The 60,948-nt window shown below is 49.9% G+C and overlaps 1 protein-coding gene and 1 long non-coding RNA gene across 2 annotated transcripts; both read right to left on the bottom strand.

The window, feature by feature from the left end:
• Positions 1 to 591: 591 nt before the first annotated feature.
• LOC140595013 (uncharacterized) lies at positions 592 to 15,953 on the bottom strand. Its single transcript, XR_011996405.1, has 4 exons — positions 15,855 to 15,953; positions 15,221 to 15,354; positions 14,474 to 14,769; positions 592 to 845 (listed from the first exon to the last, which is right to left on the bottom strand). It is a non-coding gene; the product is annotated as an uncharacterized lncRNA (long non-coding RNA).
• A 14,732-nt stretch (positions 15,954 to 30,685) lies between these two features.
• CD34 (CD34 molecule) lies at positions 30,686 to 54,656 on the bottom strand. Its single transcript, XM_072733363.1, has 8 exons — positions 54,495 to 54,656; positions 43,757 to 43,939; positions 42,823 to 43,094; positions 41,509 to 41,589; positions 33,682 to 33,832; positions 33,381 to 33,433; positions 32,900 to 33,064; positions 30,686 to 32,201 (listed from the first exon to the last, which is right to left on the bottom strand). The coding sequence occupies exons 1-8, from the start codon at positions 54,571 to 54,573 to the stop codon at positions 32,016 to 32,018; spliced, it is 1,170 nt and encodes a 389-aa protein (XP_072589464.1). The 5' UTR covers positions 54,574 to 54,656; the 3' UTR covers positions 30,686 to 32,015.
• Positions 54,657 to 60,948: the final 6,292 nt, after the last annotated feature.

Here is a 60,948-nt window from a genome sequence, read left to right as displayed (position 1 = left end):
CAGGAGTGGGTAAGCAGCCACGGATGGGCCTGGATCACGCTGAGAGAGCTTGACTCTGCTGCTCCTTATGAAAAAAAAAAAAAAAAAAAAAAAAGCCTTCTCACCACATCTGTCTCTATAGAGATGGCCTCCGGGGAAGTGGTTGGAACCCATGTCTACACTGAGAGCCAAGAGATCCTTCCGAGACAGTTTCACAAACTCTTTGGACCCTGACTCATCATGGTAAGAAATAAAGTTTACCAGGTGACCCTGTACACGCCTATACAGGTATACTTTGTATATAAGATATAGGTACGGTGAGCATACAAAGTTATATAAATAGACAAAAAATACACAAAACTGAAACAAACCTTTACAAAATCATATTCCTCTTTACCACACACTATGCAGTCTAGTATTTTCTATGATGTTCTTAAAAAAAAAATGTCGGTCTCAACTCATTAAATTGATTGCACACACTCCCCCCCCCCCCCCCACGAAGGTGTCTGGACTTGCAGTCTGAACCCAACTCTGGGGGAACACAGGAGGAGCTCTTCTTGAGAAACCTTTTAAAACTTGCTCAGAGACTAACCTCACAAAGCAAAATCCCATTAAGTGCATGAGTGGGAAGTCTCTGCAGAGGGGAGGAAGAGCCTGCCTCCAGCGCTGGCTGCCCCCAGGGGTTCCCAAGCCTGCTCCCTGCTTTCCTCCGGGTGCAGGAGCTCTAGGGTGCTCCTCTTCCACTTCCAATGGCACCTTGTGGTGCTGGCTGGCATGGAGTGTGGCTGCACGCAGGGCTGATTTTCAATCAGCGTTGCTCGCTGGGATGAAGCACACACTGCCTCTCCGTGCCTCTACGGGATGAACTTCCTAGGACACACACGGGCAGAAAAGTCAACACTGTGCTGCCCACATCAGGTTTTCCAAACCTCCAAATATCCTATCTGTATGTCAGATACACTACAAACTCCTGGCGCACAGGAAGTCTGGTTAATTTATTTTTTAACTGAAGGTACACAGATATGCTTTCTTCATAGGAATTGTTTTATGCTGATAGGAATACAACAATCCAATTTTCAACCACCTTCAGCCCAGTCTTTCTGCTTTTTGAAACAGCCTGTGAAATCTTGCCACCTCCTCCAGGACACTCTCTCTGGTGGGATCAGGACCCCTAAGGAGCTCCTCGGACCCTGTACCAAGGTAACATGAAACTCTAATGACCCCTTTCCAAAATCACTGTTCCCAAAATATGCCAACACTGCCTCTCTCTACCTGTAATTACTACTTGGCCGGGTGTCTGAGTTGGGAACGTCACAAAAAAAAGTTAGCATAAGCTGCCCAGGTTCTGAATTAGTAAGTTTTAATGGTTCATTTTTTTTTCCTATTTTTTCCCAGGTAAACTTCTTTGTCCCGTGCTACCTGCAACTAACACTGGCTCTCTCCAATTCTGTCAGTACACAGAAACCCATCCCTCCTCTCCATGGCTTCCCCGAGCTCGTCAGGGTCACTATTGCACCTGCCACCTATCAGTGCCCTTAAGACCTGGAACGCCTGCATACACACTCATCTGAGTCAATTCCCAAGGAATCCAAGGGAAAAACAAGCGTGACATCCATTATGAGATCTCAGGAAGCACTGACAACCTGCCCCCACCCACAGCGTGGTTTTATAACTTGGGATCTGTGAGTCCTCTTCGGTACACGCCAGATCGTGTGCTGTTGTGTGTGTGTGTGTGTGTGTGTGTGTGTGTGTGTGTGTTTCCTCTTGGAGAAACAAACTATAGTTTCCATGCAATTGCTACAGAGTACTGGTGCAAGAGAGGTTAAGAAAAGAACCACCACCATCAAATTCTTAGAAAGTTGGTCAAGGTTCTCCTGAGACTGCCTTTAATTCTGCAATACACAGCCTCATCTTCCACCGCTTGCAGCCCCTCAGTGCACCCCAACTGCTTCCTTCCAAGAAGTCGTTTCTTCCTTCATCCCTGGGCCTTTGCATTGCACCTCTAGGCTCAGGCCTACTCCTCCAATACCCAATTATTAACAGATACGTAATTACTGAGCATCTGATAGGGACCAAGCACTGTGCTAGTCTCGGAGGATGCAGCTGTGAACAAGATGAACAAGATTATCTTCCTTACGTTCCAAGAGATATCCTCCAATTTCCCAACTGGCCCCTCTAGTAATATAACCCCCTCCTGTGGTTCACTCGCATCGCTTTTATGCTTTGTCTTGTGTTTTAGTGTGGATGCCTGTCACCCTCACTAACCTCTAGCTCCCTGAAGACAGAGACCATGTCCCATAACACTGGCATATTCCTTACTTTCCCACTCCCACCCCACTCCACCCAAAAGCCAGAGTCTTTCACCCTGGAGCCCTGGCACAAATGTGTGTCAACAAATGGATGCCGATGGTTTGGTACTTGTTTAAGGAGCCAAGACTGGCCTGCTGGGGACAAGCCTTGCTCATCGACGCAGGGTCCAGGGAACACGGGAGGTAGTCTCCACTATAGCATATGCACCAGGGCCTCTGTCTTGGCACAGTCTGCAGCTCTCACTCCAGCCACGCATCTTTTAACTTGTGCTTCCGGTCACAGCAGTGAGAAAATCAACTCCAAGTGTACCCATCCAGCTGACATACCTCCTAAACTGTCCTCACGGATAAAAAGCATCCTTTGCACAAACATTTTTGGCATACAGGTGAGTGGACGGAAGACACAGCACAATGCTTCAAAGATGTATCAGGTCTCCTTAGGAAGAGTGCTGGCCACTCAGGCTACCTTGGCCATCACTCCCAGCAACTTTTGCCAGTTCACATGCAGAGCAGCATCTGAGCACAAGCATCTACTCCACAGCACGGGGTGCCTTACGCAGCCACCATCTTTCCCACCTGTTGGATCCAGAGGAAACATCAAAGCTGCAATGCCCTCTGCCCTGATGCCACCAATGCCTTCAGTGCCATTAAAGAAATGGCTCTAGCAGGGGCACCGGGGTGACTCAGTGGGTGAGCATCTGCCTTCAGCTCAGGTCGTGATCCTGGGGTCCTGGGTTCGAGCCCCACATCGGGCTCCCTGTGAAGAGCCTGCTTCTCCCTCTGCCTGTGTCTCTGCCTCTCTCTGTGTGTCTTTCATGAATAAATAAATAAAAAGAAAGAAAGAAAGAAAGAAAGAAAGAAAGAAAGAAAGAAAGAAAGAAAGAAAGGGCTCTAGCAGCTACCAAAGAAACCTGGCTACTGGACTCTGTTGTCCAACCAAAGTATGAAGTCAGAGGATGGATCTATTCTCCAACCCTTTTCAGACAATAAATATTGGTGCCAACCAGCTGTACTGTCAAGTACGAGGAGCAACAGAAAAGATGACCCAAACCTCCACCGGAGTAAAGTCGGGGAGACGAGGTGAATATAAAAGCGCCAAACGGAGCAATCACCTCGGATGTGGCACGTGCTCAAGATCCAACAGGATGCAGAAAAAATTATTAGGATGCCTGTATTTTTACTTGAAAATAAGGACTTCAATCTTATTATTACTTAACATGTGAATTGACACTGCTGCACCTCCTTCAACGTGTATGTCTAGTGGTCACTGTCACTGACGGTACAGGAGGCTTCCTGTATCTGAGCAGGAGATCCAAAACACGCAAGAATGGACAGTGGCACCCCCCGTGATCTGTCTACTCTAGTCCAGTTTACATGTACCCAGTGAGGCAAACTTAAGGGTACCATCTTCCACACAACAAATGACAGTCCTCTGTAATGAGAGGGTGAGACCTACAAATCATCTGACTGCATGACACTGACCATTCACGAGACTCCCTGAAAGCAGTGCTAAACTTAAAGAGGAATTACACACTTTTTTTTTTAAGCAGAAAACATCACAGTTCTCCAATCTGCTGACCTCTTCTGCAGTGAGTACCTGTGAGTAGAATGCTACTTGATGAACATTTTTAAGCAAATATTTCACCTGTCCCTTCAAGGTAGAGGTGACATCTAAAAAATGGGTAAGAAAGCCTCTACTTTTTGAAAGAGACTTAACATCACAGAAAGAACATTCAAAAACAAACAAACAAACAAAAAAAACGGGGGCATCCCGGGTGGCTCAGTGGTTTAGTGCCGCCTTCAGCCCAGGGTGTAATCCTGGGGTCCTGGCATCGAGTCCCACGTCGGGCTCCCTACATGGAGTCTGCTTCTCTCTCTCGCTCTCTCTCTGTGTGTCTCTCATGAATAAATAAATAAATAAAATCTCAAAAAAAAGAAACAAACAAACAGGCATTTGGAAATCACTTCAACCATCAGGTGATGATGGTACCACATTCAATGCAGGACACCATCTCTAAAATGCCGTACCTGCACTTAAGACAGAATGTGCAAACATGGTTTAAAATCTCCCAAGGATGGGATCCCTGGGTGGCGCAGCGGTTTGGCGCCTGCCTTTGGCCCAGGGCGCGATCCTGGAGACCCGGGATCGAATCCCACGTCGGGCTCCCGGTGCATGGAGCCTGCTTCTCCCTCTGCCTGTGTCTCTGCCTCTCTCTCTCTCTCTGTGTGACTATCATAAATAAACAAAAGTTAAAAAATAAATAAATAAAATCTCCCAAGGAAATGAGTGAAATGCAGCCTTTCAGGGGTCTTGGATCCATGTATACTCAAACTGAACCCATAATATCCTCTTTGGAAAGAGATCTCTTTCAGAATACCCCGACTTGACCTAGACCTTCAAACTGCTACATGGCAAGAACACGATAGCACACAATAAAGTGTATTCAACTGGATGGTTCTTACTAAAACAGTCACATTCTTAATAATTCATCCCATTTAATTCTTCAGCAACATCTATGTATCTTACATGTGCCCAGGCACAGTGCCACGCTCTGGAAATACAGCAGGGAACAAAAGTGACAAAAGTCCCCGCTCTCGTGGAGCTCACGTTACCAGCAGGGTGAGAGGAAAATATATGAAGTAATAGAAATGCACAATATGTTAAGTGGGTGATGGCACCAAAGGAGATGAAGGGATGCAGGAGATGCTGGCACACGTGTGGGGGTGGAGTGGGCCACCGCACAGGCACTATGTGAGCACAGACCCAAAGGAAGTCAGAGTCCGCTACGGCGCTCTCTGGGAAAAAGTGGCCCAGACACGGGGAACAGTTCGTAAAAGAGGAAAACACCTAGTGTATTTGAGGAGCAGCAAAAGGCCAGCGTGGCTAGAACGAAATGACACAAGGAGGAGAAACAAGAGATAAGAACACGGACGTAAAGTGGGACCCGATCACAGAGGTGTGCATTCCCAACACGGGAGCCACCAGCCCCACGAGGCTGTGGAGCACCAGATGCGTAGCTAACCCCAACGGAGATGTGCTATGGGTGTGACTTAGTTTGAAAACCCCTGCGATATACATCAGAAATCAAAGTATTTTTGACACACTGGGTTAATGATTAAGATTAGGGGATGCCTGGGTGGCTCAGCGGTTTGGCGCCTGCCTTTGGCCCAGGATGCGATCCTGGAGTCCTGGGATCGAGTCCCGCGACGGGCTCCTGGCATGGAGCCTGCTTCTCCCTCCTCCTGTGTCTCTGCCTCTCTCTCTCTCTTCTATGTCTATCATGAACAAACAAATAAATCTTAAAAAAATAATAGTCATATCACTTTAAAAAAAAAAAGATTAATTTCACCTGTTTCGTTCTTTTTTTCAAGTCAGCTACCAGAAAAATGTTAAGCTACCTACGTGTGGCTTTCATGTGCAACTCACGTTCTATTTCTGGTGGACCACGTTTCTAAGCTACTGGGTCCCCTAGGCCACACTAAGAACTGTGGCCTTCCCTGAGTGGGAAAAGAAGCCACTGCAAGGCTCTGAGCCTGGCGAGGCACGATGTGACTTCTGTACCATGGGATCCTTCTGCCCACTGTGAGGGTTACACAGCCTGCCAGGGGCCAAGGACAAACAGGTGAGAAATGATGGTGGCTTGCACAAGGGGGACGACAGTGGAAGTGGTTCTAATGAGTCATACGCTAGATATATATTTGCAGGTAGAGTCAACAGGATTTGCTGATGAGTTGAATAAAAAAAAATGCAAGAGAAAAGGAGAAGTCAAGCATGACTATAGGTATCCTGCGTGAGCCACTGGAAGGATGGCATTCCCATAAGCAAGATGGAAGACTGCAGGAAGAATATAACTGTGTGGGAAAACCAGGAGTTCGGTTTTGGGCATGTGAGTGTGAAATGCCTATTAAAATCCAAGTTAAAATGTGAAGTAGGCAGATGGATACATAGGTCTGTACCTCAGGAGAGGGTTGGGGGCCCACAAATAATTGGGAGCCATCAGCATATCAATCTTTAACTTTTCATTATGGAAAAATTTCAAACATAAACTAGAGAGAACAGTGTAACAGACCCCTAGGTACCCATCACCCAGCTCCAACTGTTGTCAACGCTCGGTCAATCTTGTTTATCTGCCAGGATTACTTTAAAAAAAAAAAAAGATTTTATTTATTTATTCATGAGAGACAGAGAGAGAGAGGCAGAGACACAGGCAGAGGGAGAAGCAGGCTCCATGCAGGGAGCCCAACGTGGGACTCGATCCCGGGTCTCCAGGATCACACCCTGGGTTGAAGGTGGCGCTAAACCGCTGAGCCACCCGGGCTGCCCTGCCAGGATTACTTTGAAGCAAGTTCTAGACATTATTCATGTAGACGGTACTAAAAGCCAGGGGCTGGGAGAGGGTCACAGAGAGAAAGAGAAAAGATGGACAGGAAGGGGCCCATGTTTTGAGGTCAAGGAGAGGAGATGCTGCAAAGGAACAGCTAATGAGATGGAAGGAAAACCAGAAATATCATCCTGGAAGCCAAATGAAGAGCAAGCTTCAGAGAAAAGGCTAGGGCCAGCTGCACCAGGATGCTGAAGCCACTGGGATGAAGACTCAGAAGCGATGGCGAGATTTAGAAACACGGTGGTCATGGTTGGCTTCGGTGGGAGCGCTTTCCCCCAGGGTGGTGGGGACAAGCCTGCCCAAAGGGATTCAAGAGGGGAAGTGCAGGCCTCTGGGCCCTGAAGACTCTCTGGAGGCAGGAGCTGGAAGGGGTGGGGTCAAAGGAGATCTCAAGCTGAGAGAAACAACAGCACATGGAAGGGATCCAGCAGAGGGGAGGCAAAACTAGGGATGCCAGAAGGAGACGGAGTAATGGGGCCATGACGTCCTGAGCGTGTGAGGGGGCGGGGATGGGCCGCCAGGAAGATGGGCTGCCCTGAGTCAGGACCCTGAGCGGTTCACAGGGGAGGAAGGCAGAGATTTCACTGCACCACAACCGCCTTTGATTCTTTTCATTTTGTATTTTATACTGTATGTAACGTGTTAGTACAACACATGGTAGAGAAATCATACAGGGACGCGCACACGCTGGGGGATCCGCTCAGAACTGTAACCAGCACAGCTCTCTGGGCAAAATAGTCAAAGGTCAAGTAATTGGAGGAAAATAAGACGTATCGTCAAACTCTAACTTACAAATCCTTAATGACAGGAGAGAAGTATCATGGTACATTTAACATACTCTATACATTATCATCTTAAATATATAATAAGATCTCTAGGAAAGGTGAACGAATACTAGTGTTTATATCTGGGAATGCATTTACTTTATCTACTGAGATTTTTTTAAAAGATTTATTTATTGATTCATGAGAGACACGGCAGTGGGGGGTGGGTGCAGAGACACAGGCAGAGGGAGAAGCAGGCTCCATGCAGGGAGCCTGACGTGGGACTCGATCCTGGGTCTCCAGGATCACACCCTGGGCTGAAGACGGCGCTAAACCACTGAACCCCCTGGCTGCCCCGAGATTTTTTTTTTTTAAAGGCTCACTCATCCACGAACTGCAATCGATCTGCATCTGAACTGCAAAGGGAAAAAAAAATACAAGAATCACAGACCGGGGGGATCTCTGGGTGGCTCAGCAGTTTAGCACCTGCCTTCAGCCCAGAGCATGATCCTGGGGTCCTGGAATCAAGTCCCACGTCGGGCTCCCTGCATGGAGCCTGCTTCTCCCTCTGCCTGTGTCTCTGCCTCTCTCTCTCTCTAATGAATGGATGGATAAAATCTTTAAAAGAAAAAAAAAAAAAAAAGGATCACAGACCAGTCTCAGAGTGTCACATGGACCAAGCACAAGTGTGATTACTTATTTACACAGAGAAATGCAGATGAGGTCACGGTCTTATTAGCCAGCCGGACCTGAACTGTACCATGGGACTCTGCTACTGAGGCAGCCTGGCTCGCTGATCTCCTACCGCGGAGAAGAGCAAATGGAGAGACGAGTGGGCCTACCTAAGCACACAACCTCATCAGAAGAGGCAAAAGCCCCCAAGCCACCAGACACCCACAACATCACAGTCGGAACAGCCAACCTGCTCAGAGAACATCTTAGCACCACTCGGTGTCTGCGGAGCCCTTCAACATCTCACAGCACCTTCCAGATGTTTCCTTCAGCCTCTCCACCACCTGCCGGGGAAGGAGGCTCTCCGCTGTGACTCGCTTAGTGATAGAGACTCAAGGCCAAAAGTGTTCAACGGATCCACGCCACGGCAGTCGGTGACACACGGCTGGACTCCCAATCCTGTGGCTCTGCAAGAGGCCTGCCACCCGAGCCACACCCGGCTTCCTGGATCGTTCTAGAGGCCCCTCCTGTCCAGGATGCCAAGACTTAGAACACAGCAGTTCTGAAAGCACAGAAGTGACTGTGACGGTCGCCCGACTCGGCTGGGGCAAACATGTGGGGGGGGGGGGACGAGACAAGAGCAAACCCAAACCACCGTCGCGTGGTTAGACGGCAGGCTCCAGCGGGCGCGGGGCACTGTGTGACTTTTCACAGCCGCGTGCCCGGTGCGGCAGGCTCCCCAGAAACACTTCCTGAAGGAAGGCGCAAGTGACCAGTTGTGTTAAACCACAAGGACAAGAGGGATGATGCGATGCGCTCGGGGATCACACCGGGTCCCAAAGAGCTCGGGAAAGCTGGCGGCGGCGGCGGCGGGAGGGAGGCCGAGCGGGCCTGCTGAGTGAACCTAACAGGGAGAACCGCCAAACGTAAGCTCTTGTAATAAGCGTGTCCATGACCTTTGTTAACAGACAGCGTGAGATCGATCATCAACGAAACGTGGTGCGTGGATCTCGGTCTGGAACCAGATCTCCCACAGAGCTGTTCGAGAATGGAGACCGGCAGGGACACGGGAACACGGGCCAGGTGGGTGACCGGAGGATATCGGGGTGATCCGACGACGGAGTTAGGCTTGAAGAGATCCACAGTAGAGAACCGGGGCGGGGGGGTGGGGGATGAAAGACGATGTCTGGGATTCGCTGTAAACAAATGCACGAGAGGAGGAAGGCCTGGGTGGGTGCGGCACAAACGAAGTGGGGGGCCACGTGTCGACTACGTGCTAAAGCAGGGTGATGAGAACGTGGAACCTTCTCCTACTCCTCTGCCCTCACACACACACACACACACACACACACACGTTTGTACCAACAGCTCCCTGGAAAGAACCTTACAGAGTGACCATGATCTGGGCTCCTCACCTGCCCCACCGCAGGGAAACATGCTATCGTGGGGCCACTCCCAGACAGGTGGTCTCCAAGACCCAGGCCTGCCTCTCTGTCACTGCCGTCGTGTTCACCTGGGACTCACCTGCTTCAGCTCTGCCTCCACCCCCTGGGGCTTGGAGACTCCACCGCGCTTTCCCTCCCACTGGTTCCCACTCTCCCTCCCCGGTCTCAGCTGCCTCGCCACCCCCTGGCCTCCCTTCCTCCCCAGCTCTCCGTTTTCTCTACCATGTGGGGTGCTGCTCACCTGCCCCCTCGTGGCAGGTCATCCGTTTCCTGGCTCATGGTCCCCTGACGCCCAAGGATTCCCTCTTCCACACCCTCTGTCCGTCACATCACCAGGATGCCCAGGGACATCCCATCTTTCCCCCTTACCCCCCAAACTGGCCACACTTGCCGCTGTGAGCTCCCCTCTTCCTCCAGTTGCCAGTCAGATCCCATCTCCAAACCAAACCTGGGCTGGTCAACCAATTAAACGTGTGGGCGCCTACAGCATGCCAAGCACAATCCCCCGCGCCCTGATGATGGCCCCAAACAGGACAGACACACGTGGGCTCTCTTGAAGCTTGGGTTCTAGCACAGATCATATTATCATGGGTTCAACTGTCCATATGCCCTCCTGACCAGACTGTGAATCCGGAATGTTCCTCAGTAGCCTGCAAACTTCACACAGTTCCCTACACAGAAGTGTCTGGTACACAAATATTTCCCCAAGTCACTGCACTTGTGTCAACATCAGTTCAAGCTCAGGGAGGACGGGGTCACCCTAAGTTCTACAAATGAAAGGTATTTAGAGAGGACTTTTAAAAAAAAAAAAGATTTATTTATTTGAGAGCGCACAGAGGAAGAGGGAGAAGCAGACTCCCCGCTGAGCAGGGAGCCCAAAGCGGGACTCGATCCCAGGACCTTGAGATGGTGACCAGAGCTGAAGGTGGATGCTTAACCACCTGAGCCCCCTCCGGGGGAGGGGGGTCTAGAGAGGACTTTTGATAAGGATCTTTTTTTTTTTCCCTTTTTGCGGGGGTGGGGGGGGTGGGGGAGGGGGGATGAGAACAGCCAGAGAGCCAGCCTCAGGGGAAAATGTGTGTAGGGAGGTGTGAAGTAAGACTCCTAGGGCCAGGCTCACCATTACCAGCTAAAAGCAGCTCTGAGTGCGCTTAGCTTCTGTCTTCTTTGCTATTCTGGGTTGTCTGCTCCCTCCTCCCACTGCCAGCCTCCTCCTTTCCAGCTGCAATGGGAATAAACCTCAGTCACCCCCACCCCCCAACGCGGTTCACAGAACGTGGTTTCCTCTCGCCACCAAAGTACCTCACTTCCTATCCCAGCCCCGACCAGCAGTGACACAACTGCTGGGCCGCCGTCCGGTAGTAAGGAGCGGGGTGGCTTCTCCTGCTCCTACCCAGGGGTTTGACCACAACTCTGGTTGGAGGACCAAGGTCAAAAGTGTGGAAGCGTGGCCACAAGAGGACACCGTGAAGGCTGGCCGCGAGAATCCTGAATACGGCCTCCGGATCCAAGCCAACATAGACACACACACACACACCCCACAAGCTCCAGGCCAGAGACGCCCGTTCTGACAGAGTGGAGGAGAGCCAGGTTCAGGCAGACAAACGAGGCTTGGTGGCAGGCTCTCCACGAATGCATCTCCGGGGGCCCTGGCACTAAGAGGGGCGGCGAGGCTGGAAGAGTGACGGAGCGAAGGTATCAAGGGAAACACACTGCAGGACCCGGTGGAACCAACCAGCCTGTCCTTCTCCTTACGGGGTGTGCGTTGGTCCATTCTGCTCTGCAAGGCCTAGCTAGGGAATCAGAATGAGAAGAGAGGGAGCGTCGGCTGTCACAGCAAGGCCACGACCCGGCCCTGCGGAGGAATTCAGGTCACCAGGCTCAAAGACGTAGGGTGGAGAGGGGCACCAGGGAAAGGCTGCGGGGAGGGGGCCGAAATGAACGGGATCTCCCAGACACGGGACGGCGATCTCTGGGCTGACTCCAACGAGCTCCTATCTCAACTGCCACACCGGCCTCTCGTGGGGTGACGAAGGCAGGCCCAACGCAGAGCCTCCAAGAACCTCAGGAATGGGAAATGGCCACAGTCAGCATCTCCAAGTGGAGACGGAAGCACTCTGGTGGTCTAGGGCACATTTTTCCTTAAATGGCAGGAGAGTAAATATTTCAGGCTTCCGATCAGGGTCTTTGTTGCAGACACTCAGCTACACCCATGCAGCCGGCAAGCAGCCACAGTTCGTACAGAGACGAAGAGCAAGTCTGGGTTCCAATAAATCTTTATTTACAAAAGAGGGGTCTGGCCCAGGGGTTGTAGTCTGCCAACACTTGGTCACTGGGAAAACCTACTCTTTCAGCATTTCCACACTCCCACGAGGAACAGGGGCCACATGCCCTCAGAAGGGCTCCCACCTGTTCGGGAGACAGGGGCCTACCCTGGAGACCAGGCCTCCATCCTGCTACTCCTTCCCACAAAGCGTGAAAGAAATCTAGGTGGCTTGTTCCAAAAGCCTGGCCCGTAGCAGAAGCCTGGACAGAGGTGGAAAAAAGCTTTGGATGTCAAATCTGAAGGCTTCGGAGGTGGAAGAAACCAGACCTCTTAGACTAGGTTCTAAGGCCTAGAAAAGGGGAGTACCTCGCCCAAGATCACACAGCTGGCAAAGCCTCCTGACACCCTCTGTCCGGTACCCTAGTACCTCTAGAGTGATGACCGGGAAAGCCGGAACAGCCTTCCTGGGGGAGGCTAAGGACCTATGGCTCACCTCTCTACAGGCACATCTTGGGGCCCCTCAGTAATCTCTAAGTGGCTGGTACAGCAAAGGGCCAGGAGAAAGCTTGGAGAAGTAAGTGCACAGGGCTACCTTTCCAGGACACGTCCTCCTGGACATAGTTACTAGGGAGAAGGAAACTTAAACAGAAACCTGAACTTGAAAAATGGGTGTGGTTTGGTAGCACACATGGGTGTTCGTTAGCAGAAACGGGTCCAGCAGTCTGGGCGAGCACTGGGATCCTAAACAAATACGTGACATACAGCCTCACCCAATCTAGGCCGATGCCCTGGGCCCCGGGCTCGCTCTCTTTTTCTGGACACGTTCTTAGCAACCCAGCACCTTCAAGACTTCGTAACACAATTTCCTACAAGTTTCTTCCCAGGATTGACTTCCACTGCAAACTTTATATGCCTGACCATCAACATTTCTATCTGGACCCCCTGCCATGGTCTTGAAGACAGGAAGTCGGAAGTCAAATCAAACATGATGCCCCTGAAGAAGTCTGAATCCTGATTTTTCTGTCAATCACTCAGACCCAAAATCTTAGCACCGTCTCTTGCCCATGTCCCATCCATAAGCCAAAGTGGCTCTCTGAACTACTCTTCCTCTGCATTCCCGCAGGCTCCACCCTAAACCCATCACCTCCGGTCTGGAATACCGCCAGTCTCCCGCCTGCGGCCCCAGATTCCAGGCTTGTAACAAAGCCAGGCTGATCCTCCCCTGTACACCTACCTTCCTCCCATCTATTACGATCTCTTCAAGGTCAAGGCCCGGTCCGGTCTTCCCAGCTCCCAGAACCTTACTTAACATGGCTGGTACCCAGTATCTGCTGAATGAATGAACGCTTGCTTTTATGGGGAGCCAGGACCCCAAAAGAAACCTTGAGGACTTCCTATTCCCTACTACGGGGAAGCCTACGCTGCCCGGCTCTGCAGGCCCTCACCCACCCTTCCCACCCCCAGCTCCTACCACCCCAGAAACAAGCGCCATCTAGCTAATCAACGCCTGACCCTCCTCGTGCGCCAGTCATTCCCTGCATCGACATCTCTGCCCACGCTCTGCTCGCCCTGCCCTGCGATGACGTCCGTGCCCTTCCCCCTCCATCCACTCCAAGTCCTGCGCAACTGCCGAGCTCTGGGGGAGAGATGAGGGAGACAGGAAGGGGCGAGATGATTAAAAAATGGGGGAACAGGGCACCTGATGGGGATACACTGGGATCTCTGATCCCTGGAGCCATCAACCTCCCAATGGGTCGCAGGCGATTAGAGAAGGAAGAGGCGGGAGGAGGAGCCAGATTTTTCCACTGAACGAAAGGCATGATTTTCATCACTGCTTCTGTTGCCCTGGTAACCAGGGACAGCCCAGTGGAGAGTACAGTAAAAGAACACCATGTTTATCTTTGCTGTCTGATCCACTTCCCTGTACACCCTTCCCTGACCATCTCCTAGCTCCTAGGCCTGCTCCAAATTTCTCATAACGCCACTACCATCCTTCTAGTCACTTCTGTTCAAAACCTCAAAGCACGGCTAATTTCTGCCTCTCTCTACCCAACCCTATGTACACCATGTTTCCTCCACATGATGTATCATCCTAGGGGTCATCCCACCACACCCATGTGCCACACCAGGGGGCCCCAAGAACAAACACTGGCCCCAAAACACAAGAATGGCATCCGTTCCACCAGACGGATCCCTGGGCCACGGGGCCTAAAGAAGCAAGAAGGCGAGGAGGAGGCCACGCAGTCAACTCTTCTTTCTTAGCCCCAGCTAGCTGGTGCGGATGGGCTCCCGTCTTCCCTCTCTCCCTCCACTGCCCAGGATCGGGGGGAGGAGCCAGGCTGAGGACCAGACGTAAGGTCCACCCGCAAGCTTCTACAGCTCCTGCCTCCCACAGGGACACAGTGTCAGCGTGCCCTGAGAGCGGAGGAGACACGGCGCTTGCCCCGGGAGATTATATAAGCGTTATATAACGTGGTGGCACCAATAAGCACATAGACGCAGTCGGTGAGTGCCAGGGACAGGCCAGGGGTGGAACCAAACCCGAGGGGCTGGAGGTAAAGGCCTTTCACCAATGCCAAAGCGACACCAGGCCCCGGCTGCCCCAGCCCTGTCTGTACCTGCTCCTTCCACCCCAGAGGACACAGAGAGAGACTTGCCTGGCTCTGCATTCTTCTTCCCACGCCGGGCAGCAGGGAGGGGCTGCAGCACCATCACCACCCCGGCCCGTGGCCGCCTCCGTCCACGCCTCCGTCCACGCCACCTCAGGTGCCAGGCCGCCCTTCCCATGGGGGACCAGCAAGGGGGCCCCGGGCCCCAGAGGGCCTGCCAGCCTGCGAGCCAGCGACCCAGCAGCCCCCTCCTCTCTGTCCTTGCACCACAAGTACTGCAGCGGCTCCAGGATTGGCTGGGCCCGTCGGCCGTCCCTCTGCTCTGTCACTTGCAGCTCCCCTAAAACAAACAAACAAACAAACAAAACAAAACAAACCGAAAGGGAAAGAAAAAAAAAGAAAGAAAGAAAGAAATCAGCACATTTGGCAAATGCCAAATCCCGAACTTGGTGTGCGGCTCCTAAAAAGCTGGAAGGAAGGGGGTCCTAAGGACAGTGCCCTGTTCCCCCACCTCCCACTATCTATGAACTTGAGACTAGAGGCTTGGAGGCTCCCCCTCACCTCCAGCGCCCCCACCCCCTGCACCCCCTGTCTCTGGGGCTGACTCTGGCGCTGAAGCTTCTTCTTTACCAGAGGGCTTGCTCAGACCCCCCCACCCCCCCACCCGGCCTCTGCAGGGTGCTCGGGGTGCAGGCTCTGCACGGGCAGCCAGGCCGCCCGCTAGGGGCACTAGGGGCACTTGGGGCACTTGGGGTCTCCATCAGCTCCTCCACCCTCATCACCCCACCCACTTTAGCAATCTGGGGGGTGGGGGTGGGGGCTGAGCAGAGCGCCCCAGAGCCCAGCGGCATCTCGGGCAGCCCGCCCTCCCCCAGCCGTGCCTCCGGCCTTTCCGCCGCCGCCTCCACGCGCACCTCCGCGCCCCCTGAGGAAGGGGGGAGAAAGGAACACGCATTAGCATCACGAGCCTCGGCGCACCAGCCCTCGCCCCCTCAACCACCTGTCTCCGCGCCCGCCCTCCCCCACTGCCTTCCTCAACTCCGGGCGCCCCCTCTGCAGCAAAGGGGCACCACGCCCACTGCGGAGCCAGAAATGCAAGGTGGGAGCGGGCGGGGGCGGCGGCGGGGGCGCCGGGGGCTGCTCCTGAGCCCCCCCCCCCCCGCGCGGGGAGCCCTGCAGCCCCGGAGCTCCGGGGGGGGCACCGCGATCCGCCGCCACCCACGCGGCCGGGGCCGCCGCACCCCGAGGCCGCGCCGCAGCCGGGGTGGGGGCACGAGCCGAGCGCGGCCCCAGCATCGCCCCCCCCCCGCCCCGCGCCCCGCGGTCCCCGGGGAGCGTCCGCAGGCCCGGCCCGCGGTGCGCACCCTCCCCCCCGCCCCGCGCGCGCCTGCAACGCCGGACACCCCGCCGGGGCCCCGCGCTCACCTCCGGCGGCCTCCGCCCTCCCGGGGGACCGCGCAGCCCGCCTCGCAGCCCCCGAGCGCGATGCGCAGCCGCTGCGGACCCGCCGCCGCCGCCGCTGCCCGGGAGCGTGAGCTCAGCCCGCCCGCGCGCCCGCGCTGCTTCCCACGCTCCGGGCCCCGCGCAGCGCCCCCCAGCGGCCGCCGCGGGCACCGCACGCTCGCGTCCGGGAAGATCTGCCGCAGCGCAGCCCGGGCCGAGTGGGAAATTCCCAGAATCTGACCGAAGCCTCGCTGCGGGGGGCGGGGGCCCTAGAGCTCCGCTCCCCGCCTGCAGATTCAGGCCAGGACGGCTCCCCTCCCGCCCGATCTCCAGCGGCGACTCAGACTTTTTGCCTGATTCCCGGATTTCCACCCCCCACCTACCCCCCTCCACTCCCCACCCCTGCCCCCCCCCCAGCTCCTCTGACCTTGCCTCCTTGATTTCTCCCCCAGGGCGGCGGAGACTGTGGTGCAGGTGGTGATACTCTTGTAGACAGCGTGTGTGTGTGTGTGTGTGTGTGTGTGTGTGTGTGGCGGGGATCAGGCGTGGGCAAAGGGCAGGGAGCCCAGGAGGCAGCATTCCAGGGCCTCCTGGGGCCTATCAAGAAAGATCCCCAAGGGTGCATGCATGGACCGGTCAATTCCCAACCGAGCTTCTTTAACACACACACACACACACGCACACACATGCACATGCACACACGCCTCCAGCCCACCTGTAAATTCTAATTCGGGAGAATGGGGAGTGCTGTTTGCTAACCTTTTCTCAGATCCAGACCCTCCTGAGAACTGGAGGAGAGCTGTGAGCCCACTCTCCAGCAAAGTCCACGTGCAGATATAAACACAGTTTTGCAGTCGGAGCATTGCCAGGCTTCTCAAAGCGCTGTGTGGACCCCAGTTTAAGAATTGTGCCCGCAGATACCCTCAGACGGCAGGGGGCTGAGCTGGTGACTACCTGTACCTGGTGCCATCTTTGATCGTGGTGCTCCCTCCTTCAGAATATCTCCTTTGTACCCTCAAGCTCACATTTCTGCCTGTAGAAATTCCATCTTTTCCGTAACACCGCCTCAGAGGCCTCTTCCTTCTGATTTTTGCCACTCCGAAGTGCCATCTGGGACCTCGGTTTTTCTGGGAGCATGTTCTTCATGCCATTTATGGCTAGTAACACTATACACATGGAACCGTAATGGTTTTGTGGTTGGTTGTCTTATTGGTCCTTCTTGATAATAAATTCTTTTAAGATCAGTTCTCCCCCTCGGCAAATACTAATGTGCCTTATATGGTATGCCCTTGACAAAAGCTCTTCAAAACCAAAGAAAAGGAAGCTGCCTTGAGGGAACGGTAGGAGGCCGAGAGATGAATCCCTTTGCTCCAAAGGAACTCAGCGCCTCTCCTCCTCCCTGTTGATGCACCACCAGCATAAAGCTACCACGTGCACAACTCCGTGCCTGGCAAAGGGAATTCTCAAAGTGGCAGGATCTTTTCATCCATTCCTCGTCCTCCAGGTGAGAGAGCCATGATTTAGAGGTTCCTGGCAAAGTTGGGGCACAAGTTCATGCAGAATACACCTGATAGAAAGCAGATACTCTACCCCTAAAGTGCCCTTATCCAATATGGGAAACCATCACACACCCATTACACAAGCTAATGTCATCCTTGACTCTTGCCTCTCACTTCCCCCTCTCCATGCGCATTCCCCATCAATCACCACTTCTTGGTTTTACTTCCTAAATCTGTTTCAAAGATTGTCCAGTCTCCATCCCCATGACCCTATCTGGAGCTCAGCTCACCATTATATCTTGCCTGGATTTCTGCCTTTTTCTCCATCTATCTGCTCTCCCCACCTCCAGTCTTGCCAGGCTCAGATCCAGTCTCCACATCCCAGCCAGAAAAAATCTTCCCACGATTTGAATCATTTTCTTGCTTAAAACCCTAGGTAGCTCCACATTATACCAAGGATGAGGTCCAAACTCCTTTACCCTCTTGCCAAGCCTCCTCAACCTGGACTCAGCTGACCCTCCAGCCTCCTCTCTCGTAGCTTTCCCCTTACCCTCTATACTTTAGTGGTCCTAAACACCATGCCCTTTCCTACCCTGAGCTGAGAATGCCCTTCCCTGATTTTTGTATGAGGCTATGGCTTACGCGCTCTTCAGATTTCCCTATGGTCTCTTCCTGTGTCACCTGCTCTTCTGCTATAATGTTCATCACACTGTATTGTTCCTTAGTTCTGTGATGTCTGCTTTCTCTGCCACACTAGGAGCTCTGCAAAGCATCCTCAGTACCTGGTGCCAGGCAGAAATGCAGCCAATATTTATTGAATGAATTGAAACTTTGAAGATGACACATACTCCAGATGAGAGACTCTGGGGCAAATGCAGTGGTGCTGCATGATCTGAAAGTCAGACATGGTAGGACCAGACATCCTGCTTTTGAACAATAGCACTGCTCACTGTTTGCAAATGAGTTTCGATCTTTCTGGGTCTTTGATTTCCTCAACTGAAAAATAAGGATCATAATACCCAGGGTTGAGCATCTGAAGGTTGCCAGAGATATATATCCGGAAGTACTTTGTAATTGTGAAGTTCTCTCTCTATATATAATAGTAGGGTTGTATTACTTCACTTAATCCTCACAATAACATTTGGGGGTAGGCGGCTGACATTTCCCATTTTGCATATGAAGAAACTAAAGGTAGATAATGCAAAGCTATTTGCCTGAGGTCACCTAGTTAGGTGGCAGGGAACGGAGGCTGGTCACTGGCCCCCAAGGCCAGGCTTTCCCCATTCCTACATCACCACTGCCCCTCCTTCTCACCCCCAAAGGAGAAAGCAATGTTAGGACACATACGTATTGACCTCCTGACCATCATGCAGCTGGAAAGTGTCACCACTTATCATTTCTGAAAGGCTTTCTTTGGGAGGGAGGGGTAACGCATTGTTGGTAGAAGGTGAACCGTATAACAACAGGTATTAGGGCAGGAAGGAGTGGGGAAGGGAGCGATTGACCTTGATGTTGACTCTATAGTCCCCATCTTTGGCTCTTCTGTCACTATGGAGTGTTGTCTCACTTGACAGCCCCCTTTTACCACACGGTTGGACCCCTGAGAGCTCCAAGGTCCCCCCCGAACTGGACATCTTCCATCTCCATGTTTCCAATTCTGTCAGCAAATATTTACTGAGCTCTTGCTAAGTGCTTTGTCACTGCCTGTGGAAGACTGGCCAAATGATCTCACCTCTCTGAGCCACAGGTCCCCCATTCTGAAAAACGGGATTGATAATAGCTGTCACACGGTTGTTCCAAGGATTAAACAAGATAACCTAACAGCTGCTGGTGGGCTGTTGCTAGTGGAGACACCTGCCTCCGACAACCCCACTCTGTGTCTGCTAGTTTTCATTTGAGCGCATGGGAATGGCAGTTTGGTAGCTAGGGGAGGGTGGATGGGAGCAGAGGCGCTGGAAAAGGGAAGGAAGGAGTCTGAAGGCCACAGTCCTCCTTGCTGGACCTCTCCTGGGGACGCGGAGAGCGCTGGGCAGCTCAGCGCCTGTTTGAGCTATTCCAGAATGACCTGTGAGTTTCTGGGCCCTTTGAGCCGGCCTCCGTGATGAGAGGTCAGCCTCCATGAGGAGAGGCTTTTTCAGGCTCTTGGTGGGCAGGAGGCACGGACCACTGAGAGTCAGAAGAGGAGAGGAAGAGCTGAGCAACCGTATTCTGGTGGCCACAGCTATGAGGGCTCCCATGGGGCTCCTTTTTGAGAACTCCCAGAAATAACTCTGGGGCGCTCTAAGAATGTCGGTGAAATCATCAAACAAGATGTTGCCAACGTGAAGAACAGAGGTGGTGCCTGGCACGTAGTAGGAACTCCTTATGTGTTAGTTTGCTCCAGCTTAGCCCACTTCGGCCTCAAGGGGGGGAGCACCGGGCTCCTGAATCTTCTGATAAGGCTGCCTCTGCTCAGCCTGCCTGCTTCTCACTGTGTCCAGTGCCCCAGGGAACCACCCAGTGGAACTGCCCTTCACAGATCCCCTTGTGTGGTTACGGTGGTTTTTCTCTTTAAAGATTAAATCGTTTCTTCCTTTTCTGCTCAACAAAGACAACAGCCCTTTGGTTTTTGATAAACGTTCCTTTCCTACTAGCAGGTGGATTTGCCCCGGGCACTAAGAACTGTGCTTTTAAAACACACACATGCCCAGCTGTTTGAATCTGCTACTTCTGTCTTTCTTACTTCTCTTATCTCCTGCCCCTGGGGCTGAGTTTTCTTTGCCTTGGCAGGCTGATAACATGTGGAAGGACGAGAACAGTTCTAATTAATAGACTAATTAGTGGTACAAGCCTTTAATAGCTGATTATAGGAAACTCATCCCCCATCCCCCCAGGTGATTGATTTATTTATTGCTGTTGTGCTGCATTATGGCAAAATAGTCACTTTCTAATTATCTATTGGTTGCTTTAATGGGTCTTCTCTTTCTTTTCCTTCCCTCCTTCCCCCTGCTAGTGGTGGGCACAGATAGAAAGGGAGGACTCAAACCAGCTGATGAGGTTCTCTGAACACACATAAGTGTTGGGATCCCGATGTCACTCCCATCTTGAGAGCTCAGAGCTAGAAAGGGAATGGGAAGAAGGAGGAGAAAGGAAGCAAGAAAATCCTGGCTGTACTTGTAGGTTGACCTCCCCAGGACCCTTCCCTGATGATCCTGCCCCTTCTGTAGGTTATAACTCAGGCACAAGTCAGTTGCATTAAAAAACAGCGAAGCATGGAGAATGGGGCGCCTGGAAGGCTCAGTGGGTTAAACATCTGCCTTCGGCTCAGATCATGATCCCAGGGTCCTGGGATGGAGGCCCCACTGCCCCTGCTGCATCACTCGATGGGGAATCTGCTTCTCTTTCTCCCTCTGCCCTTCCCCACCCACCCACCCACACCCACCTGGCTTGTGCTTTCTCTCTCTCAAATAAATAGATAATAGATAGATAGATAGATAGATAGATAGATAGATAGATAGATGATAGATAGAATCTTAAAGAAAATAAAAAAAACAGTCCACTGAAATCCAACTCCTTGGGGTCAAACATTGCGTCCCCCCGCCCCCCACTGGCTAGCTGTGTGGTCTGAGCAAGTCACTCAACTTTACTGTGCCTCAGCCTCATCATTTATAAAGTGGGGGAAGTAACTGTTTCTCCCCAGGAGTGTTGTGAGGATCAAATGAAACACGCCAGGTAAGCCAGGTGAGGCACGGAGCACAGTACGTGGCCCATCTTGAGACCTGAATAACATTAGCGATGATGATCACCACTGCCTGAAATTATTTAACTTACCTGATACGCAGAAAGAATCTGATACATGTTTGTGGAATGATGAATGACTCTATCATAATTCTCAAGTAGATTGTGAGCCCTTAAAGTTCAAAGGGGTGAAGGAAAGAGGAAATTGCACACTAAATCATAATAAAAAGCTACCCATAGTTCAGTGCTTATCGCGGGCTGGGCTCTTGAGTTAATTATGCTTTATGTACTTTCTTTCACTTAATCCTTATATAACTTGATTTTTACTAGTCTTCCCAGATCATGTTTGTTTGTTTTTTCTAAACAGCCCAGTCCCCATACCAAACTTTGTGGGATCTCTGTGTTCTCCCCAACATCTTCAAGGATTCTGAGGACGATCACTCTTCCTTATGAATTCCTGTTCTGGCTGAATTCAACCTCTTGTATCTGCCTCCTGACAATGTCGTTCACTTGACCCATCACTCTTACTCATAGCAAGCTGAGCTCCTTCCTTCCACCCTTCTATCCCTAAAGCCCTAAGAACACAGGGCCATTTTGTGTGGAGGACTTTTACTGGAGGTTGGAGACGAGACGGGGTAGCTGTAGCACCCCTTAGAGCAAGCAACAGCTGGAAACCACCACACACATGCTTGCCACCTCCCTCCCCTGGCTGTCCTGCCCTGCAGAGCCCTGCCTATGGCCGTTCCTGCCCCCCCCCCCAACACCTTCTCTTCTCTTCCATCTCTCTGCTGTTCCCCACCCTGGAATCAGCTATTTCTTTTTCTTTCTTTCTTTCTTTCTTTCTTTCTTTCTTTCTTTCTTTCTTTCTTTTTCTTTCTCTTTCTTTCTTTCTTTCTTTCTTCTTTCTTTCTTTCTTTCTTTCTTTCTTTCTTTCTTTCTGTCTCTTTCTTTCTTTTTTTCCAGCTATCTCTTGTTACTTTGTTACACAAAGAAATTTAGCTCTCTTGAACAAATGCCTCCGTTCTGGGCTATTCTCCATCTGGGGTCAGAGAAGAAATTGAAATGGGTGAACATGAGGGTGCTCAGCTGATTTTCTTAGCCACACAAGTTTACTAAAGCATTTTCCTCAACAAATGAGCCAAGCACCTCGGAGATGAATCCTGCCCCACCCTCGAATGAGGAAGTCTGGCAGTCACAGTTTTACATACATTTTTTTTTCTCCCTGCTGTACTTGAGGTAATGCTATACTTCTTCAAGGAGAGAAACCTAGAGAGGATAAAGATAAAAAGTGTGACCCACTCAAAATCACATAGATAACGCCAGAGCTGGACTCCCAGTGGAGGCCTGTTGTGAGTCCAAAGCCAGGAAGGTTGACCATGCCACCAGGTGGTCACTTGATAAAGCTCAAGCAGGTCTGGGGGGGGAGCATGGGGGGGTGTCTTCTAACAGGGCAAGCCTTTCTCTGGAAACCTTTCAGGGGGGAGGCGGTGTGGGTCACAGGAAAGCAAACTGATTGACTGAAGGTCAAAGACATCGGAACACTGTAAGAGCTAGAAATAGCTACACATCTCTAGCTCCATGTACGGAGACCCAGGAGTTATTGCTATTAATCACTGCGGAGTGATTACTCTGATTGCTTCGTTTGTTGATGTGGGGCTTTATTCAACCTTGGGTAGGGGCCCCCTCTTTAGGAAGTTAAGGCAGACTTTCTTCTGCTTATAGAGTGCTGACTTTGTATGTAAAACATCTCCTTGGTGGCCTGTTCAGGTCTCAGAAGGCTGGCCCGGGGGCTCAGGCTCTTACAAAGAGCTCAAGAAGTAACTATGGAATGAATGGGAGAATGGCTTTGCGCTCCCTTTAATTTGTCACTTCTTTTCCCAAAGCCTCACCTAAGGCAGGAAGGCTGAGTTAGGCAGAGTTAGACGAAGGGACATCCATCCCCTCTGGGCAGCCCTGTCTGGGACACCGAAATTATTAAGGATGCAAGAACGTCACTGCAAATGGGATGAGGTTACCAAAATGGAATTTATCAGAATTCTTCCCAGAAAGAGTAATGAATACAGTTAGCTAGAATACTCGAAGAATCCACTTGGGGAGGGGGGCCAGAGTTTACCACGTAGTAGCGCTGTGACTCTGGCTTTCTCATCCCTGGAACGGGGATTATAATACTTATCACTAGGATTTTTTTCCTCCCAATTAAGTATGACAATGGAAAAAATTACAGCTTTTATTATTACTTACTCTGCAGTCTACTATCACCTGGTTTCTGCCCTCCTACACTCTACTGACTGCTTTCGCCAAGGTTGCCAACCACCCTTTTGTTGAAAATCCCATTTCTCTTCCACTTGGTGGAGTTTTGGCAGCACAGATCAGACCCTCCTCCACGAAATAATCTCTTTCCTGGTTTCTTGTTATCCCAGCCTCAACGTTCTCCGATCTCTTTGACCACCCTTCTAAGTTCCCACTGAGACATCAGCCATGAGTTGGTTGTCTGTTGTGGCATAACAAGTTACCCCAAATTTAGCAGCTTAAAACAGCATTGGTTATCTCACATAACCTCCTAAGGGTTGGAAGTTTGGGAGCAGTTCAGCCGAGTGGAGCTGCTTGGCTGGGTTGTGCTGGCTCCGGATCTCTCAATGACATTGCAGTCTTCATTCATTCATTCATTCATTCCTCATTCATTCATTCATCCGTGAATATTTTCTAGCAAGCTCTTGCAAGCTGCCTCACATGGCTGTTGGCAGGAGGTTTCAGTTCTTTACCACGTGGACTCTGCATAGTGCTTGCTGCTCATGACATGACAGATGGCTTCCCCCAGAGCAAGTGATCCAAGAAGAATGAGCATGTGTGGCCACGATGAAAGCCACCGTGTCTTTTATAATCTGATATCAGGAGTGACATACTGTCACCTCTGCCCTTGTCACACAGACCGATGCTGGTACAAATCAAGAAGGCAGTCCTGGGGGTCATCCTGGAGGCCATCTACCAACCTCCCTCGTGGACCCTTACACGCAGTGTTCCCCAGGGTTCTGTCCTCACACGTCTTTTTCATCTCATTCTCCCCACACACCCTTGATACCAGAGTGCTCTCCAATACCTTCAATTACTGTCTAGACTCCAAAACACACAGATCTGCATCCCTAGAACAGTTGCCTCTCAGAGACTTTGGCTTGTACACTGCCCATTGGGTCCCCAAGGTGCCCTCTTGCCACACTGGACTCACCCTCACCCCTGGTCCTGTTTCTCCTCCTGTGTTTCCATCTCAAGAATGACAACCTCATCCACTTCGTCATCAGGCAAGTAATGAGAAAGATCATTCTTGACTGCTCTTTACCATTTCTCTCACATCCAATCAATGGGTTGAGGGTTTTTGCTTTTTCATGTTCCCCCATCTTTTTATTTTGAACGATTTCAAACATACAGAAAGATTAAACGAAGAGTAAAATGATCTCCTATTTAGTAGACCACTCTGTCGAGATTCACAGTGACTCACATTTTATGTTACATTTGCTTTCTCTCCCAACCTCCTCTTGCCATATACACGTATTTTTCGTAATGATTCTAACATGCTACTTGCCTTTCCACCCCCAGGCTCTCACGGATGTGCAGTGTGTGTACGTATATGAGGTTTCCAAGTGAATATACAGGATTTAAAAGTAGATTGTGGATAATAAGACACTTTATCCTTAAACGTTTCTGCAGGCATTTCCTAAGAATAAGTATAAGTATAGGACATTATCCTATATGTCATCATTATACCCAAGAACCAATGCCAGCTGATTTGATCTTCCCAATATAGCCCTGGTTAAGCCAGTTTACTCCAGGCTCCCCTTTCCCTTATCCTCAGCAGTGTGATCACCTCTTAGCTGCTTCCTCCTTCAATCCACCAGAGTGAACTTTCTACAATGCAAATCTACTGCTGCTGTTGCCCCGCTAGAGTCCTTTCGATGGCTCCGCATTACCTTCAAAATAAAGAGTAAACTTCACTTGGCATACAAAGCCTTCATCGTCCAGGTTCAGCTAGAGCAGCCCTGCCAGGTAGAAACCTAATATGAGCTATTCCTATAGCTTTAAATTGATAGTAAACTACATTTTTAAAAAGTAAAACAAACAAATCCCCCAAACAACAACAAAAAACCCCAAACACACAAATGAAATTAATCTTGAAAATACATTTTATTTAACCCAGTATATTCAAAATATTACCATAGCAACACAAGCCCAATAGAAAAAATTTTTAATGAGATGTCTCTTACTTTCTTTTTTCCCCCTACGTCCTCAAAATCTGGCATGTATTTAATACGTACGGCACATCTCAGTGCAGATGCTAAGTCTTCAAGGGTTAAAGCGAAATGTATTCCTACCAAAACAGGAAGATTATATTTAACAACAACAAAAAATTCATACTGTTTCGGTTTTAAAATCTGAATGAATTAAAATGAAATCAGATGGAAAGTTCTGTTCCTCATTCACTCGAGCCACATCTCCTGCGCTCAGCAGCCACAGCCATAGATAATTCTGGAGCTGCAGTTCCCAGGGTGTAAGCCACAGGACCCTGAGGGCCCTTGAAACATTCCCAAGGGCTCTCTAGGGTCAAAACCATCTTTGTAATAATGCAAAAACAATGCCATTTTCCACTCTTCCTCTCTCTGAAGTGTAGACACCGCAATGTCCTAGAGGCCACGGGACGTGTAATAGGACAACAGATTGAACATAAGAAACATGTAAGAGAGTCGGGAGTCTTCTATCAAGCCAGATACTGAAGAGACGTGTCAACATGTAAAACAATGTCCCTCTTCTCCCTAAGTGTTTTTATTTTTGAAAATATTATTTTTCATGGAAAGGTGGATTACTTATATCCTCATTTAATGAGAAAATCATCATTTTTATAAGTGAATTACTGAATAATTTTAAATTTTCCCAGTTTTATTTTTATTTTAAATTTCCCAGTTTTAATTTCTGATTTAGTGATTGTGGATAGATGTGACTCAAAATCAAAAGCTCTTTGAGGGGCTCTAAATACCTTGTAACAGTGTGAGAGGGCTTTGAGGACAGCTGCTCTAGAACCTGCCTACCACCCCAGCCTCATGGCCAGGGATCCGCCCTTCCTCCTCCACATTTTGTGCATGAACTTCCAGTTCCATACAAGATGAAACAGACACATCTCCTCCTACTTCTCCTGCTAAGTACGTCTAACAAGTCTGGATATTATAAACAAAACAACCATGAGAAGACTCCGATACGCAAAGCGAAGAAGGCTAGGGGCCTCAGGACTCAAAGAATGATGTTACCAGGGTATCGACAGAGGGATAGCACAGAGCCTGAACCCCCAGTCTGGCCCAACGACAATGGGGCACCCACCTCAACAGGCTCAGACAGCTAAATGGGTGGCCTGGGTTTCCACCCTTACCTGGTGGTAACAGAGAGCTCCCCACCCCACCCCCCCCCCCCACCAGGGCAGTATCGAATGGGGACTGCTAAAAACAGGAGATTGCAAAGAGATCTACGGTCTCAGAACATCGTACCTAAAATATCCGGGATACAATCTGAAATCACTTGTGGTACCAAGAACCAGAAAAATCTCAACTAGAATGAGAAAAGGTAATTAACAGACACCGATACTGAGACGACGGAGATTTTGGAGTTGTCTGATGAGAATTTTAAAACAGCTGTCATAAAAATGCTTCGATGAGCAATTATAACATGCTTCAACTGAAAGAACAAGTAGAAAGTCGCAGCACAGAAATAGAAGATTCAAAGAAGAATCGTATTCTTTGCCTGGGCCTTCAAAGAACCCCTCACATTTCTGGAATGACCACCCTCACTTGGTGCCTGGGCCAAGGCCCATTCCTCTTCCTGGAGCACCGAGCTCTAGTATCTTCTTTTAAAACCCTGCTTGTCCCAGATGTCACCTCGTCTGGGAAGCCTTCTGTGGTTTCTGCGCCCCTTCCATTCAAAGTATCCTTCCCCGTATCACTTAGATTCAGGGCTCATCATTCTGTCATTTGTCCCTCCCATGCTCATCGGTGTAAGGACTTGACAAAAAAGACTGTCTTATCCCTGGTGCCTGGCTTAGTATCTGGCTTATAATAAACACCCTCAAAAAAAGATGTGTTGAGTGAATGAATAAATCAATGAATAAATGGGCAATTTTCAGTGGTACTCTCTTTCTTATTGAATATAATTAAGCTCTGTGGCCTGGCATTCAATGCCCTACACGGACTGTGACACATACCTTTTTGGTACCTGGCTTCCCTTAGTACGTCCTATGTCTCTGCTGTACCAGGAAGCACAGGGTTTTGAAAGGACCTTTTACTTCCCCATATTCCTACCCGACCATGCTTGTCTGGACGCTCTCCAATCAGCCCCAAAAGTCCTCGCCCATTTTTGCCACACCAAAATTATACCCAGTTTCACCACCCCACTCAGATACCACCTCCCCCAGGACTCACGTTCCCTGATCGCCCTGCTGGAAGGAATCTGCCCCTCGGGAGACACAGCAGTTCACTTAGCCTTTTCTTGTGTTATTCCTCTCCCCCTGCCCTGCATGTTGTGGTGGTCTTGTTGTTTGTTTTAATGCACTTATGGTATTCTCTTCTAGATTTAAAAAACTCTGTGGCTTCAGGGCAACTGTAGTCTGCTTCTGCCCACTGTGCCCCTAGCACAGGCCCGTTTCTCCAAAAACTCAGTTTTGTTTTCTGAGATAATGGTGCTTGGCTCATTGGGTTTCTGTGAATATGAAACAAAATGCACTATTTAAATTTTGGTATTTGAAGGAATAAATGGAGGGAACAAGCCCCGTTGGCTGGACCTTCCAGACCTCTTTGGAATTCCGCTCCGTTTCCGCTGCACTCACCCGGCTCCCAGGTCCTTCCTGTGCGCACGATGGTGACGGATGGACCTCATAAGATTGCTACAGCTCACCTGCCCTCCTCCCTTCCGTTCCCTCTGCCTCTCTACTCCCATTCTCTACTCAGTGGCCAGCTTGACCTTTTAAAAACATAAATCAGATCATATTGCTTCTCTGCTCAAAACCTCCCAGTGGTTTTCCAATCTGCAAATAAGAGCCAAACTCCTTACCCAGGCCTGCAAGGCCTCCTGTGATCCGGCCCGCTGACCTCCCCTGCACTCAGGCTGATGCAACCCAGCGGCCTTCTTGCCCTGCCTGACTGTGGCCTCTCGGGCTTGCCCCACAGAGCTTTGCATTTGCCACTTCCCCTGCGTGGCATGACCTCTCCCTCACTTCATTTGAGTGAGCTCTGCTCTCCATTCTTACCTCCTTGGGAGGGACCACCCTATGCAAAGTCACTCTCAGCCATTTCATATTTTTCACCGCTCTTCGCACAACCTGAAAACATCTGTCTTTATTTACTCAGGTGAGCGTGCGTGCCTATTGCCTTTCTTCTCCACCAGAATTGTGAGCTCTGAATGGATGTATTCACTGCTCCATCCCCAGCCCCTGGAACACTGCTGGTACGTGACATGGGAATGACTGAAGGCTGGCTGGCTGGGGGCTTTACGAACAGAAGCAGCCACTTGTTGCACAAAATTGCTCACCTGCTACAGGGTTCGCATGCAGAGGAGGTGTGGGGATTGATCAACCTGGAGGGGATGCGATGGGGATGAGCCGTGTATCCAGATTTAAAGGATGAACCCCTTTAGCCATTTAGATGCAACTCTGATAGGTCTGCTTTCCACAACGGATTACACGACACTCCAGAGTTAATTCCCTGGGGCTGATGACGGGCACAAGAGAGCTGAGCCTCACAGATCCCTGGGGTCTTCAGTCTCTCCTTTGTCCCAAGACCCCGGGACCTGCTTGGCTGCTCACACGGAAGAGCAGGGGCTGAGGGAAGCCTCCTGGGCTGAAGCCCCAAACCTATTCAGACACTGCCTTCCCCGGCTTCATGACATCCAGCTGGAGGAACCCCAAAGCCCTGGTAGAAGAGTGGGAGGGTAGGATGAAGGGGAGAGCTTCAGATGCAGGACACCTGGGCTCCAGGGGATCTGGACAAGCCCCCTCTCCTCTCTGGGCCCAAGTCTGTCCTTAACTTGACATAAGGGAGTTAAGTTGCATGCATCTCTAAACTCCTCTTCAGCAGTGACTTCTTAGAGTCGTATGAGCTTCACATAGGAGATCCCCGGCACTGGCTGTTTGAGGGTGGGGCAGCCGGGAGAGAGAACCCCCCCACCCCAGACACCGGTGACCTGCAGTCCCGCGGCAGGAGCCCAGCGTGGCCAGCAGGTGGAGCCCTTGCTGCGCTAGGGTGCTCAGGCCAAAGGTGGCGGGAAAGTTGGATTTTTAAAAATGCAATGAGGCCCTGAACTCAGGGCAAGCTGTCCAGCCACTGAAGAGAGCTAGCTGCCACGGGACCCTCTAAACACACACACACACACACACACACACACACACACACACACACACACACACCTTCCTCCCAAAGCCTCCATCGGCTGACAGACTCCAGGTAAAATACTGCAGTAGCTATAGGAGGTTGCCTGGCTTGAGGCTGGACACGTTTCAAAGATCCAGGTGCCTTTTCTCCTCCTCCCATGCTTCCCGGGAGCCCGTGCCCTGAACGCCTCTTCTCCCTGCCATCCGCAACCCGCCAGACCCCATCTGGTCCCTTGCAGGGCAGGATGTAACTCGATGGAGGCCAACCCAGCTCCTCTTTCCAGATGACTCTCTTCCCTTTCTGCCACCTTCCTCCCCTCCAAGGTCCAGCCATCACCTGCCAGGGTAAGGTCTAGATCTTATTCCTTGCCCCTCTCCTGCCCCCTGAGATCTGCTGAGGAACCTCTGGTTGGAGCAGTTGGAGAAAAGCAAGGGGGAAGTGGGGGCGGGGAGAGCGAAAGGGAAAGGTCTGGCTTCTGCCAGATAAGAATGGAAGGATTCTTTGTTTGGCCCCAACTGCCTCTGCCACTGTTGACACACTTGGGAGTGTTTCCTGAAGCTACTGGGCAGTGTCTGGCAGTGCTCCCTCCCCCACTTCCTATGGCAGGGTTGGGAGGGGCCCTGGGAGTGGGGGGCTGGTGCACTTGCGGACGTTTTTGCAGTTAGGCTGGTGTCTTGGTGCTGAAGGTAGGAGCCACCCCCTCCTGGAGTTGGCAGCCAGATCTGGGGAGCAGAAGCTGCCTGCACCAGCCTCCCCTGCTCTGCTCCCAGCTCAGGTGGGAGGTGGTGTGACAATACACGCTGCACGGGGCTCCTTCCCTGGCTTATGCATATTTTGCATCCAGTGACCAAAGTGTGCCACTTCTCAGAAGGGTGTTCACGACAGCTCGAGCTCCCACGTCCTCAGCACACCACCCTCCATCCTAAAGGTGCCTGCTGCACTCTGGTGTCTATCTTTCTATGACTAGAAACATCCAGCCTTCCTGTGACCCTCCTCCAACCGCCCCCCCACACACATAGGGACACTTGGCCAAGGGGCAGCACCCTGGCTTTTGCCTGTATCCCCCGAGATGGGCCCACCTCTTTCCAGGGTCACCCCTCTCCACCACATCATTGGGAAGTCCGGCCGGATCTGACCGGGACACCTGGGACACCGCCGTGGCATTCAGACACACCTGGCTGGGAAAGCGACACAGAACAGATGTGTCTCGGTATCACTTTAATTACAGTATTTACACACACCATTTTTGTATTCAGAAATAAAATCCACCCAGTCTGCCTATCTCTGGAAAGTTCTATTTCCAACCGTCATTGAAACCAAGATCTCTGCTCACCCCTCTGGAAAAAAAAAAACCTAAAAATATAAATGAGAACCTGGGCCACCTACAGAGGAGGTGGCTTGTGATGAAGGTCCTCTGGAGATGTCGGGGGCCCTGACTATATGGGGGTACAAAACAGTGAGGGGGTTGGGGTCGGGGAGGCTGAGACAGAAAGGAGTCTGCTGGGAGTCTGAGTCCACAGCTCAACCCAGGAGTCAGGGGGAGGAAGGAGGAAGCCATCAGGATCAGAGGGCAAGGCCAGGACCTAGCCTCCGAGCGAGGGGCTTCTTCAGAGGTGCACGAGTCAAGAGGCTTGGCTCCAAGATCTGGTCCCTTGGTCCCGTTCACTGAGACTCATAGGGAGAAACGGGGGCCCAAGATGAGACTCTGTGAGCCCCAGAGAGACAAGGACTGAGCCATCCCCTCTCCCTCATTTGTCCCCAAAGATAGGAACGCATGTGTCCACGCATCCCTACGCTGTCTCCCAATCATTGACACAAGACATTGTTCAAAACTTGGAGTCTCGTTCCAGGCTCAGCCAGAGAACAGTGCAGGCTTCTGTACACAGAGGTGCAGGGAGAAGGTGTGGAGCTCAGGGAGCCCGGAGAGCATGAGGGAAGCCGGTGCCTGAATCCACAGTGAGCTGGTGTGAGCACAAGGGAGACGGTTTAAGACAACAAGTCTTGCTGGCTATAGCATTACAAAGGAGCAGGTGCACTGGGTTGCTTTGGTTTCCCTAAAGTAGAGGAGACAGACATGAGGAAGACACAGGAAAAGACAAAGCCTCCCAGGAGGACATTGTAGCCCAGAAAAGGCCATGCTTCCCCCTGGAAGTTCTTTTAATAAGGCAGAGAGGAGGAAGAGGGAAGAAGCCCACACGTGAATGATGTGAGATCATCACCCCCCACCCCCCCAACTCTGGTAGCTTCTCTGTACTTTGGCATGTCTCCCTCATGTCTTTACTCAAAGGAGACCAGACTCTAGGCTTAGTGAGATGAACGTATAAAAGGTAGGGGTTACCTCCCGGGCCCCAGGATGGAGAGAACCCCTCGGCCTGGTGCAGTGCAGGGCCCCAGGAACGGCCTCGGAGGGTGTGTGCAGCAGGAAAGGCTAGAATGTAAGTGGTGGCAGCTCCAGCACAGAGGCAGCATGTGGTCAGGTGCTGGGAGGGGCCCCTTCCCCAGACCCTGCCCAGCCTTACTCCCCCCCAGAGTCACAATTCTGTATCAGCCACCATGTGTTGTCTTGCTGAATGGCCGTTTCTGGACGTGGCCTGGCCGGTCCCGTTCTCCTGAGCCCCTCGGTTCACACTGGCCTTTCCCTGAGCCTCAGGGGAGGCCCCAGGGCCTGAGCTATAGCCCTGGCCTCCACCGTTCTCCGTGTAATAAGGGTCTTCGCCCTAGACAGTGTATAAATAAAGGAGCATTATCTGGTAAGCAGGGGATTGAGGCAGTGGGGGGGTGGGGGAGAGAGTGGGGGTTGCAGCTGCATGTGCAGACTCCTTTCTTCCTGAAGAGCGATCAGGGTTCCAGCTCCTAAAGGAGAAAGGACAGAGGAGAGGCACCACATGGTGCCACCGCGACTTAATAACCAGTTCCCACCAGAAACCAGGCAATCCCCAGGATGGGATGACCTCCCCAGAGTATGTAGCAGGCCACGCCAGGAGTCAAACCCCAGTCTTGTCCTCCCTCATCCAGAACACTTGAAGAGGAGGTTCTCCTTCCATATGGCCCCTTCTTCAGAGCTGGGTGGCACCCATGGGCACTTAATATACTTGCAGATAAGTGTGGCTGATTTAGCAGCCTGTTCTGGTTGTACCCAGCCAAACTATCCCAGGCAAGATCATAAATAGATGACATGAGCCATCCACCGCCACAGTGAGCAGGTGGCCTGACCCCAGTCAGTGCCCCCTTCCTAATCTGCTACGCATTATTCAGACTTGTCCATGGACATGGTAATGTGCGCGTATGCACGTCAACGTGTAAGGGCACAGAAGCACCTTTTCTGGTATTTCTCCTCCCTCCTCATGACATTTAGGGACCTCCCCAGAAGACCACTATCTTCCTCAATTTCTTTGCTTTGGACCCCCAAACTGACCAGCCTTTCTCCTGTGGGGCTCCAACTGCGGCGGTTCATCAGGAAGTAACCAGTGGTGCCCAAGACAGCCAGCAGGATCCCTGAGGTGACCAGTGCAATCAGGGTCTTGCGGGAATAGCTCTGGTGGCTCCCAACATCTTGTTCAGTGAAGTCTCGGATCCCCAGCTTGAAGGGAAGACACAGAAAAGACAGACTGTCACTTGTGGGGTGGGAATTCTGCAGCCCATTCCAGGCCCAACAAGGGGTGCACACAAGAAGACTTTGACCCCAGGGATTTTTTCGAAATGGGATTTCAGACTGCCATCCCTTAAACAAGCTGCACCATAAAATTTTGTTTCAAGCACAGAAAGGCAAAGATTGTTGGAGAAGGATGGAGAGACAGGAAAGAGGTCAGGAAAAAAGAATTACTTTCTCCCCTCCTCGAGTGAATTCCCCTGACCCATATTCCCTCTGAGACTTCCCATCATCTTAGAGAACTTACCTTTTTCAGGTCAGACTGGTGCTTTCTCAGAAGTTGGAGTTTACTGAAAAGTTCTAGAATTAGAAACAGGGACTGTTGAATCTAGAATCAGGAAGAGATCATCCTGCTGTGCCCCCCTGTGATGTTCTAGATGATGCTCTGATGGCCAGGTGGGCCCTCTCAGGAGAGCTTCTCCCAAAGTCAGCCTGGCTCTTGTCCCCTAGCACCTGGGGGCTCTTTCAGCCCAGTTACTAGATTTCTTAGGATCCTCTAAGCTCAGCCCTGCTCGCTCCCCAGAGCCCAAGACAGATGCACCCCTTACCTGTTTTGTTGGCCAAGACCAGCAGCAGGCAGTGAGGCCTCACCTCAGACTGGGCCAGAAGCAGGGAGCACACCCCGGCCCCAGCCTCAGCTGGCTCCTTCTCACACAGGACTTGGGTCAGTTTTTCTTCGTTATCCTTCTTAAAGTCCTCCTGGGCAGACAGAGAGAAATGGCGAGCGGGAGATGAAATATGAAATTACTAATGCACCCAGAACGGCATCCAGAGTGTCAGGCACCGATCCTGATTCAAGTCACACCATTACTCTCTAAACAAGAAGGACTTTTTCTTTTTTCCCTAAAATTTTAACTGGGGGGAAAATCCTGTGACCTATATATATATGCAAAAACACAATAAGAAAAAAAAAACTCAAAAATGTCCCAGTACCAAAACGTATATGTATCAGTGTCATGGGTGGCACTGTAAGGTGTCAGAGAACAGATTCAAGAAATATGATCTCATTGAAGGACTGCCCGGGCACGCATATGTTATTTCAAATTAAACTCAAAAGAAATCGCCAATCACGGAAAATATTAATAATGTGTCGCCGATGAAGGGAAAATCCTTTGTTTCAAGGTTACAATAGCCCCAAATGTTGGAGGAAAAGCCAAGGGAAGTGAGGCGTAGAGCACAAATCTATGGCTATGGACTCGGGCATCTGAGGGCCCTTCCCTCTTAGCCTCCAGGGGGGCTCCCGAAGAGCCCAGCTCCGGCTGAAATGGGGTCTTTCTCCGGTCCCCTTTTTCTCATGAACGGCATGGGACCCAGTTTTACGTGGGGTTCACAGATTGCTCCAGGTTGCTGGTGGTCTCTAGGACTCGGGAACTCAGCCTCCCCGAGAGGGAAATTCTCATGATTCTTGGACAGTTGAGTTCCGGGCCCGGGAGGAACTGGACACACCGACTGTGGCCTTCCACAGCCTGTTCTCATGAGTCCCAGGATGTGTTCCAGCAGCTTCCAATCAGAGCGCCCCCACCCCTGCACAGGAAAGGAACCGAAACCAAGACTCTCTCCTCTGTCCGGATGGCAGATGGTGAGGAGGAAATGCCTGAACAGCTCCGACAACTTTCCTGTTTGGGGGGGAAACTGCTGGGGCGTGTGGGGGGCATCCGAACTGAGCCTCCGTGGAGGAGATGGCTTCCTGTTTGTGGGGCGGCACCGCTCCTTGGGGCCCTCCCAGCCTGGAAAGCAGCCTGGGTATTTTCCTACTGCTGTGGCCTGAGGCAGGAAAACCCAGGATCCTTTGCTCCCGCACAAGGAGCAAAGTCAGGATTGGCCTGAGGCCCCAGCTTTCTTCTCTTGGCTGGAATTTAAGGGAGCTGAGTAGGAACTCAGCGGGCTCGGGTGAGGCCAGAAGAGCAGGGCTAGCTAACCTCTAGGTCACAGACAGAGGAGTCCAGAGGTAGCCTCAGAAGGCCCTCAAGAGCCAAGGTCACAGAAAATTGAATTCTCAGGCCATTGCTGCTTCACTCCTCAGAGAAAGGTCTCGAAGGAAGTACTTGGAGAGAGGCTTTGTTCCTGGAAAAATCAAGCTCTTAAAAACAGCGTTTGCTGGGGGCGGTCTGGACACCTCGGGATATGGCCAGTAGCTCCTTCTTCCCTAGGCCTCTTTCTCTTTGGGGAGCCTTACGTTGCTTCCCCGTGAGCACCACACCCTCCCAAACACCATGCCTTCTGGATGAGGAGGAGGGGAGTCCCTGCCTGGACAACTCTGGGCTTCTGGAGGTCTCTGGTTGAAATATGTCTCCTTCCCGAGGAGGTAGAGGGACAGGGCTCCTGCGCAATCTAAACAAGCCACACCAAATGGCACCTTCCTCAAACTACAGAGTCTTAAGAAGCTGCACCTCAACCCTGGTCACCTCTTCTGACATTTATGAAACTCCGACTGGAAGATACTGAGTGAAAATCTCTGCACGTGTATCACGTGTGGGGTGGGGTGGGAGTGGGGGTAGCTGTGAACGCCACATGGTCACAGCTCTCAGTCTGCATACGTGGCCATGAAAATAAATGATGCTTACTATGTGTCCGGCACTGTTCTGAGTGCCTTACGCCTATTGACTTATTTAGGCTTTGCGATGGGTGTTATTATTCTCCCCATTTGACAGATGAAGAAACTGAGGCACAAAGAGACGGATGACAGAGCTCCTTCCATGTTAAGTATGATGAGGAAGGTACTACTAAAGTGCTACAGACATTCAAAGGAGGGCGAGCACACATCAGGTTGGGTGTTAGTGGAAACATGTCATGGTAGGCGTCGAAGAACGGGGAGAATGTGTGCAGGAGAAGCTGGTGGGGAAAGGCCTTCACATGGGTGGGTGGGGGGATGTCCCACCATGGGAAGCCCAAGTGTGTGAGAGCCTGCGACCTTCACAACCGTGGCTATCAGAAGAAGGAAGACCACCACCTTCTCCCTTGGATTCCCCATCCTTCAAGACTCCACTCAAATCCCACCTCCTCCATGAAGCTGGTCCTATCTTCCATAGCCTGGCTTCAACCTTGCCTCTGCTATATTTTCTAGGTTCTTTGCAAGTCATGCAACTGGTCTTGAGTGTGAGGTTCCTCCGCTGAAGACTGAGCTGTGACTGAGGAGATGTTGTATGAAGAGCGCCCAGGAGCGTGGGCGGAACCTAATGGGCACTGGACAAATGGCAGCTAGTACTGTTACTATTCATAACGGCAATACCTCTTTGCCATATCCCCTAGGATCCACGCTTCAGATGTGACCATAGTCTGCCTTCCTGTCATAGTCATTTCTCCCTGGCTAGACTATAAGACTCCTTAATGGGGGCAGTGGGTGTACGTTTCATAATTTTGAACCCAGACCACGCTGAGCCTAGCACCGAACAAACAAAAGAACTCAGCGAATTGTTGTTCAACTTAACATCCCAACTGGTTTGGCCTCCAATGGGGTCCCTCCACCCTTTGCTTAGTTTCTTGGACTAAATTCAAGGGAATAACAGCGGCCAGCCTCCCACTTTGGAGTCCAACAGCATCAGTGAATTGTGTTTGGAACTGGATAGTAGCAGGTGGATCCTGAACAAAGCACAATGCTTCTCCGGATGCTTGAAATAAACATCCTCCCCCGAGAGAGGCTGTGGGCAGATATCATGGGAGAGTGGGCAGGAGGAAGCCACAGCCTTTGCCATTTTGCTCATGAGGTTCAGATTTGTGAGCCCCTAGCCACATCTGTTCACTCATGTTCCTTTGCAAAAATAATACCTACTATAATAAAACCTTCCTTGGGTAGCATCCTCAAACTTCGCAAAGACTCTTAACATGTTAAAGAAGCATGTTGAGCTTTGGAGCAGGGGGGAGGGGGGGACAGGTATTTTTCTAAATGACCCGTAGGACTTTTCCCAGTTTTGCGATTTTTAGGATCAGTTCTCAATCTCTCTCTCTCTCCCTCCCTCATTTTATCTATTTTGGTGTGAGTTTGACACTGCAGGTAAAAACCTTGTTTCCATTTAGAGACTGGAGTGAAGGGCCCGCTACAAGTGACACAAGAAGTGGGCAAGGAGTTAGGCTGCCTCCAGACCTCAGGCTCTCTCCAGGAGACACACTGTCTTCATCTATCCTCCATCTGTAAGTTATTTTTTTTTTCTGCATGGAAACGGACCTTTAGTGTTTGGGCAGAGGGCAAGGAAGGCGTGGGCTGGTGGATATGATCTGGAGGTTGGAAGCGGCCTGCCTTAGATGAAGTCAATGTGACAGAACAAGGGTGATGTGAGCTAGCTGAGTAAATACAACCTCTGCATATAAACACATGTGGCTCCAAAGAAAGGTAGTTCTAAAAAACAAATTAGTGGGGAATGGGCTTGTACAGAGGTTTCTCCAAAGAGGATATGCAAATGGCCAATAAGCACATAAAGAGATGTTCAATATCACCAATCATCAGGAAATGTCGGTCAAAAGCACCATGAGATACCACTCATGCCCATTAGGATGATTACTATAAAAAAACAAACAAACAAAAACATGCACACACACACAGGACCTAACAAATGTTGGTGAGGATGTGGACATATCGGAACCCTTGTGCTCTGTTGGTGGGAATGCAAAATAGTGCAGCTGCTAGGGAAAACAGTATGGCGAGTGGTCAAAGATGGAAAAATAGATTTACCATATAACTGAGCAATTCTACTTCTGGGTATATACCCAAAAGAAACGAAATCAGAGTGTTAAAGAGGTATTTGGACAGCCACGTTCATAACAGCATTATTCACCATAGCAAAAGGTGGAAGCAACCCAGGTGTTCATTGGTGGATAAAGGGATAAACAAAATGTCGATGGAATATTATTCAGTCTTACAAAGGAGGGAAATTCTGACTCTAGCCACAACATGGAGGAACCCTGAGGACATGATGCTATGTGATATAAGCCAGTCACAAAAAGATAAACACTGTATGATTCTACTCCTGAGGTCCCCGAGTAGCCAAATTTATAGAGACAGAAAGTAGATTAGTGGTTGCCAGGGGCTAGGAGGTTGGGGGGGGAATGGGAAGTGGCTTAATGTGTGTAGGGTTTCAGTCCTGGACAACGAAGAGTTCTGGAGATTGCACAACAATGCGAATGTTCTTAATGGCACTGAACTGCACGTGGACTTATGAATGGTTAAGGTAGTACATTTTATGTTGTGTGTATTTTACCACCATTAAAAAGTGTCTTGGTGGATTTCCCTGGATAAACAAGCATAGCATAAGAAAATAAAGTAAGAAAAAATAATCTTGTATTTTGGAAACTACTTGGGAAACCATAACCACAAAAACTAGATTACCCCAATGTTGTGACAGGGAGAGTGAAAGTCAGACTCGGAGTGACAGGTCCTGCTAATGAGGACTCTAAGATGGGGTAGCAGGTGCTTGAGAAGAGGTTGGGGTTGCCTTCCCTCCCAACTGGCTGATGGAAGTGATTTCTGCCTAGAGGTGAAGGACGGGGAGCAAAAGGAGAGTAGTTGAGAAATAAATGTTTGTAGACGCGTGTACAGAAGATAGGCCTATACGATCCACATAATGAGAGCTAACAGGTTGGATACTCAGTAGGTCCCAGGGCAGTGTGAGTGTCTGAATAGCTGGGAACATGCACGCATATTTCCATTATGGGAATGTACTGAAGGCAGGAATATGCCAACATTACACAAGTACTCAAGGACTTGATGTTAGGGGATTTCAAATCCTTCATGCTTCTCATTAGACTGTGAGTAGGGCTTGAGTTTCCCACAGTTAGAACCAGTCCCACGGTTAGAGCCAGTCCCACAGTTAGAACCAGAACCCTCTGACACCACAAGTACCAACGCAACCTAAGGCAAGTAAGCAGGCATTCCCGCCACTCACAGCCCTTGGAACAGACTGGTTATCAGACAAGCGTGCGTGAGGACTCTAGGAAAAGGAATCCGAAACACCATCGGGAGCTTTGGCTAAAGATTCTGAGCAAGGACTGGGGAAACGTTACCTTGGGGAGCTTGGGGGAGGCACTGCTGATTGGAGGCTGGGGCAGAGGAGTCCTCAGGAAGAAAGGGGGACTGAGAGTGGCAGAGGGGCCAGGGAAACGGTAGCAGGACCTGGTGCTACCATAGGTCAAGAGTGAAGCAGCCTTCTTTGGATACTGGAAGACTTGCTGTCTTTCCACATCCCTACTCACAGATCCTCCCCAGATCTCAGGAGACAGTATAGACCTTCTTAGCCGTGGCATGCGTGGATTCGACAGTAAAGGCCACAGGGAAAAAGCAACCACAGCATAGTAAGAGGAGTTATTTCTGGAGTAGCAGTAAGTTTCTGGCACTTGTCTTGTATGATGACCCTAGTTAATTGTGAGCCTCGAATGGACAGACACTTAGAATGCTCTGCAATTAGTTCTAAATCGGTGGTTACAAAGAAGCCGCATTTTGGCACAGACCAGTGTGATACACAGGAAAACAAGTGCTTAACCAGGGTATCACTAAAGAGCAAAACAAAACAAAAAGTCGCTTTTTTTTTTATAGCTATAATTAGCAAAGGGTTTGGCCACTTTTTAAAAAATTAAGTAGAGTTGAAAATCATCATCAGAAACACAGAGCATTACTTGTACATTGCATATTCATGTTCAGGTTTGCCATTTTGCAAATTGCACTGTTATTCTACTGTGTGGACTTATGTCTTTGCAATTCCCATTGTTTTTGAAGTCCCAGGTTAAACAGACCTCAGGTATAATTTTCAAAGATCCGTGAGTCAGAACGACCTCCCTGATAATCACAGGTTAGATAAAGGGTTTTTGGAATGGACAAATATAAATGACCAAATGCTTTCTACAGACAACAGTCTACCCAGGTCCTTTCCAATCTATGCCTATATGGGTTCTTTAAATGGATTCCCAACTTGTAAGGAAATGTTTTTCCCTACAAGTGAATAGGAAGAGTCCTGCCATTCCATTCTTTGTTGAGGAAATTGTAACTGTCAGGAAAATTTACTGAAACAAAGCAAGGACGTCTGCTATCACCATCAAAAGTTAACACTGTGCTGTATAGTCTTACCAAAGCAATAAGACGTGAAACTGAAACAAGGTCTAACTACTAAAGACGAAGAGGAAAACAGGGCATTGGGGTAGATAACATGATAGCTTGCCATAAAAACAAAGACAAATCAACTAGAAAGCTCTAGGAATTAACAAGCAAGTTAAAGGAAATGGCTAAGCCCAAGATAAATTTCACAACTCAACTTTCTAATATACCAACAATGACCAATTAGAATATTTAATGGGAAATCTATATTATAAATAACCTTTAAAAGTCCATAAAGCTACAGAGAAAAAACTGTAGCTTTTCATTTTTAAAAACTGAAAAGACAATATGCTGAACGATACAAGAGAAGACCGGAAAAATAGAGGGATTTACAGCAGTTCCAACAAAAATTTTACATTTAAAATTTTTTTGACAAGATATTTCTAAAATTTTTCTTTTTTTTTTTATAGGGAAAGTTCTGGCAAGTTTTTTTTTTAATTTTTATTTATTTATGATAGGCACACAGTGAGAGAGAGAGAGGCGGAGGGAGAAGCAGGCTCCATGCACCGGGAGCCCGATGTGGGACTCGATCCCGGGTCTCCAGGATCGCGCCCTGGGCCAAAGGCAGGCGCCAAACCGCTGCGCCACCCAGGGATCCCCTCTTAAATTTTTCTTAAAAAAAAGATGAAAAATACATTTTTATAGTTTAGTGAGCAAAGACCTGCCTGCTGGATATTTAAAATACTATAATGTAAAAGTATAATAAAAAAAAGTATAATAATTTTTCAAAACTTAAAACAGTCAAAAAAGAAAAAAAGACATCAAACAAATAAAATACCTCTAAAGAATATGTCCTGGGACGTATAAAAACTTAATAGAAGCTGAAAAACAGCATTCCAATCAACAACGGAGGGGATCACTCAATAAATAATGTTAGGAATGATGGTTATATGGAAAATATAGCATTATGGCACAAAGACATTCTTTCTATGTGGATTAAAGAGTTATGTGTCAATAATAATAAACAAATTGGTAGTTTACTAGTTTATATTTCACTAAGGACTTTCTTGACATAAAAGCAAACTTAAATCTGACAATGTACATATTAAACGTACTAGGGAGAATGGGAAAAGTTAACAACTAAATTTAATAAAATTGTCTTTGCCTTCTTTGCCCACCAGATGGGGCCTCTTACTCCCTAAACCCAAAGCTCAGTGCAGGAAGGTGCCTGACCAAGCTAAGTCTCCCCACCACCACCACCACCATCTGGTCCAGTCCTATAGATGGCTTAAGGATTGTGGGAGAAGAGGAAAGAGGAAAGGATGGATGGGGGTGAGGTGGAGGGGAGTTGACTTACACAGCTGGAGGTCTCATTTAGCTCTAGGCAGATACCTTGGTTCAATTTCACTTCTTTGACTCCGGAACATTTGATTTCTCCCTATATTAAAACACAAAGTAAATAAGCTAGTATCTTTGCCCTTCATTTTTTCCCCCACCTCTTTTCCAGTTTCATTTCTGTGAGGTCCTTCCGTAAGAGGTTTTAGGAAAAAAAGGAAATTTTAAAATGTTGGAGGACTAGAGCTATATAATGGTTTTACTCCCTTCCTCCATCTCATCCCCATCCCCATCAGATAATCAAAACTTGTGTTACTAGCCCAGGCTTGCCAGCAAGTAGCTATTTGCAGTCTTAGTAAACATGAGCTTGGATGGTACAGAAATGGAAGAAGGGAGGAACTTGTCCCACTGGGGCTGTTTTCCCTGCAGCGGATTATACACTTGTAGGAAGACCCTATAAGCAAACAGATAATAGGGCGGCCAGGCTGAAATGGTGACACTCCTTTTCTTCCAGGCCCCTAGGACTCTCCAGATTCCTATTCTGGTTGCTTTGAAAACAGAAACCAGGCAGGTTCCTCATGCCCGCCCCCAGGCTCCATGCCCTCATATTTTCTACCCTTCTTGCTGAAAGCTTTTGACAGCCACCGACCCCAAGGCCGAGCTTACTATCCCTGGTCTGCCCAGTTCTCCATGGCTCCTCTATGCCTGGCATACTGCCAAACCCTCTTTATAGAGGAAATGGTGGCTGTCTCAAACATTTCTGGAAAAGTCGTCCCATTAAATGGAGGATGGTTTTCAAATATGCCCAAAGGGAGATGGTGGCCTGGTGAAAGCCCAGACTGAGAGGTACTAGCAAGAACCACAGCAGACCTCCTTTACTTGGCACTCTCCAGAAGTGCAATAACCCCACATCACTGCCTGTCTCCACTCCTTGTCTGTCCTTTCCAGCAATATTTAAGCTGCATATTTTCTTTTCTTTTTTTCCTAAGATTATTTATTTATTTATTTATTTATTGAGACAGAGACAGAGAGAGTGCAAATGTGAGAAGGGGGAGGGGCACTCGGAGAGGGAGAGAGAGAATCTCCAGCAGACTCCTCACTGAGCCCGGAGCCCGACACGGGGCATGATCCCACAACCCTAGGATCATGACCTAGAGCTGAAATCAAGAGTCAGATGCTTAACTGACTGGGCCACCCAGGAGCCCCTAAGCAGCATATTTTCCATGCTAATTATCACATGACCCAAATCTCACTGGTTGGGATGAGGAGAGGTTGAAGGGAAGAGAGAGTTTGCATACATATGAAGCAATGGGGCAGTCTGGCCCAATTCACACACCTTGATGGTACTTGGGGTGTCATTTCTACTTGGGGTAGGAGAAAGGGATGTATAATATTCCGTGGGGGATGTCACAAGGCTGGTGCTGTTGTAGGGGGGATCCGAACCATTTCCAGGTAGCAGGCTGGGCTCCAAGGTCACATTTGAAGTTGAAAAGTTGGTTGGGGTAAAAGATACCGTGATAGCTAAAGAGGTCTGCGACTGAACAGAAGAGTTCATGGTCCCAGGCGTTAGGGTGATCTCAGAGGTAGATGTGACATTGACTGTAGTCTCTGAAATAGACCAAAACACAAGTGTGTATGAGCACATGCTTGCATAAATACACACACACACACACACACACATGCACGCATCTCAGTTCACCGTTTTAAATTAAAACCTTATAGAGAATGATATTGGCATGGGTCTCAAACCAGAAGAGGGAACTAGGAGAGTTTAGAGTTACTTCACGTCCTAACCCTTACCAAACTCATTTCCACCCAGCTGCGGGAACCATCGCTATAATTGAGAATGTCATTAGAAGTGCTTTCAGGATTTTGACAGACCTGGATTCTGGTCTACCCTAAAGAAGTCAAAAACCAGTCTGAACCTGTACATACTTTCTTTCAGTTAGAAGAGATCAGAGATTTCTAGGGAGTCCTCATCTGATCCTTATTTTATCACTGATCTGAACTCAGCATGAGGACAGGGTACAAGGAGAATTACCGATCAGGATCAGCTGCCAAAGCGCTAGCCTGAGAAAGCTGTCACTAGAGAGGAATTATCAGGAACGTACTTCAGGGTCCCCTAAGCATGCTGCACAAACCATATTTCGTGGGGCTTGTACGTTTCTCTCAGAGGGGGCAAGGAGCCCTGTGGGTGCTCTGCAAACATCCTAATGCTTTACCCAAGCAACGGCAGCATCCCTCTGGGGCCTGAGACAAACCCTCTTTACCTGAGATGGTTGCTGTGGTCCCACTGCTGTCCTGAGAGACAGAGTACAGGGTGGTAGTTCCAGAAGGAGTTAGTGTGATGGCTTCCTGTTTGGATGTATTTGCAGAAACAGTTGACGTTATTTCTATGGAGGCTGGCACTGTGGTAGGAGCAGTCATGGTTTCCGTGTTTGCGAACCCAAAGGCTACAAGGAGAAACAAGGAGAAAAAGTCAGTACTTAAATCGTCCTGGAGCCTCACGACATCATGATTATCCTTCTGGACAGGTGACTCATTTCTCACGACTGGATTTTCCCTAAGAAAATAAGGAAGGAAAAGCTTGTATACATCAAATGTCTCGTATAGTCCTATTTATAGGAGGGAAAAGTTGTGAGCAACTAAGTGAATTACAAGAGGATAAGTGCTATATGCACGTCACATACCATAATCATTACAAATAAAAAATTGTAAAAACAACAACAACAAAAAACCACCTAAAGCCACATGAGAATGCAAGGCAATGTTTGCAATGTATTAACTAAAATATCAAACTATCAAATTGTATCTCAATAAATATCACAGAATCTAAAATACGGGAGAGGAAATACCTTTTTTCCTTTTTAATGTGTCGTCCTCTCTGTCACTTTCCATCCACTAGAGTAATATACTCTTGGAATAATCACTAGAGTCATGCCATCTCTACACTTCTCTCTGTCCAAGGCTGCCCCATTCCCAAACCCCCTTTGTTCTTTCCCTCATGGCCTGCAAACCCATCTTCCTTGTCTTCTGCTGAGGAACTCGGTGAGCCATCCCAAGATTTCTTTCAAGAAGCTCTGACCTAGGAATCCAGCGGGTGAACTAGAGAACATAAGGCCTAGTTTCTCTTTACATGTAGTGGGAAGATAGTGTAGTTCTGGCTCTGCTCATAACTATGTAGTTTAATGCATGTGTGTGTGTCCGAGTGTGCCTCAGCTTACCAATCTCTAAAGTGTGGGTCTTTTCTTATATGGATTGTTGGGAGAATTAAGGACAAATATTAAATCGATGTAGTATAATGTTCCTGGATTTAATTATTCTCTGAAGATCTTCCTGAGGGTCCTTGCCCTTCCATGAGTCCCGGAGTACCAATCACTGCCATCCTTACACCCAGGACGGAGAAGTTTCCTGGTGGGATCCTGAGCTTTAGAGTTTTATAATCTGTTCCCCCCCCCCCTTCTCCTCTGCCCTGCCCCAAATCATAAGGAGTTCATGGGGCATCAAAGATACCCTCTCTTCTAGATCATACAATGGGACCAGAACTCCTAGAACTTTTTGTCTGAAGGGTTCTTTACTCCCTTGAGGATCTTTATGGGGCCCTTCCTCCTAGTCCAACCTTCTGAGCGTGAACTGCAGCACCAGGGTATGCACCCCAAGGTGAGAGGGTGGCCAAGAGGTGGCTGTCTCAAGGAGAAGAGTTACACATTAAGCATGTGGGTGGTGTGTCCCTTGCATGCATGCAAGGTTCCCAACAACGTGTGCCAGAGTTGGGATAAGAAGAGAAGAGGGAAAAAAGAAAAAAAAAAAAAGAAGAAGAGAAGCGGGACAGGCTGGGGTCAAGGGCCATCTCCTCCTCCTCAGCCACACTGTGGCTCTGAATTCTGAGACTGACAGGGTCCCAAAAACAAACTTGGCTTTCCAGGAGGTCATGAAGGTATATTTTTCAAGGCAAGAGGATAGTGGATATTTTATTTATTAGAGAGAGAGAGAGAGAGAGAGAGAGAGAGAGAGAGAGAGAAAATGAATTGGTGGGGGGGAGACAGAGGGAGAGGGAGACTTAGACTCTCTGCTGAGCAGGGACCCCCACCCTCATGCCCACAATGTGGGGCTCCATCCCAGGACCCTGGGATCATGACCTGGGCCGAAGGCAGATGCTTAACCTATCGAGCCACCCAGGCGCCCCGAGGATATTTCATTTATAAGCTAATAGGCCTGATTGATAACCTTGGAGTACCCAGACATATAGAAAGAGGGCCTCCATTCTACTCTTGGCTTGGGCCCCATAAAGGTTAGGGGTGGACTTGGTATCCACAGGTTAGTACCCAGCAGAACTACCCTCAAGGAAAGGCCCCTAGGGATCCCAGGCCACCCTAAAGCTGGTCTTTAAATTTTCCTGATTGAGATCTAGGCCTGTATATTTTGGAGGTTTCCAGGCAAATAACAATGTAGAGTGAAACCTCTTCTTTCCCTCAGCATCAAGAGGGAAGTTGGGCTTTAGTTTCATTGCAGTTAACCTGGGACCAAGAATGTCGCCCTTAACAGTGGAGAAAAAAAAAAAAAAAAAAAAAAACAGTGGAGAAAAGTCTCCCTCTCCCACATCTGCCTCTCTCCCCACCTGCTGCAAGTAGACTGAAAGTAATGGCAAGGACAATAATCACACCTTAATATTATGTGCAGGTGAGGGAGAAGTGATATTACCATCTCCATTTGAGAGATAAGAACCTGAATCAGATTCTCAAGGTTTTGACCAAGAGGGGAGGCCACAGTTCATGCAGGGCAGGACAATGGGGCCACTTGGGATTTAGTGGACACTTGAGTAGAAGGAGCAAGAGGGTCAGTGAGTCTAAACTGCTAAAGGTCAGGATGCATCCCCGACACTTTTGGAGAGAAAGGAATGGGCTCACACATGGGTTAGGTGGGTGTTATTTTTCCAAAATAAAATAGATGGGGAAGCAGATGCAGTCTTCCTCTGCCCTTAGCATCCACCTAGCCAACTGCCCCTAAGGTATGAACTCACCATAGGGGGCAGGTGGTGGGAACATGTGGACATGGAACTGAAGGATCATCCTCCCCTGGTACCATTCCAAGGCACCACTGGAACTCCCCCTTGACATCATCCTTCCTTCCCACCCTTTCCTCTTCTTCCTTCCAACACATCAATTCCTGGGAATCCTATCTGGCTCAGGCTAGCCCAGCCCTTTTCTCTTTCCAAAGAAAGCTGGGCCTTGACTGAGGTGATGTCATGCTTCTGAACCCCCTCCCCCAGGGCCTCCTTCACCCAGACAAACAGTTTTGAACTTTTCCAGATGTGAGCAGAGACCTGCTGCTAGTCCTGAGGACAGAGGTGCCTGTGCCAGATAAATGAAGCAACCCTGGACCCAGGCCAGCTACCGATCCACTAGGGTTGGGCTCTCGGCCACTGCAGCCTCCTTCCGCCTGCCACCTGGCCAAACCAAGGGACAGGTAGCAGGATCCACTGGCGAAGGGAATGAAACCTCAACCTCAGATTCATACCCCTGAGCCTGGAGTGGGCAGGGATGTCCCCTGAGACCCTGGAGAAACAGGTCAAAGAGGAGGGGCAGAAAGGCAAGGCTAAGGGATGGGCAGGATATGGGTGAGTGGGTGTCGAGCAGGGGACCATGGTGGTAGGGCCCTGGAAGCCAAGCCAATCCAGGTGCTGTCGCGTAGGGACTAGCAGGGACAAGGGCCCTTGGTGTCACAGTTTCTAGGGCTTCCTTTTTAGAGCTCCTGCGAGGAGACTGTATCTGGCAGGAATAACAATGACCCCGGGTCTCTCTTTATCCTATCTTCTCACACGTCCATGGCGTTCAATCATCAAATGCTGACCCTTCTTTCTCTAAGCTTCTGTCCTCCCAACTCCGGAAGGGAGTAAGAGCAGCTTAGCGGTTAGATTCTAGGGGACAATTGGTGAAACCTCCACTCCACTCCATTCTAGACTGGAGCCTTCCTGACAAACAGCCTTTAGGCCCAACCCAACAGAGCATGTATAGGACAATTAAAAACCAAACAAAAGGCTATCTTATGCTGTTCACTTTCCATCCTACCCTTATTAACTGTGACTCCCTAAGTACCTGATTTGACTCTAGATATCCTACTTGATCTCAAGTCATGAACTTGGGACAGAGGGAGGAGACGAGGTATCAGGAAGTTGGCAAAATGAGGCTAAGAAGCCAAAGGGGCCGAAGAGGGGTCACGAAACGCACGTAGTAAGAGTAATGCACTTAACTTATAGGTACTTATCCAGAGCTGATTATTTTTGTTTTACACGTAGTTCTAACAAGCATGGTTATCCGATAGCCTCGCTACAACTAAAAAGTAGAGACTCTTAGAAGCAAACAACAAGGAGAAACAACAGTTTAAAAAAGAAGAAACAGATAAATGAAAAACAGACCCGAGGATAGAAACCCACACCGGTCTGGAATCATTCACGGCCGGAGTAAATAAATACGTACACCTTAGTAAGCATTAACAAAGTCACTGAGTTGTACCAGAACCAAATTATTTTCCTGATCCATCTGAGTCATGAAAATTATAGTCCTTTTTCTGAGGGGCACACTAAGGAAGCAGGGGCATAATGTAATACATTTTTCAGAGATTCCAACTACAATTAATAAAATGGAGAATCTTTTCATCTTGAAAGAGAATGTACAACTCCTCAGAGATCCAGAAAGTTCTGCTAGCTCACTAGCTAAATTCCATACTTGATCTTAGCCAAAAGGCCGAGAAGTGATTCCCTAGCTAAATTCCCATGCTTTAGGAGTCTGTATACTTGGTCTTGCTTTTTAGAGACCCTCTGAGGTTTAGTGGGGGTTTTTTTGTTGTCTGTTTGTTTGTTTGTTTTTTGCTGGTGTCCCACCTCCTGGCCAGCCAGCCCCATTCCACTATTCTGTTCTGATTCTGGCAACTGGCCCGGGAGGGCTTTCTGGGAGGAATTCTCGGGTGTCTCAGCCCACGGAGAGAGAGTAACAGGAAGACACAGCCTGCTGGCCCTTCTGCTGGGAACCCCCAGCCTGTGTTTCTGAGAAGACAGTGAATCCTCCGCTCCAAGAGCATGGGCTCCGGAGTCAGACCTTGTATAAAGGCTTCTCGACTGTGTTCTCACTGTCAGGGCTTAGGAGGAGGCTTCTTCAACTCTCTAGACCTTACCTGTGAAATGGGAATAAAAACCGCCCCTACCCCCCTGGTTGTTTTCAGGAACAGACGAGCTAAGGGGTGTAGAGCACTTAGCCTGGCTGGTAAACACTCAAGAAATAGCTGTTATCTCTAGTCGAGGGCCCCCTTTCTTTCTGTTTCCCAGGGACCTTCAGACACGTCTCTCCACCACTTATCTGGCACAAAATCATATATGCTGTTTCCTGAGTATAAGTCTTGTCGCCTCAGTTACATTATAAATTACCTTAGTGCCGGAAGCATCCCTTAGACTCATTCATTTTACCCAGGGCGCGAAGCATGACCCTCTGAGCTCAGAAGACACACTTAGACTGAACGGGGATCATGGCAGGCATGGTCACACCAACCACCTCCCCATAGAGCGGTCTCATTCAGTGCTGTATATTAAGAGGGAATTTATTAAATCAGGGAGCGTCCATGGGAAGATAACCAGAATTAGGAGAGTTCTAGAAACCAAGTCTCACATGGTTGAGGGCCTGGAGTTATTTCATCTAGATCGGAGGTTGGCAAACAGCTGGTGGACCCAACCCACCCACAGACTGTTTGTTGTATGTCCAGTGAGCTAAGAAGGGCTTTTCCATGCTTAAAGTGTTGTAAAATAAAACAGAGTAGAATATGCATTGGAGACAACATATGGCTTCCAGAGTCTAAAATATTTACTACGTGGCTCTTGACAGTAAAGTTTGCCAACCTCTGATCCAGAAAAGAAGAATTTGGGGACCGAGAATAAATAACTTTCTTCAAGACTCATTTCACTTCTTTACTCACTCTTATTGGTCATAAACAAGCACCAGGGATGTGAAAAGGACCGTGCTCAGTGCTGGGGGCGGGGGTGGGGGGTGGGTACAGAATCAGAGAAGGTTCCTTCCTGAGGTTTGGTGTGTGTGTGATCACAATTTAAATAAATCCCTGTCCTCAAGGAGCTTATAACCTGGGGGGGGGGGGGGCAGACAGATCGCTAAGGATTGTCGGGAAGAAAGAGCAGATTCATTCTGTGGTCGTTCCAAGAATAGAATTAGATTAGAAGTCACTGCAGATTAACCGATTCTAATCGCAGATAGAAGTTAAAGTTCACGATGAGAAGATAGAAGAAAGCTGACTTCGCTGCGATACAAAGAAAAGCTCGAAATAGCAGGGTTATCTCTTCAAAAACTGGCTGAACCCGTCTGGGAAGTGGTGAGCCACCCATCCTTTCCGGGAGCACTCAGGAAGTGTCCCTGTTACGCATCTGGCTGAGGTTGGGCATCTTGGAGCAGACAGAACCGAAGAACCAGCCTGCTGCCTTCCTGTGGTGCCTCTGAACCTAAGCTGAGACGTGAGGGTCAACCAAGCATCTGGGGCCTCAGGGCACCAGCGGACTGGGACTTCCCTGTACTAGGCAAATAGCTTGTCGTGGCCCCCATCCACCTACTGTGGAACCCCAGACTCCGGAGCTTTCTCTGGGGGCCCAGCATTTGTCCTGGTCCCCTCTTCCTTCGTGGTCCTCATGGCCACTGACTCCTCTTTGGAGCTCTGTGCTTCCCTGATCAGGCTGCTACAGTCCTCCTTCCGCTTCACCGTGCGCCAGCTGAGCACCCAGTCCTCTATTTCGGAGCACACTAATACCAGGCCGGGGTGCGCGTATCAAAGCTTTGGGAGCCCGATCACACAGCCCAGCCCGGAAGACACAACGGCATAAGCTTGAAATACCAGACATCACTGTGCTAAGCATCCACGGCACACCGTAAGGAGCTTCTCCTCGCGGGGTCTGTTCCACCCTCGGGCACCACTGTTTGTCTGGTGTTCCCGGCACCTCCCCTGCCCTCTCCCTCCTCCTTCTGGCCTCTGGATTCCCGCAGCCTGCGTGTCTTGGGCCCATCAAATGCAACATTCCACTTTATTTTCATTCGTGCCCAGCAATTCAGTTTCCTGTCTGCCCCTGCACATCCAAGGCCTGTTTTTTTTTTCACCCAGAGATGCGTTAAAAGCATTTTCTTTCACAGCGGAGAACTGGCCACCTAGAGATGCTGCAAGATCTCTACAAGATCTCAGTTGTGGGTTCTTGGAGTCTTTCCCCCCTCCCCAAATCGGAAAGAAGCAGATTTCCCAATTAAGCCGAGAAGCCTTTTTCTTTACATCTAAAGGGAAGCGGTTGGTCTCGGGGTGGGCCCCGGAGTGCAGGTGCTACGACGTATACCTCCATCCACCCCTATCTGTGCGCACCTGGATCCCCCAAGACACATGCATCTTTCTCCCCAGCAAACTCAGGGGCCGTGGGGACCAAAAAAAAAATCGTAGATAATATGTTTCTATTTCTTAGCTGAGAAGGGAAGAGAATGTTCTCATTAGAGAAGTCAAAATCCAGAAAAATAGGAAATTCTGTCCTGGCAACTCTGAGCATTTTCTTTCAGAGGGTGGTGTTTTCGTTCTTTTTTCCATACCTTCACATTTTCAGTTCTCCACACTGGGGGCCATTTAGTGAGACCAGACAAAGTCAGGGAGAGAGGGTGGCAGGCACCCTCGGTGGAGCTGAGTAACCATCCGGCCCTGAAAGTGAGCCCAGGCCCTCCGGCCCGAGGTCTAAAGGAAATCAGGCAGTGAGACTCTAGAGGGTGGAATTTTATTTGTTCCTCCTTTTTCTTTTCCTTTTTTTTTTTTTTTTATTTGTTTTTCTAAGACTCTGCACCCGAGTTTATCTGCTGCAGTTTGGCACTCTTTGCCCTGAGCTTTCAGAGACAAAGACTCAGAGAAGGAAAGAGGAGAGGACAAGTGAACCAGGAGGCCCAGGAGGTGGAGCCAGAGGGATAAGAAAAAAGATGCCCAGGCGAGTTTTATCAAACAGGAATGCTGCCCGAAGAAAACTTGCATTTGTAAAAGGTGCTGCCAGCTGGACTGACCCTACTCCGGGGGACCCCTGGGGACCACTGAATTCGTCAGAGGTCCCCAAGGCTGCTCCTCCTCAGTCGCCATGTGGCAGAGATTCAAAGGGTGGAGTCCTCTCTCCTCTGGAAAATATCTGATAAAATTCTTTTCCCTTTTCTTTTTTCCCCTCTTACATGTAGCCCCAGACAGGATATGGGTGTGGGGTCAGCATGCACGAAGGACCCAAAGGAAGAAGAGGAATGTGAAGGGAGGCGGGCCTGGGGGGGTGTCCTTATGGCAAGAGGAAGGATAGGCCACGGAGGGCTTACAGGGAACACATACCCTGAGCCTGACCCACATGGGGTTTCCTAATAACCTGAAAGGTGTCTCTTCCCAGTTGGTGGCATGGCAGTCCTGCCTGGTGGCCTCTCAGTTCCCACTCCGCCTCTGGTCACCACCCAGGGCAGCCCCATCCGCCACAAGAAGAGTCTACTTCTGGCTGGCTGCTGTGCCCATCCTTCTGCCAACTTCTCACGGGGGCAGAAAGACCTCCCCAGAACAAAGCTCTCTGTCAGTGTACAGGACACAAAAACTACAGAACCCCAGGGGTCCTAAATTTTGCAGTAAAAAGCACAGATTTCCTGCAATGTCCCTCCATTAGCATTTCAAGATACGATCACTCACTTATTTATCTCACGATGAATGCCAGGACAGAAAAGGACTCCTAGTATTAAAAAATAAATAAATAAACAAACCCTAGAAAGTTCTCAGGGAAGACAGAAAGCTCCAGACTGGCCCAAGTGGTCTGGCAAGATTGAGAATAGGGAGCCATGCCTGAGCTGTCACCCCCAAAGCTGAGACAGTAGAATTCTCAGCATAACTGGCCCAGATTTTGCAGGAGTTAAGCTGCTTCCCCCTACCTCCTGCTACGGGCCAAGGCGACACTGAAACTGGCCAGCTGAAGAAATTAAAAAAAAAAAAAAAAGGGTGGGCCTCACTCGGCCGGGGACCAGGTCATCACACGCTGTGTAACCAAAGGAGAATGGAACATCTGATCAGCTGTGTATCAACTCACCCTTGTTATGAGGGTGCCGTCTAGCATCCAGGGGACTTCCCTGGTCTAGGGCCTTGGCATCTCGGTTACAGTTTTTCCCCTGCCCCAGAGGACAGGTCTGGGGGCTGCCAAACTGGTCAACCCAGAGCCTAACTTAGAGCTTTCTCAAGCCAGGAGTCTCTCTTCACCTGCGTGGGCCCAGAGGGGGACAGCAGGGGACACGGAGGGCAAACGGGCCTAGCAGGCAGGCATGACCCTGTGGGGCCATGGTGGGTGGCCTTTAGGACGCAATAAGAGTAGGGAATTGGGAGCCCTAGAGGGCTGGAAGTAGAATCTCGACCAAAAGGGAGAACAATGTACAAAGTTTGAAACCTTCTAAACGGGATGAGAAGGAGAATGTTATTCCCAAGTGAAAGGATTAAGAACAAATACTTACTGAGCGTCTATTATTTCTTTATCAGAGTGAGAACAAGACCTTAAAGCAGTAGGCACAAGCGGGGGTGAGTGGAAGAGGGGCCACCAGGCTGCTAACTCCCTAGTTTTCGAACTTGGACGGCGGAGGGGGAAGAAAGCCCCGGACATAAGGAGTCTGAGGCTGCCCGGGTGGGGGCTCGCGAAGGGGAGGGGGCGGCAGGGCGCACAACGAACTCGGGTGACCGCCACCTTCCCTGCGGCGGGACGGGTGTGGGAAGAGGGAGGGGGTTGTCAATTTAACTTTCCGATCTTAAATGCAGGGATTCTTTTTTTTTTCTCGTTTTCAGGTACTGTTGTTCATTCCACACTCCCCTGGTCACTAACTCAGCCTGACTCCCGGGCCTCCCGCCGCAGGTTGGCTCCCGCTCCTTCGAGGTCCACCTGGGGCTTGCCCGGTCCCGGGTCTCGGGTCCCTGGGCTCGGGGTCGCCTGCGCGCGGTCCCCAGCGGCCGCTCGGGCCTGGGCTTTGGGCATCAACCCGCAGGCGCAAAACTTTCCTGCGTCTCCCCACCCCCCCACCCCCAGCTCCGGGCTGCGGCTCCAACTGCGCTCCGCACCTGCGGCCACGCGGACGGACGCGAGCATCCTCGCAGCGCGACCACCCGGACCGCGGCGCCCGGCCGGCCTCCGGGGAGCCCAGGGCGCGCCGCCCCGCTGACACCTGGCGGGCCACCGCGTCGCCCGCATCGCCGCGCCCGTCCGCCCCACCGCTGCCCAGGTGCCGCGCGGGACCCGGCGGGCGGGGCGCGCTTCCAAGGGCCTGGGTCCCCGCGGAGCCCGGAGCGCCGCGGGCGTGGGGCTTGGGTGGGGGCCCGGCCCTCCGCGCCCCCCCAGCCCGGGGCTCCGTGCGCCCCACCTCCGCGCCCCAGCCCGGGGCTCCGCGCTCCCCCCAGCCCGGGGCTCCGTGCGCCCCACCTCCGCTCCCCAGCCCGGGGCTCCGCGCCCCCAGCCCGGGCTCTGCGCCCCACCTCCGCGCCCCCAGCCCGGGGCTCCGTGCGCCCCCTCCCAGCCTGGGGCTCCACGCGCCCCACCTCTGCGCCCCCCAGCCCGGGGCTCCGTGCGCCCCCCAGCCTGGGGCTCCGCGCGCCCCACCTCGGCTCCCCAGCCCGGGGCTCCGCGCGCCCCACCTCGGCTCCCCAGCCCGGGGCTCCGTGCGCCCCCCCAGCCCGGGGCTCCGTGCGCCCCCCAGCCCGGGGCTCCGTGCGCCCCACCTCCGCGCCCCCAGCCCGGGCTCCGCTCCCCAGCCCGGGCTCCGCGCCCCACCTCCGCGCCCCCAGCACGGGCTCCGTGCGCCCCACCTCCGCGCCCCCCCAGCCCGGGGCTCCGTGCGCCCCACCTCCGCGCCCCCAGCCCGGGCTCCGCTCCCCAGCCCGGGCTCCGCGCCCCACCTCCGCGCCCCAGCCCGGGCCCCCCGCCCCCCGCGCGGGCGCGCGGCCGGTACTCACGCAGCAGACTGAGCAGGCAGAGCGCGGTCCAGCCCCGCGGCATCCCGCCGCCCGCGCGCGCGCCCCTGCCCGCCAGCATCCTTCCCGCGCCGCTCGGCTCGGCTCCGGACAGACGCGCTCGGCCCCGGGACGCGCCGCCGCCCGCCGCCCGCCGCCCTCCGCCCTCCGCCCTCCGCCCGGAGCGGGGTGGGCGAGCTGGCTGCCTCTCCCCACCCCTCCCTCCGTGTTCCTGGCAAGGCCGGCCCCTCCGCTTGGCCGCCGCCACCGCGAGCGCTCGGCTCAGCCCCGCAGGCGGGGGACGGGAGCGGGGGCCGGGGTTGCCGCCGCCCTGGAGGCCGAGGGGGGTGGAGGCTGCGCGGCCCGACGCCTCGCTGCACCTTATATAGAGGCCCCGTCTGCTCCTTCAGGCTCCACTTCCACCCCACTCTTAACCCCTTTGTGTCGGCCTGGCGGGCGCCCGGGGTCGGGGTGGGGGGCGCAGGGGCAGGTTTCCAATGAGTTCTCTGCGCCCGTCTTCTCTCCTTTTTGTTTCTCTTTATTTTTAACTGTAAGCCCAGAACAGTCTTGCTGAAGGACTCTACTGCGAGGGCCCGAGTTTACGAGTGTGAGCATTTTGCTAATCAGGTAAAAACTGAGCCCACGTCCAATCTGATGCATTTAATGACAGTCACCCCAGAGACTGCTGCATGGTAATGAAGCATAAAGAGTGAGCAGGACACATAAATGACTGTAATTATTCATTTTACCCGTCCAAACCATCCTTGTGGGTTTTCTTTTCACTTTTTCCCCCCCTGCAGGATCTATTTGTGTTCATCTGGAGGGGTTTTCCCTGTGACCGTCCCTAATTTTCCACATAGTTTTAGGCCATCACCATCACCATCAAGACAAGGACTCTCCTGGTGCAGAGGTCCGCCTTTCTCCAGGCTCCCCCTCTCCAGCTCTGGGTCTGTGACTCCACAGGCTTTATCTTGCTCCTTCATCAGGAAGAGGACTCCCGCCCCACCACCACCCCACCCTCTACTACCTGACTGCCTCTATCCTGACACCCTCTACCACTGGCCCCTGCCTCTGGAGCTATTTCTCACGGGTTGTTCTAGATGTTGGTCCACTGAGCTGCACAAACTCTGAGCTGGGCGGGCAGCCTAGTCTCAGATTGGATTGGATGGGGTGTGGGTAGAGGCTGGAGGAGGAAGGGGCTGGCAGGAGCAGATGATGGCACCAGGGAGGAGTAAGATAAGGCACAGTCTGGGAACGTGCTCTGGGGTCCTGAATGGAATCACAGGGTGTCACAAATACCCAGGCCACTCTCCTCCATGATGTGGGAGCCACATAGCCCAAGTAGGGAAGAAGGATTGTCAGACCAGCACCCCCCCACACACACTGATCTTTCCTGATTTACTTGTCTGCAGTCTCCCCAGCATCATGAAAGTAGACTTATCTTTACGGTCCTTCTCTGATCTATGATTATTCGGTTTGTACAGAAGTGGATCGAGGTCTAAATACAAAAGCCAAAGCTCTCTATTCTGAACTCGTTGGCTAACTTTGCTTTAAGTAGGAAACAATGCCTTTCATCACACAATCAAACCAAAGGCTAAAGATGCAAATTGGATAGAACACAATGGTGCGGTATGAATCTGTTTCAAAGCGCAAATGGTGATTTGGGCAAATGGTGATTCGGGTCTGACCACATGATGATCTCAAAGGCCTGCAGCTGGGACAGAAATGGCTGAAAAATACGTTTTAAAATCAGGCCTTTGTCCTTGGGACTCCCAGTTAATAGAGAAAAGAGGTTAGCTCCTCTCCCACTCCCTCTCTCAACTTCCCCCTCAATTTGCTCAGCTCCAGGACCTGGGGCTGCTTCACATCCAATGAGAGGTTGTGAAGAATACAAGAGCCTACAATCCTTGCTAGATTGGAAAACCAATGTGGCCCATGTGGCTCTTCCTTCATTCTTTTTTTTTTTTTTTTTTGATAGAATATTTTTTTGAATTTTATTTAAATTCAATTTGCCACCATAGAGTATATACCCAGCACTCATCTCATCATGTGCCTTCCTCAATGCTCATCACCCAGTCACTCCATTCTCCCACCCCCCTCCCCTTCTGCCACCCTTTGTTTCCCAGAGTCAGGAGTCTCCCATGATTTGTCTTTCTCTCTAATGTTCCCCTACTTGGGAATGCAAACTGGTGCAGCCACTCTTCCTTCATTCTTAGTCGTTTCTTCTGATTCCTTCAAATGCCATTTGTCTGCCCTCCCTGGACCACAGGAGGCAGGAAAGGACTTGTCTCTAGCACTTGAATTTCTTGACTAGCTTTGGTGCAGAGCTTCTCAAAGTGTGGTCTACACAGAATCAAGGTTAAGGTCCGGGAGTCTGCACTTTTGGTAGGCACCGTCCATGATTCTTATGCACACTGAGTTCAAGAAACCTTGGGATGCCTGGGCGGCTCAGTGGTTGAGCGTCTGCCTTTGGCTCAGGGTGTGATCGAGGTGGGGTCCTGGGATCGAGTCCCACATAGGGCTTCCTGTATGGAGCCTACGTCTCCCTCTGCCTCTCTCTCTCTCTCTCTCTGTGTGTGTGTGTGTCTCATGAATAAATAAATAATCTTAAAAAAAAAGAAGAGAAGGAGAAGAAGAAGAAGAAGAAGAAGAAGAAGAAGAAGAAGAAAAAGAAGAAGAAGAAGAAGAAGAAGAAGAAAAAGAAGAAGAAAGCCCTAGTTTAGAAAGACACCTTGCTAGGTGCAAAGTGGATGGCAGACTTCAGGGAGAAAACAATAGGAGTAGAGGGATGGGAGGCCAGCCCATCTCTTCCTCTAAGAAGCCAGAGCTGTTCTCCAGTCTGCAGCACAGCTATGACACTAGGTGGTAACTGACCACGCTTCCTATTCTCCAGGGTCATTGAGACTTACCACTTCAAGCACACACAAGCTCCCCCAACAACCCACAGCCTCGGGTTTGGTCTGGCCACTGGCCACAAATCCATCCTGGGGCCCCAGCCTTGTGTTACCTCATAGTCAGACAGAGGTAAACTCTCCAGTCTCTTCAAAGCTCTCGCCTTCCTTGGCTGCGCCTTGGTGTCTCTGCCCCCCTACTTCATCACATAAGCTGGTGCTAGAAGAGCATGGTAACTGCACTGCACATAGTGGAGGGTCCAACAGAAAGATCCAGAGTGAGAGGCACTGTCAGGCCCTTTATGGGCCTCTAGTTAATGACCACCCTTACCATGAAACATTGCCCCACCTCAGCCCCAACACACACACACACACACACACACACACACACACACACACACACCATATCAGTCAATTTAAAATAGACCTTCATCTCATGTTAAATGGAACTTCTTTGATGGAAAAAAGAAGAAGAAGAAAAAGGAAATGATTTTAAATTTTTTTGAGTTTTAAAGTACATTCTTCATTTGGTTCTCATAATTCAAACTTTATTGCATTTATATAAAACTGTTAAAGAGCTGGATTGTGGTTTACAAGTTGGCTAAGTTTGCCTTTTACGGACAGTTAATAAAACTTTTGTTCATTTTGATTTTCCAATTTTGCATCTTAGAACCAACACCTTTTCCCCACGTTGCGAACTTGTTTTGGCTCTTTGGAAGCTCTCAGGATTTAGATTTCAGTTGAGCAGGGAGGGAGCCTTGGTGGCAAGGGTGTTCAGATGCCACAGGGAGGCCACAAGGACTTGAACTCAGAAGTGTTTGTAGATTCTTTGCATTTTCTATATAAAGGATCCAATCAGCTGCACATAGACTTCTCGCCTCCTGATCTCTCTCCAGTGTCTCCTCTTGGGAGAATCTAACTGGAAACCCACTGAAAGGGGAGGGGGTCTGGAAAATACAGCATGTGGATGCCCAGCCACAGTCTCCTGGGGGACGTTAAGTCCACGTAGTGGTAGCCTCCAGGTACACCACAGGCAGCTGTAGAGGCCACAGACCAAGAAGGCTCAGGCCAAATTATAATGATCAGATCACAAGGGTTATTGAATCTACTTAAAACATACAGCCAGAAATAAGAGGAAAGGGTTGGGGTGGGTTAACCTGCTTGGGATAGGGAGCAAGCAGAGTTAGTGAACCCCTCCGCCTTGTGTTATGCTCGGACAGTTTAGTTGTAAGGACCAGAACGGACATTAAGTAAGAGATTCGTAGATGAACATGGTTGGAACCAGTGCTGCAGCCAAGGCTTGCTGTGTTGGGAGGTGCAAGGGCAAGTGGGCCTGGTCACAGGTCTACTCACACAGCTAGTCAGTGTCCTGTGCAGCCATCCTTTCTGCCAGCATTTCTGGGGCAGAGCGTATAGGGACCGAATGGTGTCACCAATAGGTAGACAGTTGAGGTAGATAATGACCCGGCTGTCAGCCCTGAGGTGGTATGCTCTCTACCTCTCTGTCCCTTTCCACCTGTAAGTAATACTCTTGTTCGTTCCATTTTTTTTTTTTTACAATACATTCCATTTAGTTTATTTTTACCTGTCTTTGCAGATTAGAAACTTCCTACCATTTTTAGCACATCTGAATTCTGCCCATGTCTCACAAGACTTGTTTGCTTATTATCTGTAGTTAATCCAGCTGATGAATTTTGCCCATCCTGTTTGCTTTGCTTGGCCTTTGGAGAGGAATTGAATATTCTCATCTAATGGAGCAAACACACACTATCTCTCGCATTCTAGAGAAGAGTATAGAAATGTGGGGTTGGAACTAAGAGACTCAGAGTAAGTAATTGGCACTAATCCAATGTCATATATTTTTCATACAGAGAACTACTTTCCCTGCTCTGCTTGCTGAGTATCTTCTGCTTTCCCTTCTGGTCTGAAATGCCATTTTATCATATGCCAACATTTTGTATAAAGGAGGGCCCGTTCCTGGACTCTATCTGTTGGTCACCATATGTGTCCCACCACCTTTACCACCGTCTTCTCTACTACAGCTTTCAGAAAGTCCTGATAGGAGTAGGGAAAGGGAAGACCCTAATTTTCTTCAGAAAAGTGGCCTGGCTACTCTCAGCTCTTTAGTCTTCCTTGTGTATTAGAATCTGCTTATCAGGTTTTCCCCCAAAATAGCTTTTGGGATCTCGATCAGAACTTCTCTGTAGATTAATCTGGAGAGAACCAAATCTTTCCCTCAGTGAATTTGGCATAGCTTCGCATTGTTTGGGTCTTCCTTAAGGCTTCTGATTTTCCTGCAGTGGTTTTAATTCATCTTTTGTAGATTTATTCCTAGATGATGGATGTCCTCTAATGCTATTATAAATTGTATCTTCTTTTTAATTATTTTTGTTGTTGGTGTATGAAACAAATCATTTTTTAATATTAATCTTCTATTGAACTACCTTGCGAAATTCTCCTATTATTTTTGTAGATTCTTTGGATTCTTTATGTAAAAGGATCATATCAGCTGCATATAGTGATAATTTTATTTCTTCTTTCTAATCCTTCTCCCGCTGAATTATTACTTTGCTAAGGCAGTGTCCTGGCAAGAACATTCACTACAAAGATTAAAGATGTAGTGATCCTATACATCCTTGCCTCACTCCAGATTTTAAAAGCTAATATTTGTTTAGCTTAAATCTTTTTTTCAAAGATTTTATTTATTTATTTGACAGAGAGAGAGAGAAGGAGAAAGAGAGAGCACAAATAGGTGGAATGGCAGAGGGGGAAGGAAGAGCAGGCTCCCTGCTGAGCAAGGAGCCCAGAGTGAGACTCGATCTCAGGACCTGGGGATCATGACCTGAGCCGAAGCCAGATGCTTAACCAACTGAGCCACCGAGGTGCCGTGCTTAATTTTTCATATGTGCTTTGTATCATGCTAAACACATTCCTTTCTATTCCTCATTAACTAAAAGCTTTCTTTAATAATGAACTTACTATGATTTTTTTAAATGTCTTCTCTTGATCTATCAAAATGATATACATTTTTCTCCTTTATTATGGTAGTATAGTGAATTACATTTATAGATTTTCTAACATTAAACCAACTTTGCAATAAGCCCGACTTTGTCATGGTTTATTATCATTTTTATACACTGTAGAATTTAATTTGCGAGTCCAATTTTCTCTTTATGATTTTTGCTTCTGTATTCATAAATGAAATGAGCCTGTATTTTTTCCTTCATCACTATGTCATTGTTTGATTTTTGTATTGGGGTTATAAAGTCCTTATAGAATGAGTTGGAGAGTATTTCTTTTTCTCTCTTCTATCCTCAGGAAGAGTTGTTACAAGATTGGGATGATTACATCCTTAAAGATTTGTTAGAACTTGCCTATGAAATCATTTGGGCCCAGTATTTAGCATGAGACTATTTTAAAATGCTAATTCCATTAGTTGTTATGAGTTCTCAGTTTAAAAACATTTCTTCTTGAGTGTTATTATTTTCCTAGGCAGTTACATATTTATCAAAGTTTTCAAATTGTTATTGATAAAATTCCTTCTGCCTCATTAATCTGCACTTTAT

This window comes from Vulpes vulpes, chromosome 13, assembly GCF_048418805.1.
Source record: "Vulpes vulpes isolate BD-2025 chromosome 13, VulVul3, whole genome shotgun sequence".
Taxonomy (NCBI): Eukaryota; Metazoa; Chordata; class Mammalia; order Carnivora; family Canidae; genus Vulpes; species Vulpes vulpes.
Note: the sequence above shows the minus strand (reverse complement) of the source record. Positions and strands in the feature narration are given on the sequence as shown.

Excerpts from the sequence above, each read along its gene's own strand:
- CD34 (XM_072733363.1), bottom strand. The coding sequence starts at position 54,573 with ATGCTGGCGGGCAGGGGCGCGCGCGCGGGCGGCGGGATGCCGCGGGGC. Across the intron at positions 41,590-42,822 it reads ACACCCCAAGTACCATCAAG|GGAGAAATCAAATGTTCCGG; the intron begins GTGTGTGAATTG and ends GTTTTAATATAG. Across the intron at positions 32,202-32,899 it reads GCCCCACAGGAGAAAGGCTG|GGCGAAGACCCTTATTACAC; the intron begins GTCAGTTTGGGG and ends TACACTGTCTAG.